The 72,089-nt window shown below is 34.1% G+C and overlaps 3 protein-coding genes and 1 long non-coding RNA gene across 9 annotated transcripts; 2 read left to right on the forward strand and 2 right to left on the reverse strand.

The window, feature by feature from the left end:
* Window positions 1–9,712: 9,712 nt before the first annotated feature.
* On the reverse strand, window positions 9,713–39,734 carry LOC127834400 (ras-related protein Rab6). 2 transcript variants are annotated; one of them, XM_052360232.1, is made up of 8 exons: window positions 39,579–39,734; window positions 32,683–32,741; window positions 29,268–29,321; window positions 26,007–26,112; window positions 24,443–24,554; window positions 22,401–22,494; window positions 20,449–20,512; window positions 9,713–11,795 (listed from the first exon to the last, which is right to left on the reverse strand). In XM_052360232.1, the coding sequence occupies exons 1-8, from the start codon at window positions 39,646–39,648 to the stop codon at window positions 11,728–11,730; spliced, it is 627 nt and encodes a 208-aa protein (XP_052216192.1). In that variant the 5' UTR covers window positions 39,649–39,734; the 3' UTR covers window positions 9,713–11,727. The 2 variants fall into 2 exon arrangements, with proteins under 2 accessions (XP_052216192.1, XP_052216191.1); XM_052360231.1 differs by lacking the exon at window positions 9,713–11,795 and adding an exon at window positions 16,258–16,709.
* On the forward strand, window positions 14,558–15,501 carry LOC127834406 (uncharacterized). 5 transcript variants are annotated; one of them, XR_008027917.1, is made up of 3 exons: window positions 14,558–14,827; window positions 14,894–15,079; window positions 15,111–15,501. It is a non-coding gene; the product is annotated as an uncharacterized LOC127834406 (long non-coding RNA). The 5 variants fall into 5 exon arrangements; XR_008027920.1 differs by having other exon boundaries at window positions 14,894–15,017; XR_008027916.1 differs by having other exon boundaries at window positions 14,925–15,079.
* Window positions 39,735–48,370: 8,636 nt separating the features above from the next.
* Window positions 48,371–51,117, forward strand: LOC127835603 (uncharacterized). The gene is made up of 3 exons (XM_052362039.1): window positions 48,371–48,785; window positions 49,805–50,136; window positions 51,085–51,117. Exons 1-3 carry the CDS (start codon window positions 48,446–48,448, stop codon window positions 51,115–51,117), a joined length of 705 nt encoding a protein of 234 aa, XP_052217999.1. The 5' UTR covers window positions 48,371–48,445.
* A 5,566-nt stretch (window positions 51,118–56,683) lies between these two features.
* Window positions 56,684–61,105, reverse strand: LOC127835604 (uncharacterized). The gene is made up of 3 exons (XM_052362041.1): window positions 60,778–61,105; window positions 57,873–57,996; window positions 56,684–56,982 (listed from the first exon to the last, which is right to left on the reverse strand). Exons 1-3 carry the CDS (start codon window positions 61,103–61,105, stop codon window positions 56,946–56,948), a joined length of 489 nt encoding a protein of 162 aa, XP_052218001.1. The 3' UTR covers window positions 56,684–56,945.
* Window positions 61,106–72,089: the final 10,984 nt, after the last annotated feature.

Below are 72,089 nucleotides of genomic sequence, written 5' to 3' on the forward strand. Positions count from 1 at the left end.
AGGTTATTTCCCTATATTTAAATGTATAAGCAAAATATTTGTTTTTATCCTGCCTCTGTTGCAAATTTGGACCAAATAAAGCAGGGTCGAATAAATTTTCCTATCTCCGGTCAACAGGAAGTAGTGTATTCCTACGCACGTTGTGACGATTAACTTGTTCTAATATTTGACTTTTCAAATTTATTGTGACGCATCATGAATGTTATTATACATTGATATCATCCTGTGATTCTTCTTTAAAATATATTACCGAACCAGCTTTCGGTATTTATCATTTTCATTTACTTGATTACGCAATTTATGACGTATCTACTGAGTAGTGTGCCGTCATTTCTCAGGCAAAACATACTATCTAGTACTAGTAGTTTATCTCAGGATTTTAAGGACATCAGTTTTGACAATTAAATAATCATAAACGCATATCGGATTGTGTGTTTGTCATTCATAATTGTTAACTTTGATAGTAATAAAATAAATCGCTACTAAGTACGGCAGGATAACGATTTCGTAAATCGGGTTTTGGCTCAGAGAGGTTAGCATTCGATACAAACGCTATCAAAAATAGTGTTGTTTAAAATACATTTCGATAATAGGGATGGAAGCCCTATTTTCTTTTTTTAAGCCTCACCCGATAAACTTTCTCCATCTCAGCACCAACCATGTATTCTCTATATGTTTACAAATAAGTATGACGTTACTTTGATTGTCCGTGCACTGTTTATGAATAAAGTCTACTTCATTTGATTTTCATTGTTGTGGTGACGTCACGTTTTCACGAAAAAGTGGAGCAAGTTAGGTCAATATTATTCTCATTTATAACCTTTAAATCGCGCAAATAAATAAAATTGTGTTAGAATCGAAATAATCGATGAAAAAGCGTTGGTTATTGCGGTAAAAACCAACGGTTTGTCGTTCCGATGCTTGTTGTCTAACCACTCGGGCTACACCCTAATGGTTTAATTACTACGCATCGCAACTCCAAACCGTTGGTTATTACCGCAATAACGACATTGTCGCCATCTTGCTATCGCATTGTCGCCATCGTACTATCGCATGTCACAATCGCACTATCGCATTGTCGCATCGTACAATCGCACTATCGCAGTGTCGCCTTCTGGACTTTAAGGTGCAAATACGAGGGCACTACCGGTATTCCGTAATGTAGGAAAAAATACGATGAGCGAATCGCTGCCCTCTGAATTGTAATGTGTAACCACGATTCCCCTTACGGTATTCCGTAGGTAACTCATAATTCCTCTTTAACTGGCAGAGCATAACATTAATTGAAAATGGAAGTATATACAATTTGTACTGCATTTGGAAAAAGAGGTTTTACCATTGGGAATATGACCGAATAAAGGCTTCAAAATCAGCTGAAAAAAGCCCAGCAGGCTGTCTGGCTAGCGCTGTGGTTGCCACACTGGCTACTCCAGATGGATACCTGCATGCGAGTTTGTTTGGTGGTCAGAACACCCGACAGGTGTGGTTTTCCCCGGGTACTCAAGTCTTTACCCACATCACACGACACCATCAAAATAAAATAAAATGTATATAAATAGCTGAAACTGCAGCTTTATTTAAAATCTATCGTGCCTTTCATTAGTCTTATGCTTATCAACAGTGCTGGGACACACTCCGGATCCTCACATAATGCAGCCGTATGCGCGCAGAGACCTCATAAACTTTTTAATTGACATATAAACAGTATTAAAAGGCACTGCCACCAGTATACACATGCTAATTAGTCAATTAATTTGCATGTGTATTTTTATAATCACATGGTTTTTCGCTTTGAAAGCACGTGTTCATGAAAGTATCCTTTGGTACGTCTACCTTAAAATAATAAGCTCCCGAGATTTACGGAAAACAACCATGCTTATCTTTGTTTTCGTTAAAAATCGAGTGGTCTATGAAATGAATCATTACGAGGTAAGTAACTCCATGCTACCAATCTCTCGCACGACGGTTACATTACATTCACCTCTGTGTTGGGCTCAGAACGGACTATTGTTACGAAAGCGTCTCATTTATGTCATGATCATTCCAAGCGTTCATCATTGAGGTTACAGAATACTAAACAATCTCTTGCACGACGGTTAAATTGCATTCACTGCATTAAAGAAAACCATCTCATACCATGATATCTTATATCAGTCTTAATTCATTATTATAAAATTGATATGTTTTTTTATGTTTAGAAACCAACATACATTCACACGTCGAAGCAATTCTTATTAACGTCACTTAAAAAATATGTTCAATTGTTTACATTTGTGAAGTGCGTGGAATGATTCCATCTGCGTAAATGGGCAATAAATTAGTTCCAAAGAGTTGCATTAAAACTCGCAAGTTTTTGCACGATTTATCGTACATTTAAAAGTCATATTTCTTAATTTAATGCATGCGATCTTAAGTATCCAATCAAATATACATTGAAGGCGTTTGTTTGGTTTTACCTATTTTATAGACAAAATGGCCAGCTGAGCATTTCGCAGAGTTGTATTGAGAGCAAGGAACGACAACTCTGCGTGGAGATTGCCATGCTACAACTGACAAACTGAAGGGCGACAATTTATGTCGATACCGTTTCAGTTACAGCTAGCTATGACAAGTATTAGTTTAGTTTCGTATTCGAATTGCAGTCAAGCGTATTGGGGAAGAGGAAAATTACAACAAGCGAGGCATGTAATAGGGGCGATAACCCTGGGTTATGGTTAGGTTATGGTTAGGGTATGGGGTCGGGTGAGGGTTAAGGTATGGATTAAGGCTAACCCTAACCCAAATCCGACCCCTAACCTTAACCCTAAACCATACCCGAACCCTCTTACCCCCCATGCGCATTACAATACCATGCCTCGCTCGTTGTCGTTGTTCGCTTCCCAGCGTATTGCGGTTTATCGTTTAGCATTAAGCATTAGGGGTTTGCAACATTTCCCAAAATCTATACGGACTGTATTACAATATTAAGAAACACGTTTTAATTTTTAGTTTAGTTTCGTATTTGAATTGCACTCAAGCGTTAGACGTATTGCGGTTTGTCATTTAGCATTAAGCATTAGGCACTTGGCGGTTTACAACATTGCGCATTAAAGTTTTGACATGAATACCACTCCAATACCGTTGAGCGTTATCGTTTCGCCAGTAGTTAGTAAACACATCAGGATTGATAGACAAATAATATGTGTACAAACGTTTATTTTAAACAAACATTGGCCATATAAGGAGTGAGGGAAATAACTCCTCCCAAATCAAGTACAACGAAACATAAAAACTAACCAAACATATTTGCGCTGCCTCTTTTCTCCCTCATAAAGACTTATTAATATATATTTTTTGCATACCGATTCCTAAAGAGAATAAAAGATGCCAGTCATTATGTAACATTACATAAAGCTAAATTAATTTTTGCAAAAAACATACACATGAAATAAAATGGCTTATATGTCGAAGACAAGTAATGCTGCAATGAAAATGTTAATAGTTACGTGGACATACGAAAACTTCAATAAAAGTCTCAAGAAATAGTAATAGTGCATACTTTCCCAGATGATAAATGTATAATTGAAGAAAATACATGTATATACATATACATGTAGGTTATCTAAATAAATCTCAGGCTAATACGTATTATAGTGATTAACTATGCCGGACATGTACTATGAACATCAAACTAGTAAAACGTCAATTTAAATAAGTTTGTTATAAATATTAAGAGAACATAAAAAGTGATAAACAGGCTTATGTTAGCACAACTTAACACATTTATGTCTAGCGTCTAAAAAAAGGCCTTGGCAAACAGCATAGACCCAGATGAGACGCCGCATGATACGACGTCTCATCTTGATTTAGCTGTTTGCATAAATGAATTTCTGTAAGAAATATTCTAAATATAGAAATAAATATACTAGACATCCCAAATTTTGGTAATAAATCTATCCAATTTAGAAGAATGGGAGAGTCCACTAGACATGCATGGGTTAAGTACTTTTGAATTTAAAGGGACTACAACTGAAACACTAACATAGTACTAGAGTTAGTAACATATGCATTTGCACATAGTAGAAAAAGGTTATGAGTATATGTTAAGCAAAATGTAACAAACACGAGTATACAGTTCAAAGTAAACCATAATCATTTAAATGCTAATATCGTTTGCGTACACGATGAGGCCCAGGAATGTGCTGACTGCATGGACCTTCAGGCCCGTCAAAGAAAGCCCCTATGTTTCCTGGGGTTTTCCATATGAAGTCAAATCCTGCTGAGTAGGAATTCGAGATTCCATCTCCACACTGGGGTGGGTGAGTGTAGGTGGAACGAAGACTTGCGTAAATTGAGGGTACGGATGGGTTACCGTAAAATCCTAGGAATCACTATCCACTGAATTGTGATACAAAGGCACTCGCGAATCGCGATTAGGAACATGATTACACTCAATTATTTTGACTTTATAAGACAAGTCGCATAATTGATTGCCTATGAACTTTGTATAAAGCACTACTGCTTAACACTGCATGTCGAATCCTGGATTTTAATCTTGTTGTAGCAGTTGCCATCTGTAGTGGTGTAAGTTGATGACCGCCAGGTGTTTGGCGAACTATTTCAGATTCAAGCTCGAAAATAGCTTTTTCTGCAACACGGTTCTTGTTTCGGTTCTTAACTCTACCTACAACAAATATTACACGGTATCTGCGTAAAACGTCGTCTCGTGTTAATGCAATAAAACATGGTGCTGGGTCAAACCTAACTACTGCCATTGGTCCGTCATGCGGATGTAACTCAACCATAAGACTGAGTAATGCACTGCGTATTGTCTCAGATCTTTCATTGTCAATGGTACAAGAGTTAGTCCAAGAGCTGACGGCTTCTCGCAAAACTAAAATCATATGCTTGCTCCGGCGTAGAACGTCCACAGCAAAAGAAAAAAAAGAAGCACCGACAATTTCAGATGCTTGTTCGGATGATTGTTCAATTATAGTCTTAGGCACAGACTTTAAGGAGGCACACATAGTACATGCATACTGTACAAGATCAACAACCTGAACAAAGTCTAGCGCGGACTTACAACAGGAGACACACGATGATCAGTTCGCGTAACCACCAAAAGATTGTCTATTGAAATCGAAACATCGTTCAAATATATGTTGACATCCCGAAAATTAGTTAGCTTCTTTGATGATCTAGTACCTTGCCTGAGGTACGCGTGAACGCGGCATAATTCTGGATAGATTTGCTGAATGTCTTTCCAAGCTGATCTGGATGCTTAAGGCAGTTGAAACCCCGAGGCCACAGTATTTGCACCATACATTACATACCTCGGTCTCTTTTATACGTATGCAAATTCGACAGTTCTGGCTAGTGCTCTCTGGGGCATTGCCACTAGCGAAGTCTGAATAATCTAATAATACAATAAAGTAACACAATAAACATTAATAGCATACTGATACAAACAATCGTAATTTAAAACGTATAAACACAATAATCTGAACTCATTATTTGGCAATACTGGCGTTATTTTTTGAATGAAGCATCGCTTATGTGAATTTTAAATGACACATTTTGTTATGAAGACAAAAATTTAAAGGCAGATAAATTATTGATTATACTGATTCTCAAGGGAGTTCAACTTTTAAAACACTTAAAACAAATAACACAATTCTTAGAAACAAAGAACACAAAAAATAGCAACAGTACAATGCGACGTTTTAGCAAATAACAATAAAAGTATTAATTTATGTACCTTCACAAACTAACTCATGAAATGTAATTCTGCGTTGGCTATGGCGTTTTTGAGACGGTTATCATTCAATAATAAATATCCTCAAATATATGAACAATTTTCATTTTTGATTTTATTTGCTTGTTTTTGACTGTGCATCTTTCGTTTCAACATCACGGCGGTAAGTCAAGCGTCTAACACTGATCCTATGTAAGCTGGTGCACAAGTACTAAATGCATATACTTATGACAGGAACTGACAACTGAAATACTTACATCAGAGGCAGAGCTTGATTGACTGTGGAAGTAATTTCATTACTACTCCCCACAGAAGCCGTGCGACCGGGTCGGGATAATTGGATATTCAGTTCAATGCTTATCAAACTGAACTACCCGTCGGGTAAAGGTCTTATTTCATCATATTTTTGTTTGCAACAATGAATCGTAATGTTTTCTCTGTGTGGGATTTTCATACAATGCGTTTGCAAGTACAAAAGAAAGTTAAAGGGTTGCATGTGTATATAACAAACTATATGAGCCGCGCTCTTTGTTTCAAAAGAAGGTAATCATCATTCAACCCTTAAAATAAACGGACATGTATGTTCCACGAATAATTCAAAACGGCCGTGCTTTGTGAAATTATTTGGGGTTTAGCCTAAACTGGATATTTGCTAAGAAGAGACTATCTGTAAACGAAAAATATCATGAAAACGGAAAATGTCGTCCCTGATTAGCCTGTGCGGAATGCACAGGCTAATCTGGGACGACACTTTACGGATATGCATTTAACCCATTTTTCACAAAGCACGGCCCTTTTGAATTATTCGTGTGACATACGTGTCCGTTTATTTCAAGGGTTGAATGATGATTACAGTTTTCACAAAACACATCGGAAAATGATCGTCGAAAATCTTCTTTTTTTCACAAACGAGAAAATAACGAATCAACTTGTCCATGAAAGAGTCATTTCTTTTGACAACAACGTAATTCTATTTCGACTAAGGTAAATACGCTTGAAGTATGTGCGGCTGTAGGTGAAATAAATTGGAAGCTGCAAACATTCTTACAAATACGCACACGGGCTGTCCGCACAGGCTAATGTCTTTCACACTTTCCGTTTTATAAACATTTTCTTTAAAAGGAAGTATTTTCTATGCGAGAATCAAGTTAAGACGGAAAATGTGATCGCTGCATTACGTGAAGATCAATATTTATGGAAACAATGAATTTAAGTGTTGTTTATAGACTAATTCCGAAAAATTTAGTGAACATATTTGATGAAAATTTAGGCGTACCAAAATCATATTTCATTTACTACCGCATTACGAAGACAAAACACAGCGGCGGTACATTCTTTAATATTCTATCAATAATAACAAGCCAGCTTAATTCATTTTACCAGCTTACATCAATTGCATATTTTTGTTCTATTATTTTCAACGCTTGAAAGATATATTTAAACAGTCATGGTCACAATCTTGCAATGATACTTCAAAATTGATAAGCTATACCGGTTTTAAAATAGATTTTGAATGGGAAAAGTACCTTAACGTCCTTTTGATTCGAAAATTTAGAAATGCATATGTCCGTTTCAGAACTTCATCACATCAACTTATGATTGAACATGGGCGATACATAAACATAGAACGAAGCGGAAGGTTATGTCCCTTGTGCAAGACTTCTATCGAAAACGAATATTATTTCTTACTTGTATGTTCTTGCTATGAAGATCTCCGAGAAACGTATATTCCTTCCCGGTTTTACAATCAGCCAACAATCAACAAATTTAATAATGCTATGGCCTCGCGTGATGACAACATTATACGAAATATTGCCATGTCTATTTACTATGCCTTCGAAAGACGTAAAATGATGTTGTTAACTTAAAACCTTGTTTTGCTGTACCACTGTTGAATTATATATGTGTCCACATTGATATTATATATATATGCATTTTGTATGTGTTTATGTATATGCAAGGGCCGGTGGCCGTATGGCAAATAAACCTTACTTTACATCGTCTCATACACAGACATATTTAATGAAATATTATAAATAAAATACATAAGTGCTGATTTAGTATGTTTTCGCTTTAAAACAGTATCTGTGTTCATAATCGTATTCGTGTAATCGGTATATGACTTATAAGATCCCGTTTGCTTCATCGCCTCTGCGATCACACTTTCTTTAAACAATTATGTATTACACTATAATTACAGACTGCATATGTCTAACCTAGCATTGTGCTTTACGCGCATGCTTAAGGCCAAGTATTCCCAGATAGAGGATGATTTCATGAGCTACACGTAGAGCTGCTTGAAATACATTGATTCATCTTCCGGTAAGTGATATGGGGTATATATAAACATGATATGCTTCACAAATAAATGCCACTGAAGAAGACCGAGAGGTCGAAAGCTGCGGCAAATTTAATCAATTAATCAAAGCGTTATATATATATATATATATATATATATATATATATATATATATATATATATATATATATATATATATATATATATATTAATTTTGAGCTACTAACACATAATCTTTTGTAAGGTATGGTTAATAAAGTCTATAGTCTTTATTAACCTCGTCCATAGGTATGTGCAGGTCGAGGCCATCCTGCTCCATACCTTACAAAAGATTATGTGTTAGTAGCTCAAAAAAATCAAGACTAATCTATTATTTTATTTATTCCACGTTTTATTCAGTACACTTTTTTATTTAAACAAAATTAGTTTTAATGAGTGTTTGTCGTACTTTGATAATGACTGTAGTGTAATCAAGGTCAGTGTATAACTCCGCGTTCCAAAAAACAAATCGCTGATCAAATAATCATTTTTATTTTTTTTAATCAGAATATCGTTCTGTAACAAAGAGTCGAGCGTTATTAATTACAATTTTAATAATATTGAATTGCAAATCTTAAAGTTTCATAATATCAATATGACATTAAGTTGTTATATACAAGGAACTACATTTGTTTACAACGTAGCCTAACATCACACACAATTCACTTTCGATATCAAACTATCAACTCGATCACGAGGTGCACACTATTTGCTTCTTTGTTATAATACGTGGTTATTTCGTGACGAAATAACAAAGATAACTTGGATTTAAGCTAAGTGTAAACATTAACATTTTGAATGTGGAAAGTGGCACCAAAGAATTGTGAGGCAAAGTTGTTCAAACAAGAGAACCATTTACTGGTGAAGTGACTGGGTGGGGCGAACATCAAGAACAACTTGTCCGACGGTAGACAATGGTTGTATAGACTGCATTTCGGCCATAGTTTCAGTGCGTGAAGGTGAACAAGAGGAAGCTGTTGGATTGTTACTGGACTGAGCAAGAATGTTTGAACACTTTTGCTGCTGTTCAACAGATATGTTGGAATAATTGGTTATGGACTGGACATTTATGTGCCCTGTTATGACCATGGTTTCAGTGGGTGGAATGTTTGCATTTCGAAGTTTTTGGACCAGGAATTTTCGAACTGAGTGGTTCGTAATTCTCTTGTGCTTGGTAAAGCCGGCGTCTTTTGCCATGGCCTTCAGCATCTGACCTAGCTTGTTGACACCCAATTGTTGACGCAAGAACCAGTGGGATGCTGTGTCATTTGTGCGTATTGCCAGGTAGAAAGGGTGCTAACTTGAAGAAAAATCAGATGGACGCATATCCGAGTACAGCTTGTAAATTAACACAGGATTTCTTGGTCCAGACGATTGTTTTCTACGGTCAAAGGGGAGCAACTCGAACTTACTTCTCCAAAGGGGAGAAACACCAACAGAACCTATTTGCATCATAGTGTTAAATTTACCGTATACTAGAGGCAACTTGAAAATTAAAATTGCGTCCTGTTTTAATTCACTTCTGTGCTTTTCTTATCAAGTTAACAACTGATAACATTGATATGTTATTTCTTTAATAAATCATTTCTTAAATACACAATATTATGTTACAAAAATTAAAACTAAGAAAAAAGATGGCATATTTCAATAATTTTATTACAGAAACATGAAAATGCAAAGTGAACTTAATAACAAAATATACACAGGCGTTATCACAACAATCACATGTTTAATTACGTCCATTTAGATCTACTAGTACTCAGTTTATAAACGAACATTTGGTCGTATAAGAAATAATAAAGGTCGCCGTGGTGTAATGGATATGGTGTCCGCCTAGCGACCGGGAGGTTACGGGTTCGATCCCCACCGTGGGAGCGTTCTTTAGATCTCCCCCAAAGACACCAAGTACTGGTTCTAGGCCTAGGAAACGGACTCGAGAGCATTTATAAAAGCCTTAGGCTTTCGCTGCAATCGAGCTAAAATAAATAGGTTTAAATTAAACTAAACTAAGAAATAATAACCATTCATACTAATATTAATAATAAGCAAAAATGTGATATGATGCTTATGGTATTAGGTATTTACTCTTGATCATGTTTTGGGAGTTGCATTTTTCTACTTAGTACAATTATTATGCTGATATTGGATGTGATGATACTAGATTATGATTTTGCCAATGAAACCATTTCAATCCCATTTGTTTGTATAAATAAGAATGTAAATTGCACATATACGTTAATATTGTAATACACAAATCGCACACTACATTTTGTCCTGTGAGCATGTCACAAGTAATTTTCATTTCATTAATTTGCCAAATATAAATTAACTGACAGTAAAAAGCTTTATATGCAATTAAAGAAATGAAAAGTGTCGTCAAACAGTTGAACATTTATGACAAAAGTGTTTGGTTAACAACGCATGTATGCTTCAATATTCATGTTTGTTTGAGTTTAAAACTCATAGTGGTTGCAAAAAGAAATATATAGAAATAGTCCATATGATTTCTCAATGAAAGTGACATATTGAAGAATGTATTTAGACTTATGTCTGTATTGTAATGAAATTGATATACGAACCGTGTCATGCGAAAATGATTCTTATGTCATATGCAGCCAGTTTATCTACAACTTGAACATTCACACAGTCTGGTCAGGAGCTGCCATGTCCGCTAATGAAACCACAAAACACAATAATAGCAGACACATCTGGTCTAGCGCTACGATAGCTGCATAGATTTAAGCCCTATTTTCGCATGTCACAGCTCATATGTGTTCTTACTTTATGTCATTGTGCTAATGTACAAAATCTAATGGAAATGTATGACAGTAGAATATTAATGATAATATACATACCTAACTAGGATAATTGTTCTAAAAGAAATCGCATATAGCTGTATAATGCTATTCATGGCAGCATAACAACACAATATATTGCACACATGTTTAGGGATAATATGGTAAAAAGATAGCTCTGTATGTTGGTCATTGAAATCGGTATATTTATTTACACTATTAATATTGTCCATAATAAATACAACCAGTCAAATTGCTTAAATGCTGTTTAAAAAATAAGCCATATTTTATTTTTTAGTTTATGTACTTCACATGTACATCTTTATCACTTACATTCTCTTACATTAGTCAAGAAAATCAGCATACCATAGCTTTGTAATTATACACACAATTAAATATGTATCAATGTGGAAGTTCTCAAAAGACGGTAATCTCGTATTTTATGTTGTTTTCCTTATGTCCAGTTTTTCCTGTTTCAAATAAGCACAACAGATACTTTATAAATTATAGTCGGCATTATAGACATTTATACTTTCATAACTCTAATAATTTCTTAACGTAAAATGAAAATACATGTGCTTATATTTTCTCATGTTGTAAACTACCATAGCACAAACACTTCTAGAACAGAATATGTTACCAAGAACTTAATATCTTGACACCAGCATACAAACACATGTAATAAATTGCAGGTTTAATGTCCAGAAAAGACGACGACAAATGCGTGACCTATTTAATAATTTGTCCTAAGCAACAGTATATTGTTCTTTATTGTTCTTTCAGCAATGCCAATTAAACCAGAAAGCAGATATCCCTTGGCAACCATACATTATTGTTCCTAGCAACCATTGTGCAAGTCCCTAGCAACTGCATCCAGCCTCGTTTTCAATTGGCGCCATGTTAGCTTCCTTAGGCCGCAGTTCTATATCTGAAGAATCTAGGTCAAGGAAAATGTCGGGAAATAAACATGCAGTGAAGTTGATATTCATTATATGAGAACCAGTCTTAATAAGTGTTTATAATTCCAAGAGGAAATCAAGTTCAGCCGGAAAGTGCCATCCCTGATTAGCCTGGACTGCGCAGGAGGAAAATGTCGGAAAATAATTATGTGAAGTTTATATACTGAATATGAGAATCACTCTTAAAATTATGTATTAAGTGTCATAGCAGATTGTTGCACCGACTCATCAGGGACGACACTTTCCGCTTTCATGGTATTTTTCGTTTAAAGGAAGTGTCTCCTTTTCTTAGAGGAAATCAAGTTAAGACGGAAAGTGTTGTCCCTGATTAGCCTGTGTGGACATCACCGGCTAATTGACGACAATGTTCCCACATGCATTAAACCCTATGTTCCCAGAGCATGTGTAATATATTGATTGAACTGCATAAGCAAATACCTAAAATGGAAAAGCAGTTTCACGTTCGATTGGTCAACAGGAAGTGTGAAAATCTTTGTATATATAATTATGTTTGCCATAATATTCGATGGAAAATGAACTATGATTAAAATATTGCATTACAAAATTCATGTGATTAATCAAATTATTATATGATTAGAATACTTCCATACAAAATTTCTTTGATTAATCAAATCATCATAAAATGTCACCAGACTGGCCCAGCTTTCCACCCTACCGCTTTCAACAGCACCCTGTACCTTTTGTGATCCCCGTAACTTAATTTGAGATATGTTGTTGGAAAACCGGCCATAATTTATTTGCATAAATGTCATTGCATGTTAGCCTAAGCAGTCCACACAGGCTAATACGGGAGAACACTTAACGCTTTTATGTAAGTTTCATTTAACAGAAGTATTTTCTAAACAAGAATCCAGTTGAGGCGCAAGAAGGGGTCCCAGATTAGTCTGTTGACTGCACACGCTAATCTTGAATAAGACTTTACACACATGCATTTAGCCCCATTTTCCCATAACAAGGCTCATGCAGTATACTCAATAAGGACATCCATACTAAAATGTTTCGCAAATAATAATGTACTGCCTGAGGTCTTCTTCATAAACATATCTTAGAATGAGGAGTTCCGATAAATAAGACAGTGGAGTTTACGTATTGTTTTATTTATTAAATGGTATATACATGTACATGAATATCTTAAACAATATACAGCAATATTTCGTAAGTCAACAATACAATAAATAAAGGCCACTTTGTACATTTTACAATTCACTAACATGAAAGATTCTATGCTTACTTCACGAACATAAAATATCCTAAATTAGCCAATTTAGTCACAATTAATGCTCATCTTGCAAGAATACTTATTATCAAGCATAATTATATTACCAATAAAAGAACAGTGAGGAAAATGATGAACAACATCCATACTTTGACCAACAAAAGAACAGTGAGGAAAATGATGAACAACATCCATACTTTGATTTTAAGAAAAAATCTGACAGTAACAAATGCACAGAGAAGCGTACACAAAATCATGAAACAGCAGAGAATAGCGTACACAAATTATGAAGCAGTCAACATTTTAACATGTAATCTAAGGCAATAAAAACACCTTTTACAATTAAAAATCAGCCAATCAAAACTGGCATGGGTATCTTTAGTTAATCAGCATTATTTTTGCCTTTAATTTTTTAAACAATATATATCTAGTACACATTAGAATTAAAAGAACCAATTAATGATGCATTATAAAGACTTAATTAAAGGGTTTTTGTTACTCTTAATTAAAAACATAATACCGTCAGTTTGCTAATTTGTGGATAATTTTGTTGACCTTGTCTTATTCTGATTTCTATACTACTAAATGAAGTCAGTGTTACCTTCGAATTGAAAAACAAACAAACTTAATAATAAAGTTTTTTATTGACTGAAAACAATGTGGTCTGATCCCCCCACACACATTTTAAATCTCTCCCTCTCAGTATAATATTGTGCAGATAGTGAAAGTGGACATAAGAGCATAATGACATGTTCAAATTAAGGGGAGGTTATTAAACAATTAAAAGCTTTAAAAAAAGGGGGATATCTCCCTACATGTTTTGAAACTAAGGGAAGTAAAATGTGTGCTTAATGACACCCCAACAGAATAGTAAAAGTTAAAACATGTTAGTGGTGACAACTTGTTTTCCACCAGAACATATCTTCGGGAACATTTTAAATAAATGTTTGTTAACACAGTCAACAGTCAGAGACAATAAGAAATTTATAAACTGAAAAAGTCAAACCCTTTCACACAAAACACATTTTTTGAATGTATATCCCCGCCTTTTCTCATTTATATCTATAAACCTATTAAGTTTCATGTTGAAATTTTATATTGTTTCTGAGATATAGCCCTAAAATGTTTGCAACAGACAGATTGGCTGACGGACGGACAACGCCAAAACTAAATTACTCCGCCTTTAGAGAGGGATAAAAAGGTTATATTTTTTATACAATATAATTAGCAATTTTTTTCCTAAGAGGCAAATGTCTGCATTTTAAGTACATAACAAACATAACAATTTTGATTTTAATGAAATAATGTTGGTCTGTTTCAGTTATTTATAAATATTGCCAAACAAGCATCCTATGTACATCAGTTTAACTCTTTGCATGCTGGGAAATTTGTCGTCTGCTAAAATGTCGTCTGCTGAATTTCTAAAATTAGCTTTTCTTTGATTTTTTTTCTAAGGATACTATCAAAATAGCAAACAGTTTGGATCCTGATGAGACGCCACGTTCTGTCGCGTCTCATCTGGATCCAAACTGTTTGCAAAGGCCTTTAAAATTCGGTTCCAGCACTGAAAGGGTTAAAGAAACATTACTTAAAGCCTGAAATGTGACAACTTGTTGTTCCGACCTGACAATTTAAACGTCAAAATGCAAACAAACAAACAAGCTACTCAGTTTTGTTTGAAAATGAGCCTCTCTCATCTCTTAGATGACGAGGCTTAATGATGTGAGTAACATGTCCAAAATAAGTGTGTGCAGTCCACACAAGGTATTCTGGGAGTGTGTGTGCAGTCCACACAAGGTATTCTGGGAGTGTGTGTGCAGTCCACACAAGGTATTCTGGGAGTGTGTGCAGTCCACACAAGGTATTCTGGGAGTGTGTGCAGTCCACACAAGGTATTCTGGGAGTGTGTGCAGTCCACACAAGGTATTCTGGGAGTGTGTGCAGTCCACACAAGGTATTCTGGGAGTGTGTGCAGTCCACACAAGGTATTCTGGGAGTGTGTGCAGTCCACACAAGGTATTCTGGGAGTGTGTGCAGTCCACGCAAGGTATTCTGGGATTTTTCCCTCTTTCATTAAATTTAAAGTTTAAAGGAGTTCTAAACAAAAATCAAGTCTAGGTGGAAAATTTCATACCTGATAAGCCAATGCAGACTGCACAGACTAATCTTGGATGGCACTTTACGTACATACATTTAGCCCAGGTTTCTCAAAGCGCAGCTCATATTCTCATATAAGTTATGAATATTCATGTATTATCCACGGCAGTTTTACTGCTACTACATGGACATATTGTGGTTTGAGAAAATATCTTTTTAAGACTTAAGATTGCAAAAGGGTAACATTTAAAATATGTTATTTAATGGAAATTATCTTTAAAAAAAAAAGTCCATGCTCATCATCTACTTTTTGATCTAAAGGATTAAAAAGGCCTTAATGATTGTGCCCCTAAAATCATTTTTTTTCTAAATGAAACAGTAAACATATTGCGAAACAACAAGCATGTGTAGCTACAACAAGACTTAAAAGTTAAAACAGATTGCGGCTGTTTCAATACAATGTTTTTATACATAATGCAATTATGTGTTGAAATAAGAAATCTATCTCTCATAATTAACAATTTCATCGACCAGCAAAATGCGTCTTAAACTATGTGATGGAAACTTAACTGAAAACTAATTGTGCTGTGAAAGAATAAGAAGACAAATGTAAATCAAATGTCTTGAACAAAAACAGAAATTGTTTTAAACATGGTTCAACCACTATATAATGTTCTTGAACACAATTCCTTCTGCATTAAGTAAGTCAGATCCACAGAATTGTTGTATTTCTGCTGAAAGAATGTCTTCAGCTACAACAAGACTTATAACTGATTGTGGCTGTTTCAATGCAATGCTTTCATCCATAATGCGATTATAATGTGTTGAAATTAGAAATCTATCTCATATAAATAACAGTTTCATTGACCAGCAACATGCGTCTTAAACTAGGTGATGGAAACTTAACTGAAAACTTAATGTGCTGTGAAAGAATAAGCTGATCATCTTAAACAAAAACAGAAATAGTTTTAAAGATGGTTCAACCACTATAAAATGTTCTTGAACACAATTCCTTCCGCATTTAGCAAGTCAGATCCACAGAATTGTTGTATTTCTGCTGAAAGAATGTCTTCACCTATATTTTTTGTGTGACCTCATAGTGTTTCATTTTCTATCTTAAATATTTTTATTAAATTAATATTGACATGAGTTTCATCTAAATATAACAGCATTTTAGCAAACCTCAAATTATTATACAATTTTACAACACAGTGGCATAATTTAAAACTAAAAGAAGTAACTCCCATCAGATGTGATACCAACAGAAGATACTCCTCATAGACTTTAAGCAAAGGGAGGTTAGTCCCCAAAGATTTGAAGCTAAGGGAGATAACACCCCACAGATTTGAAACTCAGGGGATGTAAATCCTACAAGCCACACAATAATCTTCCCACAATTCTCTCCCTTGCTGCAAAAGCAACCCAGTCAGTGTCACTAAAAGACAACCCAGTCAGTGTCACACAGATGAACACAACACATATCAGCAGGCACAGCCGCCCTCCTGTTGAACCGGCTCTGACGGCGTGTCCTTCAGGACAACCTCAGTCACTGGGGCAGCATTAAGGAAAATAAAACACTCAAGCTACGTGTGAAATAAAAAACACTGCATAGAAATAGCACACTAATATGAACCTTGCTCAGGGAAAACAGGGTTTAATGCTTGTGCATGTTAATATTACCAATCCAAGGGAAGTAAGCCATACTAGAATAGTATGGTTAGTCCACTTGGGTTATCTCTCTTGAATATGTTTTGCTACTCTCTAACTGGAGAAATTAGCTTTGGTTTATTAAATGGTGTTTAGAACATGTGCTTGTCAAATAAAGGTGTCTTCGTTTATTGCGTGTTTATCTAACTTTAACAGTGCATACAGTGTTGTCCCAGATTAGTTGGCACAGACCAATCAAGTTAAAAACACTTTATGCATTGGATTTTGGTTTGAAAGAGACTTTCTCTTAAAATTGTTTCCATAAAGTGGAAAGTTTTATGTCTGATTAGCCTGTGCAGGCTGCACATGCTCATCTGGGCTGACTATTTATGCACATACATAAAGCCCTGTTTGCCTAGAGGGAGGTTTATTAAGAAGAAACATTCTAATCAACATGCAAACATTAATTGATTTGGAATAGGTATAATTGAGATAACCACAATTTATACATGAAGGATGTAACCAATGGAGACTATTCACTTTATAATTAAGCATTAGGCTGTTATTCCATCTGTCCGTATCCGCATCCGCAAAAAATAGTACAAGTTGAAATGCACTGGGCTTATTCCATTCATCCGCATCCGCATCCATATATCCGCACGAGCAAAAGGTGTCCGCAAAAGAACGCTCAAATGAGCATTCTAATGCGGATGCGGACAAGATACGGACGGCATTTAGCACGATGAGAGTAGCTGTCATCTCAAAACTCAATTGAAAAACTATCGAATTCGTGAAAAATTAACCAGAATTATACAACCAACGTAGTCTTTATATCGGGACTCTGATTTTACTCCAAATGTTTGGAAAAGCATAGCCAAGGCACTAAAAAAATATGTTTCAGGTATTTACCAGTAGAGCTGCAACGATTCGATCCGATTCATCGAAAATCGATTCGAAATGCTTCGATTCGATTACGATACCAAACCTACCAAATTCGATTCGATTCTTTAAAATATATACATATATACATAAATACGTAAAGAACGCTGTATTCTGACTATTGATACGGGAAGGTGAAGGTTTTATATTTACCTGTAATTAGGACCCGCGCGATTGGTTGCTTATTACTTTAGTCATCCAATCAATAAGCGCGTTAAGGTCTACTTTCGGAAAAAGCGTCAAAATGGCTGAACAAGTTGTTTCCGACAAATTGAAATTATCAGATGCGCCTAAGTGTGGCAGTATTTTGGGTTTGGTAGCCCTACCGATAAAGCAAAGTGTAAACTGTACTTCACGGATGTGGCGTACGCAAAGTCCGGCTTAACCACTAATCTAATGCAACATGTCAAACAAAAACATAACGTTGATTTAGCAAGACTAAGAGGTCGCACAAGTGCAACTTCTGAAGTCGCGAGCCAGAAAAGTAGTTCTATTTCTGTTGGAATTTTGTTAAGTTTATCAGAGAATGTGATTTGTCCTACAGGTAACAGGTGATGCTGTCATGTCACAATGGCAGACATGCTTATTGCGGTTTTGGGTAAAAGTATTATGTGATAGTACTACCATGCAACTGATTCCAGATACGTTCTTATGATTATTTATTTATTTTTTATATTATTGTGTAATTAACACAATCTTCTAGTCAGAAGTTTTTATATTAAAATTCCTAATTTGCTTTTCTTTTTAATGTGTTTTATTGAAATCACATTTGAACAGAAATGTTAATTTTGAGGCATAAGAGTGAATATATGATAAAACTAGGTTAAAAGATGAATCGAATCGAAAAAATCGGTATCGGAGTGTCTGAAATCGAAATCGAATCGAATCGAGCTGTTGGTGAATCGTTGCAGCTCTATTTACCAGTTGTATTCTTTTACAGACTGAACGATGATTTGTACCTTATATCTACCTAAATTTATGCTTGTCTTTCATGATAATTATCTCAATTATAATTTTTAGTTTTATCCATATACACAAATAAAGATACGTTCGACATATGCGGATAAATGGAATATAGTGACCGTATTATGATTTTGCGGATACGGATGCGGATACGAATAGCTGGAATACTAGCCTTAGGATATGAAATTATGGTATGTTAAAACTTAAAATATGATACTATACAAGATGCAAAACTGAAAATGTCACAATAATGACATGTAAAGCAAAGTTCTCTGTTTGCGAATAAATGGAATATAGCGTCCGTATTAAGATTTTGCAGATACCGATATGGATAGATGGAATACTAGCCTTAGGATATGATATTAAGGTATGTTAAAACTTAAAATATGATACTATACAAGATGCAAAACTGAAAATGTCACAATAATGACATGTAATGCCAAGTTTTCTGTTTGCGGATAAATAGAATATAGCGTCCGTATTATGATTTTGCGGATACAGATGCGGATATGAATAGATGGAATACTAGCCTTAGGATATGAAATTAAGGTATGTTAAAACTTAAAATATGATACAATACATGATGCAAAACTGAAAATGTCACAATAATGACATGTAAAGCCAAGTTCTCTGTTTGCGGATAAATGGAATATAGCGTCCGTATTATGATTTTGCGGATACCGATGCGGATAGGGATAGATGGAATACTAGCCTTAGGATATGAAATTAAGGTATGTTAAAACTTAAAATATGATACTATACAAGATGCAAAAACTGAAAAGGTCACACTAATGACATGTAAAGCCAAGTTCTCTATTTACTCTGGCAAGATGCTGGAACAAATTGAGCCTCTTCCTGGGTAAACGGAGCTTAATGCATGTACATAAAGTGTCATCCCAGATTGGCATGCGCAGTCTGCACAGGCTTACCAGGGACAACACTCCATCTTAACTGGAATTTCTGTAAGAATAGCCAAAAGTTTCATCCCTGATTAGCCTGTGCGGACAACACAGGCTAATCTGGGACAACAATTTACACAAATGGATCAATCCCACTTTGCCAGAGAAAACTGCAGTAAAGCCAATTACACGTTCGCAACACTTGCACACTAACCTTTCTCCAGTTGGATGCATCCATATGTGGTTAAAACTTTAAATAATTTTATCTTCCTAATGAATGCAATGTTCTTGAAGTAAAGTCATTTAATTACAGCCAGTTACAAACACTTATTCCATTCCTTATGAAGCAAGGTATTTAATTGTATCCATATTGCAGGATATTTAATTGTATCAATATTGCAAAATATTCAATTGTATCCATATTGCAGGATATTCAATTGTATCCATATTGCAGGGTATTCAATTGTGTCCAAAATGCAAGGTATTCAATTGTGCCCATACTACAGGGTATTCAACTGCACCGATATTGCAGGTTATTAAATTATGCCCATATTGAAATGTATTCAATTGTGTTTATATTGCAAGGTATTCAATTGTGCCCTGGCTGCAGGGTATTAAAATGTGCCCATATTGCAGGTCATTAAATTATGCCAATAGTGCAGTGTGTTCAATCGTGTTTATATTGCAAGGTATTCAATTATGCCCATAATGCAGGGTATTCAATTGTGACAAAATTGCAAGGTAGTCAATTGCACCCCAATTGCAGGGTATTCAAATGCGCCAAAATTGCAGGGTATTCAATTGTGCCCAAATGCTGGACAACACCTCTACAAAGGATACTCTGGTCTTTCTTGGGCTCTTGTTGTTCCATGCCTGGTAATGCCGCAGCCACACGTCGGAATAACTGAAACATGAGTCACCCATACTGCATCAGCACAGACCATGACACTCACCATGTTTAAAATGTTTCTTCACAGTATCATATTCAATAATTTGAGCCTCAATCTGAGAAAACTAGGCTCAATGCGTGAGCGAAAAATGTCATCCAAGATTAGCCTGTGCAGTACCCAAGGCAAATCAGGAATGAAACTTTTCGCCTAGACTGGATTTTCCTTTAAAGAGACTTCCTTTTAATAAAAAAAATCCAAAAAAGCAGGAAATGTAATCCATGACTGGCCTGTGCAGACTGCATATGATAATGTGGGAGGACATTTTACGCACTTGCATTAAGCCCAGTTTTCTCAGAACATGGCTTATTTAAAATATAACACAGTCACAAAGATAGGCAAGTCAGTAAAACAAAAATTCCGGGTGATGATTGTACAAAGTCTCAAATGATTTCTGTTAGTTTGTTTCTAACTTTATATTGTGACCTTGACCCTAAATCTTGGGACTTGAATACAGTATGCATTAATCAATACCCTTGTAAATACTGCAAACTTATTTAAAAAATCCATCTTTTTCTCAAGCCAATATTTTGTCCTTTGACTTTCATCTGTGAGATTGACAAGACCTAGTGACCTGATTCTTAGGTGTGACACTCCCTCATACCTTTCTGATCACTAAGGTATTTGAAAATCCATACATGCTTGACAAAGTAAGGCTCCAGACAAAGACTTAAGTACTTTTTTTTTCAATTTTAACTTCAAAGACTGATTTTGCGTTTAAATCACATTGTATCATGGAGGTTACTTTTTAAAGGAAAATTGAAACTACCTACATTTTGACCTTGCACTTTGACCTTGACCTCAGACTAATGGACCTTGTTCTTGTGCACAACACTGTCTAATCATGCTGATAACTTATGTTGAGATATTTGAAAATCTATCTGTGTTGGACAAAGTTATATTTAGGACAAAGTGTCAATAACAAATTTTCAAAAATTGACCTTTGACCTTAAGTTGTGACTTTGACCTAGATACCTGTTTTTTGCAAGTGACACGCTGCATCCTAATGCTGATCACTTGCTGCAGGTTACATGTACATGAAAATGTTGGGCACCAGACAGTGGCAAGTACAAATTTCTAAATTTGACCTGTTAAATTAAATTCAACTTGCCCCTTGACCTAGTGACCTGGTTGATGCAGGCAGAACTCTGGCAAGTTATTTAAAAATCCATCCATGCTAGCAAGTGTTACTCCAGACAAATATTTCTCGTAGCCAGCACTCTTGAGTGTTCTCATATGGGAGGTTTTTTAAACAGGTGTACAATAATAAGTTTGCATGTTTTCAATATTTTTTTATATTCCTTACATTAATTATGTGAATAGCTATTTTAATAAAAAAAGTCAAAAACAACATGTGATATTAGTTAATTTGACAAACAACTGAACCAGGATATGGTAGCAAAACTTTTGTTGTAATATTAATAACCAAATATTAAATTTAATGCTGCATTCAACGCATAAATACCTTTAAGACCCAGAGCTAAGAAGTAATAAAGCATTCTTTATAGTATAAGGTTAACTAAAACAATCTCCAAGTAAGATTGATATTCAGTCTGACAAAGTATTATCAGTATTCAGATGAAATGAGCCTTGCTCTAGGAAAACGGGGCTTAATGCATGTGCGTAGTGTTGTCCTTGTTTAGCATATGCAGTACACACAGGCTTTACAGGGACAATCTGCCTAAGAGAATACCTTAAAACCAAAATACCATTAAAACCGAAAGTTTGTTCCTGATTTTCATGTGCGTACTGCATAAACTAATCTGGACCAGCACTTAACGCACATGCATAAAGCCCAGTTTTGCCAGAACGAGATTCATATTGGAGTACATTGTAATGACTCACCTGTTTGACATTGTATCCTGCTTTTGCGCTAGTTTCTATAAACATCACATTTAATTCTTTAGCTTTTCTCTCGCCATCTTCTGAAGTTACTTGTCTGCAAAATAACCAACAGATTGGAACAAACATTGTCAGGTTCAGGAAACTTGTGATTAGGCTGCAGTAAAAAAAACACATTCATACAGGGATAGAAACTTACTATTTATGGTAGGTTGCCCAGAGGGGCAACTATATCTAGTAAATAGGCAACATGACCAAATAGTAAGTAGCCCAAATACTAGTACATAACACAATCATTTCAAAGTATTTTTAACAAAACAAAATCTGACAATTTATAAAATTGCTGCTGTGACTCAAAGCATTACCTGGTAATAAAAGAACATACCATATGATCATTTCATTCAGATTGACAAAACAAAATAATTTTAAAACAGTAAATTGTTTGGTTTATTTTGCTTTCAGCGATTATCAAAAAAGAGTTTGTAGCAAATTTCCCCTTACAAAGACCTCAGAAGGGCAGTCACAAAGCGATTCTTAGTAACCTCACCAGGGTTCAGTTAACCCTTTGAATGCTGGGAAATTTGTTGTCTGCTAAAATGTTGTCTGCTGAACTTCTAAAATTAGCATTTTCTGCGATTTGTTTCAAAGAATACTATTTGAATAGCAAACAGGTTGGATCCTGATGAGACACCACAAGAGAGTAAGCGTCTCATCTGGATCCAAACTGTTTGCAAAGGCCTTCAAAATTCGGTTCCAGCACTGAAAGAGTTAAGGCAAAAGAAGAGGTCTAAAATGTGTCCCAAGTCGTCACAATGGCAATCAGCAGCGAAACCCCTGCTTTTATGAAACTTTATGCTTTTTAAAAAAAAAAACTGATAAACTGCAGTAAACCTGTTTTGAGCCTTTTTTAAACGAGCTAGTTGCCTGTACAGAATACCAACTTTTTAAATTGAATGCCTATATTTAATTATACTCGCCTTTGCGTACAGAAAACAACTAATTTTATGTAATACTAGTGGACATTGTAAAAATGCACAGGAGAGGATGACTATTATTACATATGTAAACATATTGGTAAGCATAATTAAACAAGTTTGTCAATGGTATAAATAAGCATAATAAAAATCTGTATCAAAATGCTTTAATATACTTTTCTTGTTAGTGTTATTTTCAAACTACTATTGTTACACCCTTTAAATTTTATCAGACAACACAATGCCAGATATGGAAAAAAACACAGGTTTATTGCATGTGCGTAAAGTATTGGCCCAGATTAGCCTGTGCAGTCCACAAAGGCTAATACAGTAATGGACAACACTTTCCGCTATTATTGTATTTTTGGTTTAAATTAAGTATCTGATAAAAACTTAAAGTCCAGTTTAGGCGGAGAGTGTCGTCCCTGATAAGCAGTTGCCTGTGCAAACTGAAAAGACTATTATGGATTGGCACTTAACGAACATGCCTTTAACCTTGTTTTCACACAGCGCGGCTCATATTTTAAATGTTATTTTCAAAATAAAATAGTTACACCCTGCGAAGTTTATAGGACAACACAATGCCGGATATTGAATAGATAAACCTTTCTCTAAGAAAACCAGGATTAAAGCATGTGCGTAAAGCGTAGCCCCAGTTTAGCCAGTGCGTAGAAAGGGCCCACACTGTCTGCTTACTGTGTATTTCTTGTTTAAAAGAAAGTCTCTTCTTAGTGAAAATTCAATTTATGCAGAAAGTTAGGTCCCTGATTAGTCCGTGCACATGCATTAACCCTTTACCACTTAGATACTTATATGTAGTCCCTTAAAAAGTTAAATTTTATTACTTTCTTACTAGATTCAAGTTTTAAAGGCTTCATTTCCAACCCTTAGATACTGATGAGCAGCAAACAGCATAAAACCTGAACAGACTGCGAGTTACTCGCAGGCTTTTCTGGTTTAATGCTATTTGCATATAGCCATTTTCAATTTGCTTCTAAGATGGAAATAGTTAGACTGCTTTTTAAGAGAGCCAGGCCAAAATCAGTCCACATACACACAATCTTCACTGACCTTTTATCAGACAGATCTGTCTTGTTTCCTACTAGCATTATAATGACATCGCTCCCTCTCTCTGTCCGTACATCATCAATCCACTTGGAAGTCTGCTGGAAACTGTTGGCATCTATAACAGGAGAGGTCGTCAGAACATTACAAAGGCCTCAGTGGTTTTTTTTCGTTTAAACTTGGGTCCTGTAGGGGGATCCATTCCCAATGGAAAAAAAGTATATATTTTTTCCAAATGGGACCTAAAAAATTCCCAAATAAAGGATCCATTCCCAATGGAAAAAAAGTATATATTTTTTCCAAATGGGACCTAAAAAATTCCCAAATAAAGGTTTCAAAAAAAAAAAAAAAAATTCCAAAGAAGCAAAATTAAATTTATCTCAAGTCAATGTCAAAAAGTTTAGTTTATATAATATTGAAATCACTTGTAGTCTCAATTTTAGCGTATTAGTTAGCCAGTTATAAATACTTATTTCCCGATATTAGTGAAAACAACACAGTTTTTCCCAATCCAAAGGGACCTGGCCCCATTCCCCAAAAAGTGAAAATAATAATTGGCCTTGAAACCTTCTCTGGTTACAACAAAGGTTCTTATGCAAATAGATAATGAGGTGATTGTACATGTAATATGTGGCCATATTTTAAAATCTGATGTTTTTGGCCGCTTATGAACTATGCTGCAGAATCAGTCGTACCCCTTCCCTACCTCCTGCATTTTTTCGAAATTTACAACAATCTCAAACATCATTTTAGAAATAACCCCTGAATAAATTAGATCCCTGGACATCCACAAAATTGAAAATTCACAGTGATACCCTGTATCTTTAAATATTTTGCTACAGAAGCTTACCGGTATGTGCAATTCAATGTTCAGATGCAAATTGTTATCCCATTACTAGATAATATTGTAAACCCTGTGATGTAACTGAATATTTGCAAATACCAACCAACATGTTGGAACAAATTTGACTGGCAAGACACTCGCAGATTTAAAAGCTTGCTTTGGTGGATAAAAAAAAACAGAAATTGAGGAGATCATTGGCCTCCATAGTAAGCTGTGTAAAGGGGCATAAAAACAATGCTTGGCATTCTAGGACAAGCGCAACATTGTATCACCGAGTTTAAAACTTTACGAGTTAAAATCGTTTAACAAATTGTGGCTGTTGATCATCTAACAGCAGTTTTTTTCACAACTAGAACTGTTACTTATTTTTATTACTTTTTGTCCAAAATTGAGGAGTACCATTACTATTTAACACTTTCCCACGCAAAGCAAAGTAAAAATGGCTATGTGCAAACAGACTGCGAGTTACTAATATGGCTGTTCTGGTTTCATGCTATTTACTGCTCATGAGTATCTAAGGGATGGAAATGAAATATTTAGAAGTTGAATCTAGTAAGAAAGGTCTTCAATCAAATTTAAGTTTTTAGTTGAATCTAGTAAGAAAGGTCTTCAATCAAATTTAACTTTTTAAGGGACTACAAATGCGCAAAAATACGAATCTAAGTGTTAAAGGGTTAAGAGCCCTTGCTATGGTACACACTTACATATGATAAAATACACACTTACTTGTGATGTCATACACCACAACAGCCACTGAGGAGTCTCGGATGTAGCTCGGTATGAGACTTCGGAAGCGTTCCTGGCCTGCTGTATCCCACAGCTGGAGCCGTATCTATAGAAACATAGGACATGAGTGGAGGCAATTACTTGGACATGTAAAGGACAAAAATGGTGCCATATCTAGGGAGACATAGCACATGACTAATTAGTGTTTGCCTGTTAGCCTTGGGCAAGTACATTTTGACACAGGCAACTCAATATCAAATCTTAGCAGTCCAGCTGGGCAACTAGTTTTCTTAAAGCTTGAAGCAATTTAGTGCAATTAAAAATTGAATAAAAGTTTGTGACTGGAAAAAAATTATCAGTTTAATAATATTCATTTATTGAGGCCTAGAAAATGATTCAAATCGTGCTCATAATAAGACATGATGCATTGTCCGGATTAATTTATTGAGGCCTAGGGAATGATTCAAATCATGCTCACAATAAGACATGATGCATTGGCCAGCAATGTCCCAAAGTTGGAGCCATATCAGGGGAGACATAACACATGCCAAATGAGTAAAGCACATGCATAAACCACTGTTCCAGATTAGCCTGTGAAGTCCACACGGGTTAACCAGGGAGAATTTCTGCTTTTATGGTATTATTTGTTTAAAGGAAGTCTCTTCCAAATGAAAGTTCAGTCTAGGCGGGTATCCTTATACAGTCAATCTTGTATGAAGAGACCACTCAAGGGAGTAATCAAAAGTGGTCTCTTAATAAAATGGTCTTTAAATAAAAAAAGGCCATTCTGGAAGAATGCCTACCCTCAATTTAAATCTATATGAAGGATAATCTCTTTTGTCAACGATGATTTTAACTTTTATAATAAAATGACTATGAACACAATACATAAACAATATTTTACGTATAATGTGTTTTATATTTACTTATTATAAATTATCATTTATTATAAATGAATTGTGTGTACATATTTATTTGCAAAAACAACATAGACAAGTAAATATTTTTCGCGTTTTTTTTTCACCTGACACATTATTTTCCACGTCTTCAAGCACCTCAGCTTTACACTTAAGAATGTTCTGAATTTGAGTTTTACCAACTCCAAACTTAATCTGCGATTTTACGGGCACTTTTACTCTTTGACAATTCCAAAACCCGAATTTTCTCGTTCAACGTTAACAAATTTTGTTTTGACATTTTAATTTCTGCATGTATGCTTAAGGAAATCTGACTCGATTATGATACATAATGAGCTGAAAAAATTAAAACACGTCAATTGAAAACAAACAAACAGACCTGATTGGAAAATTTATTAAGTAAATAACAATGTGATTTGCTAACAAATATCTACTAATTAGCATAATTACAAATTGGTAATGTACGGATTTCGACAGATGTTGCCGATTAATAGTTTATTTTCCGCACTTCTCAGGAAATGTTTGTCGCGTACAGTGCATTGCTTCTGCACCTGTTATCTATACTTGAGAAAAATCGGCGTTGTCTCTTAACGTTCCACATAGTAAACTATTTAAGCTGTAGACTGTGCGTAATACGTTCCTCTATTATTCAACTCAATAAATTGATACGCAGTCTACAACAATACCGGTCAGAACCGGTCAACGAGACAAAGCATAAACATAATGGTTGGTGTGAAAACAAAGCAGAGGTGTAATAGTACATCTTATCGGCTTAGATAAACAATTAATAGGATTTGTCCCTGAAAGATCAATAGATTAACCACTTTTACCTCCTAGTGGTCGCTTAATTCAATGCGGACATCAAAATACACCAAAATCAGCAGTCGCTGGTCGCGTAAGACAAAAGTCGCTTAATACAATATCATTATATAGCAAAAAAGCTCCGTGGGATTTCAAAATGGTCGCATAAGACAAAGGTCGCTTAATACAAGTAGTCGCATCCACAAGATTGACTGTACTATGCTAAAGTCTATGTTGTTTTGTATACAATCTTCATAAAGTTTTTTGTGCTAACTTTAAGTCATTGTATTTATAACGTGATTAGATTTTCAGTAAGTCAGATTTACTTATACACAAATTATACCTGATAACGCTACTTGTTCAAGAAATTTCAATGGATTTATTTCACATTAGGCACTTGGCTTAAGCTGTATAAAATGTGCAGTCAAAGTTGGGTACATTAGGCTAACTGTTAAATGTGATCCATGTTTTATGTGTGATGATCATCTAAGCTAGTGCAAACAATGAAACATGTCTGACAGATGAGCTGCTCTCTGGGATAACAGGGCTTAATGCAGGTGTGTAAAGCGTCAGGGTTTTTTCTGCCTATTTTGGGAAAAGGAGTCTGATCAAATTGGGAATTTTTTATCGACAAAATTGGCCATTTTGGGAATTTTTGCATTGATGAAACGGCTCATTTGGGAAAAAAATGAATTTATCATGCTTAAATAATTTAGTGGTTTAACATATAAATTTGTTTTTATTTGTTATTTTGTCTTCTTTATATAAACAGATGCAATATTGGGCATGTTCAACGTTTATTCAAGTACTTCAGTTTTGTTTTTCAGTTACAGTTACACTCTGAGATAAGAACTGTACAGTCAAAACCTTATAGCAGATATTTTTGACCAAAACAAACACTGGTTAGTCACACAAGTTATAAGACACTTCATTCTTTAAAAAAAATGTTTTGTTTTTTTTTAAATAGGATTTTTTTTATTTTGGTTTGGGATCGTTTCCGTTTGCTTTGGGATAGTGCCTCCGTTTTCCGGAGGCGCAGACAGTGCTGAAAAACCCCTGAGTGTTGTCCCAGATCAGCCTATTCAGTCCAGCATAGCCTGTACAGTCCACTCATGCTTTTCCTGGACAACACTTTTCGCTTTAATAGAATTTTTTGTTTAAATGAAATCCCTACTTGATGGAAATCCAGTTTAAGCGGGAAGTGTCGTAACATATAAAAGTATGCAACACATCTGACAAATAATATTATGTAAGAGTTTTAATTCCATTACAAAAGCTGAGTATTTATTTTGAACGCATACTGTACTTTTCCACGTATTAAGCACAACTATCTGGAAAGCGCACCGGAGTTTAAATGCCAAAATGGTCGAAAAATTAATCTGCCATCCATTATTGATATTTACATACCGGTAAGCAAAATTATTTTTTGCAAATTAGCAGGCAAAAAAGCGATGTTTTCATGTTAAATAATACCAACTTTAAATTGAAATTCAGGGGTATGAAAAATAAATGGTAATGAAGGTTTAATTCCGTGAATACTTACTGTGCGATCTTCTAAATACATGGTCTTTGATAAGAAGTCTATTCCTATTGTGGCCTGAAAAACGAAAAAAATATAATTATTTGTTTGTGATCTTATAACATTTTATTACGCTTGGCTTATAGCAACCTTGTTCACATGCAAATTAAAATTTACAGCACCGTTGGTACATGTAACACTTACCTTTTAGAACAAAATATCTACACCAAAACAATAGCACATACATGTATATTATTATTAAAACCCATTTATGCCTAGCGTCTAGAAAAAGGGCCTTGGCAATCAGCGTAGACCCAGATGAGACACCACATGATGCGGCGTCTCATCAGGGTCTGCGCTGTTTGCTTAAAAGAATTAATGTAAGAAATATTCTAAATATAGAAATAAATATACTAGACATCCCTGATTTTGGAAATAAATTGATCACATTTAGAAGGATGGGAGAGTCCACTAGGCATAAATCGGATGATGTGCTTAATATAATATTGCCAAACCTTCTTTCCAATGAAAAACAACTACTACAAATATTTGTTTCTTTGGCTACATATCCTTTTTGGACCGATCACATGACATAATGTTGGTAAAAAAGTATTCTAAATTTGAATTGACAAACAAAAAAACAATAAACTACTTTTAAGGATGTATAAAAATATTTTGATAAAAATGTAGTAGTTTTTTTGCTGGATGCATTTACAAAGACCTTCAAAAGAACAAAAGATGAAAATATTAAATAAAATCAAGTCCAAAGAACAGAATTTATTGCTCAAGAATGATTTGTAAAGTGCACTTTAATAAATGTCTACATATTTTAAGATTAAACAGAATTTTCCAAAGCCCATAATTTTTGGGGCCAACATGTGAGGTTTATTAAATAGAGAAGCCATATTGGAGTACATAACTTTCCAATGACATTGAAATTGTGTCATAACATAATAAAACTTGAGCTATCACTGACAGTGAATGCACATGCAGCTTTGGCAAAGACATACATGTACTATATGAGCCTAATTCTGGCAAAACTGGGCTTAATGCATGTGTGTTAGGAGTCATCCAAGCTTAATGCATGTGTGTTAGAAGTCATCCAAGCTTAATGCATGTGTGTTAGAAGTCATCCAAGCTTAATGCATGTGTGTTAGGAGTCATCCAAGCTTAATGCATGTGTGTTAGAAGTCGTCCAAGCTTAATGCATGTGTGTTAGGAGTCATCCAAGCTTAATGCATGTGTGTTAGAAGTCGTCCAAGCTTAATGCATGTGTGTTAGAAGTCATCCAAGCTTAATGCATGTGTGTAAGGAGTCGTCCAAGCTTAATGCATGTGTGTTAGAAGTCATCCAAGCTTAATGCATGTGTGTTAGAAGTCATCCAAGCTTAATGCATGTGTGTTAGGAGTCATCCAAGCTTAATGCATGTGTGTTAGGAGTCGTCCAAGCTTAATGCATGTGTGTTAGGAGTCATCCAAGCTTAATGCATGTGTGTTAGGAGTCATCCAAGCTTAATGCATGTGTGTTAGGAGTCGTCCAAGCTTAATGCATGTGTGTTAGGAGTCGTCCAAGCTTAATGCATGTGTGTTAGGAGTCGTCCAAGCTTAATGCATGTGTGTTAGAAGTCATCCAAGCTTAATGCATGTGTGTTAGAAGTCATCCAAGCTTAATGCATGTGTGTTAGGAGTCGTCCAGGCTTAATGCATGTGTGTTAGGAGTCATCCAAGCTTAATGCATGTGTGTTAGGAGTCGTCCAAGCTTAATGCATGTGTGTTAGGAGTCATCCAAGCTTAATGCATGTGTGTTAGGAGTCGTCCAAGCTTAATGAATGTGTGTTAGGAGTCGTCCAAGCTTAATGCATGTGTGTTAGGAGTCATCCAAGCTTAATGAATGTGTGTTAGGAGTCGTCCAAGCTTAATGCATGTGTATTAGGAGTCGTCCAGGCTTAATGCATGTGTGTTAGGAGTCATCCAAGCTTAATGCATGTGTGTTAGGAGTCGTCCAAGCTTAATGCATGTGTGTTAGGAGTCGTCCAAGCTTAATGCATGTGTGTTAGGAGTCATCCAAGCTTAATGCATGTGTGTTAGGAGTCGTCCAAGCTTAAAGGGATCTTTTCACGCTTTGGTAAATTGACAAAATTGAAAAAAGTTGTTTCAGATTCGTAAGTTTTCGTTTTAGTTATGATATTTGTGAGGAAACAGTAATACTGAACATTAACCATGCTCTAATATAGCCATTATATGCATCTTTTGACGATTTTAAAACCTAAAAATAATAAAGCGTTGCAACGCGAAACGATTGAATAATTTGGAGAGTTCTGTTTTTGTCGTTAAATTTTGTGAAACTACGAAGATTGCTTATATAAGGTATAAAAAACGTCAAGAATGTGTACTAGGCAGAATAGCTCAGTAGGCTAAAGCGTTTTTACTTCAGGACTCTGGCAGGACTCCAGGGGTAACTGGTTCAAAACCTGCTCCGGGCAATGTTCTTTTCCTTTTTTTAATTTTTTTCTTGATTTTTTACTTGAGCTTTTACGATCCAATGTTTAAATTTATCAATACAAAGCATTTAATGAATAATTTAAAAAAATGCCAAAATCTGTGAAAAGGCCCCTTTAATGCATGTGTGTTAGGAGTCGTCCAAGCTTAATGCATGTGTGTTAGGAGTCGCCCAAGATAAGCCTAATTAAGTCCTTCATTTGACTTAAAAATATAACCCTAACCTTAAGTTACCGCACAATCGCAATTTTGACAATTAAGCTCTGTATTGTAACCTTTAACATTAAAAGTTATGATTTCATGGATGTGAACATTTGTGCCATGTTATTTCAAAATGCTCAATGCATGTGGAAGCTAAGGGCCACACAAGTCTCAGGATAAAAAAACACACTAATACACAGAAATATGACAAGGAAACTAACTCTATGATATATGTTAACTTATTTCAATAACTCTTTCAGTGCGGGAACCAAATTTTGAAGGCCTGTGCAAACAGTTTGGATCCAGAAAAGACGCCACAGAACGTGGCGTCTCATCAGGATCCAAACTGTTTGCTATTCTGATAGTATTCTTTGAAAAATCGAAGAAAATGCTAATTTTAGAAATTAAGCAGACAACATTTTAGCAGACGACAAATTTCCCAGCATGCAAAGGGTTAAAATTAACTTTTTTTGGATAGTCTTGCTCTCAAATTTATACTTAGTCAAATTTGCAGAGCATTGAACAAATATGCAGATAGAAAATGACACTGGACTTCTTTACCCCTGATAATTTCATTTGACCCATGACAATTTCTAGAACGGGGTCATTTTGACTCCTGATTGTCTAAATATATCAAAATACCTGTGATTTCACCATAGGAAAGAGGCGTTATGTATGCTAAGATGAAATGAAAACTTATGCCTAATCCTATATGTATGTAAACTTAATTAATCAAATACCTGGTAAGTGTTGTCAAAGCTGTCATACATAAATCTTGTGATCAAGGATGTCTTCCCAACTGCAAAAAGTAAAAACAAATCAATAAAATCTTCCTATAATAACCAGTTATGGAGGTTTCGGTAAATAACAAGTTCGGTAAATTGGATTTATATAGTAAATGCTGCGGAGGTTTTGGTAAAAAATAGGGATTATCGCACCTTAAGTCGATATGCGTGTACACTAATTGAATTGTTTGGCACTAATTAAATTATCTGATTAAAATGTACGGAGTTGATGTTATCAATTTAGAGATGTTTGCAAAGTGTTAATATTAAATACTCAGGCTTGCAACCTAATAATATTATAATCAAGGGAGGTAATTTATATATTAAAAGTTTATCTTTAGGTCCTGATTTTTTGTTTTTAATATATGTTTTTATACAATTAGTTGGAAAAACCTTAAATAAAGTGTATCAGATAAAAATGATAATAATTTTATCAAATATATTTTTTTCCCACAAGCAAGTCAGCACACAAGGTAGTTGTGAAGACCTGTAAATAAACTCTGACATTCACACACACTTTTTAATACAAAAGTTTACATTGATATACCTTAATAATTTGTTAAATATTGAGAGTGGGATATGTTATCAAGTTGATTTTTCTAAAAATAATCTAAATATGTATGTTTAGATCATGAACATGCTTTAACAGACATGTGGCAACTCTGAAAGATGCTAATGTGTCTTATTTATATTGTACTGTGTCATAAATGTATCTTATTTATATGTGACTACGCGCTTATTTTTTTTTAAATAAAATGAAAGATTAAAATATGTCCTATATATATTGTATCCATGTTTTAAATGTGTCTTATTTATAAATTATGGTAAATAAAACGGATTACAAAGTTAATCAGTTAGTATTTTTTATTCAACGGATTTGTTTAGGCAAAAAATGAAATCAGTTACTTTGGCCGTAAATCCCATTGTTCCAATACAGAAGCCAGGTGCCTGTGTATTGAGCTGATAAGATAGGGATAACCACACTGTCAGCAGGTTGCTAATACACAGTGTATTCATTCGGGTCTGCTGGCGTTATGTTAGATGTCTTTTTTTTTTCAGTTTTTAATTATGTGTAATTAAGTTTGCATCTCTTCGCTTAACTCAACGTTCAATGGCACGCGCATTTTACAAAATTATAAAACATAACGCGTATCATTATATTTCTTTTTATAAATTACGTACACGTATTTTATGTTATATATTGTTTTTTTCTTGTTTGTTTCTCAACCAGAAAGAAATAACAAGGGACAAAATTGTCACAAAACCAGGTTTTCATTGTGAAAAAAAATCTGATAAAGGGAGAAAACTCAAACTGAACTTTTGAAATGAACAAACAAAATTAACCCCCTTTGTAAGTTTTTTTTTTTTAAAATCTATTTTTAGTCGTGGCGACCTTGACATTGGAGATATTGACGTGATTCTTTCGTGCGACACACCGTCCCATGATGGTGAACAAATGTGCCAAATGATTTTAAAATCTCACAATGAATGACATAGTTATGGCCAGGACAAGCTCATTTATGGCCATTTTTGACCTTTGAACTCAAAGGGTGACCTTGACCTTGGAGATATCGACGTAATTATTTCGCGCGACACACCGCCCAATGATGGTGAACAAATGTGCCAAATGATTTTTTAAATCTGACAATGAACGACATAGTTATGGCCCGGACAAGCTTGTTTCGCCCGCCAGCCAGCCCACCAGCCATCCAGCCCGCCCGCATTCGCCAATCTAATAACCAGTTTTTTCCTTCGGAAAACCTGGTTAATAAAACATTGTTATATATAAAGCTCACTCGGAATTTGAAGCAATCCACAATTTTTGTAGTATTCTGCGCTCGGCCGCTGATGGTGTATTGTAATATTAGTGTTTTATCCAGGCATATTATATGTAATATGAAATTCAACATTTGGCTCCTACAAGAGGTGGCCTCCACGTGGCAAGAGCTGGGCAACATATTTATTATGTTGGCAAACTACCACATGTATATATTGAGAAATTGAGTGCTTTTCGGTGGTCTAAAATACTATTGTGCTTTATATTTTAACTGAAACAAGGGCTGTTTGTAAAACATGCATGCCCCCCATATGGGCTGTCCGTTGTAGTGGCAGCCATTGTGTGAATACGATTTTTGTCACTGTGACCTTGACCTTTGACCTAGTGACCTGAAAATCAATAGGAGTCATGATCAATGTACCTATTAAGTGTCATGATCCTAGGCAAAAGCGTTCTTGAGTTATCATCCGAAAATCATTTTACTATTTTGAGTCACCGTGACCTCGACCTTGTGACCTCAAAATCAATTGGGGTCATCTGCAAGTCATGATCAATCTACCTATGAAGTTTCATGATCCTAGGCGTATGCGTTCTTGAGTTATCATCAGAAAACCATTTTACTATTTCAGGTCACCGTGACCTTGACCTTTGACCTAGTGACCTCAAAATCAATAGGGGTCATCTGCGAGTCATGATCAATCTACCCATGAAGTTTCATGATCCTAGGCGTATGCGTTCTTGAGATATCATCCGGAAACCATTTTACTATTTCGGGTCACTGTGACCTTGACCTTTGACCTAGTGACCTCAAAATCAATTGGGGTCATCTGCAAGTCATGATCAATCTACCCATGAAGTTTCATGATCCCAGGCGTATGCGTTCTTGAGTTATCATTCAAAAACCTTTTTACTATTTCTGGTCACCGTGATCTTGACCTTTGACCTAGTGACCTCAAAATCAATAGGGGTCATCTGCGAGTCATGATCAATGTACCTATGAAGTTTCATGATCCTAGGCCCAAGTGTTCTTGAGTTATCGTCTGACAACCACCTGGTGGACGGACAGACCGACATGAGCAAAGCAATATACCCCCTCTTCTTCGAAGGGGGGCATAATAAATATCAAAAGAACTATTTCATATTTGTTTATGGTTTTTGTTTGTTATGTTTTTCTTAATAAATCATGTCTACAATATTTGACAAGAACCTTTTTTAATAGCATTAAACTTAATTGAAGATCTTACATTGATTCCGTCTTAAATCATTATTTATTATTACTATTATGTTATTTACATAAAAGCACCAATTATTTAAAAAAAAAAAGTATTGAGTTATTTAAATCGTAAATTTACTTTCAAAAGAGTTACATTTTAAATTCAATCTACATTTTTTGGTTTGGTACTTACAATTTCCTAAAAGAATTCGTTTTAAAAAGTTCGGAGGTAGCTCATTCATGCCCCTTAATTCTTTACCGTAGGCATAGCATTAATTACTCAACTCAAAATTAATCCACAGTTTGCAAATATATGCCCCTGATGTTATAGTAAGCCAATAATAGTTGTCATTAACACCTCATTGTAGGTACATGTATACCACCTCTATAAAAAACCAATTTACCGAAACCTCCAAGGCATTTACTATATAAATCCAATTTACCGAACTTGTTATATACCGAAACCTCCAGCACCCATATCAACAACAATAACAGGTTTAAAACAAAAAAACAATAACAATCTTTAAACACAATATAGTCTATATTATAGAGAGACAGGACTAATTTATTTGGTCTGGTTACTGAGTTTGTCTTTGTGGCTGTCAGTGAGTACTCTGACACATAAATGTTGTCCTATATGAAGCAACTTACGTTTTGATCAAGAAACATAGATAGCTCAATAACTTTTTGTACCACAAAACACAACTTAATTTATCCTTGTGACTTATTAGCTAAAGAAACTTCAGCGCACTGAGTTTATATAGTATTGATATACCTGTACGCTGAAGCCAACCCCGTATCGAAAGTCAACCAGAGTCGTAACATATTTATGTCACGCTATAAATCAAAGAAAGCTCATTTTCTTGAATAAACTTCTACGTATATTGGTGAATGAATATAAATTACTGCATCGGGGAATATTTTAAGGTTCAAATGTTTCAAATGCATCTTACAATAGATGAAAATAACTCTCATCAGTCTGAAATTCACAATTTTGACGCCATTGTCGCTTTGTCATGTGACGAGTTTTCATTTGGATACTTTCGGATCGACATTGAAATTTTTTGCTGAAATTTTAAACATTACTTTCGTTTTATGAAATCTATTATTTGTGATTAACAACTTACGTCTGGTGGATTATAAGACTGATTTCAGTGTGAATCAGGTAGTTTTAAATAATATTTACCTTGAGTTTCAATTTACACTACAATTTGTTATCAAAACATGCCAGAATAATCTAAAATACCGGGAAATGTCATTCTGAATTTGAAAACACTTGAGCACATGGTATGTTACTAAAAATAGAAATAACGTCATATGACCGTGAAATCTCGGGAGATTCGCATTTCAAGAAAGTCTGTCACATCGCTGTTTTTCTCGATATGTTAGAGCAGAATAGATCAATTTTACATGTTCAAGTGGTTGATTTGGGCCAATAACTGCATTTAAATGCTGTTTTGGACCGGTCTTTGATAACTGTCAACTTTTCGGGAATTTCTGGTTGACTTTCCTAATGGTTGGTCCATAACTATAAAGTCGCGCCTGTCAAAAATCATAAAAAGCGACATTTTAAGTTATGGTGTTAAAACTAGTGACTTATCAGCTGTATTTTTACGGGGTGAAAATTAGGGTCAGTTGGAAAACAAGAAACATAAACAAAAATTCAAAGACCATCTTTGTGAAAAATTGAGAAAATATTTAAAGGACAAGTTTCTTATATCCTTTCTGAAATTATTTATAGAACAATATATGCAGACATATAAGAAGAGTTGAACCATAAGAAACATTATACATGATATAGACTACTGTGGGGTGCTAAATCTAGACAGTAATTTAAGAAAATATAGCAGATTTACAAACAGTTTTTTGTTATCATGTCCAAGAATAGTCAATATAAATTGCCGCCATAGAGTCTTTTGATGATGTTTGCTTTGGCAGACTCTTTGCGTCAATAGTCCACTCTATCTTTTTAATAGCGAGAGTTCCGACACGAATTTCGGTCGCATCACTCCTGAATTTAAATACACACATATTTTTGACTATTATGAAAGAACGTTGCCTAGATAGTATATATTGAGCAAAATATATCGAAATTTACCTGTTAATAAACTATATTTCGAGTTTGTTTCATCCAATATGAATCTTTGTATAGTATTAGTAAAGGTTATGTTATCTCCCTTGGTGGAGGTTAAATTCAACTATGTTTGTAACTGAGTTCGAACAAAAAAAGTGTGCAATATGCACAAAACAGTAAGAAATGAAATTGGAAATAATAATCATAAGAAGAAAAAGAAGCAAAAGAATAATTATAACTACTATAACTCAAAATATTAGAATCGACAGTAACGAAATACCCCAAAAGTAATAGGTACGAAATAGCTATGGTACGAAATAGTGCTGCAACAATATGCCAAAAAGGGAATTGCGATATTTTGTCAGTTCAAAAACCCGTATTGCAATATATCGCAATATATTGCTTACTTGTACCAGAATTATAACTCGCCAATTACCCGATAACCCCGTATATTCCAGTTTTAAAGCAAATTCTGGTAAATGTTTACTTTAAAAATGCTCAAGAATAACACAAAACACAAACATTCACTAATTTTCTTAAATATCAAATACATTTTGGCATTTGTTACTATTTAAAGATGTGATGAAATAACTTCCAATCGGGCGTTTTTTTCCCACTGAACACGCGTAAATCGCCTGACGTGATGTTCCCGTTTTATACAACACAAATACACCCACACTTTGCACGCGACGTATTACATGTCTGTATAATTTTCGCGTGCTTTTTATTGAGAAAAAGAATAAAGCACTTTTTTTATTGTCGCGTTAGCATTACATTTCGGAAGCGTGTTTCCGAAATTTGGATTACAAATTTAATAATGCTCATTTCAGAATCGAACAAAACATTTAGTTGTGCGTAATTAATTCAACGATAATTCGTTTAAAAGCATAGAATGAATGCTCCCATGTAACAACGCTACTCTGTATAATAGACTTTTTAGAATGCCATTTTTACGTAACAATTTATTTTTACAAAATATGGCTTTGTTTTGTTTACCTTGATATCATTATTTTGGAAGGCTTTTCTGAAGGAAATCATAGATGCATGTTAGTAAAATTTTCGTACCGGTATGACGAAAATCATATCGCAATACAATATGCGGATTGCGCATTGCGATATATACCGGTATATTGTTGCAGCACTAGTACGAAATAAGAACAACAACAACAATGCCAAAATGGTTGCCTTTGAGAAAATGATTGTTCAATGTCTATGATTTCGAATGAAATACAGGTAATTTTTGTGATCTTAGTTCATATTTGTCAAACAACGGGTAGATGTTAGATATATACACTTGTAAATACTGTAATTCCCATAATAGTATTGTATTTATTTTTCGTTATGGTTTTTACAGACCGGAGTTTCAGCGTTCAGATTTATTCTGAACGCGAATTATTTCAGCTAGTCCAACAATACACATTTAACGAAAGATTGGAACATCAAAAAAGTCTTCTTTAAAATCTGTACACATAAAAAGAGGTATATTCATTAAGAAGACTGGAATGACGGATACACATGCTACCTGTCAAAGATTCATGAATCATTGAATGCATGATCTATTTTACATGATTATTAACAATAAGATTAATTTTCTAAATGTATAACATTGTCATGATTTTAAATGTATTTTACACAAACTACTTATCAGAATATTTTCATAAAATCTCATTATCTTCCTTAACCTTCTAACTATCAAAGCAAAAAAGTAATTCTTAAACGCTTGTCAACTGGTAAAAACTCAGCGAGACTCAGAGAATCATTACAAATATATATAATGGGCAACTCACCACTTTGTTCTCCAAGGAAAACAAGCTTGAACTTTCTCAGTGGATTTCCGAATTCACCACTTGATCCCATGTTTAGTATTAAACAACTAAAACTGATTTGTATTTACGTTTCTGATCTGTCAACTTTAGACGGAAGTGTAGCCACGTTATTTGAAACACGCATGCGTAATGCATGAATCAACTAAGTATCCAAAAGAGAAAAATCTGCGGAAAAGGTAGACAGGTCAGAGTTAACAACTTTAAGTAAATGACGATTTTTTTGTATGAAACCAACCCACGGAGCAAATATCTCTGTAAAGAGTTGGAAACTCAACGGTCGAAAGTAAAATGTATTATAGGTCTAAGGCGAGAAGGGCTATTTGTCCGTTGATAGTTTCAATAAAATGTATGCTTGAACCGAGATATAGTTAACAGACATTAATGTTAATACGGAAAATACAGATTGATTAACGAGAACATTATTAAAGACATTAACGACTATTGCCCCAGCAGGTCTGAATAAAATCCTTAATTATGAACTTTGTTACTGATTTATTGCATATACATGTTCCTACGCATTGCAACGAACACATGTTTTAATCAAGACGCGTTATTCTAAGAAGTGCAAACTTACGTGACTTGGCTTGTTAAACAGACATCTTCTTCTTCTTCTGGCACAGCACTCCTTCTAAATAGACGATTTTGTGCCGGCGCCTATTTGTTAAGGGGTGAACACTGCACAAAAGGTGCTCAGTTGGGTGTTAGTTTAAAACTATTTACATTGTAAGTGTTTACAGGTGGATAAGGGAGACAATGACGGCCACAAGAGTAAGGGTTTTGAATACTTCTACTGTGGCTGCCTCATGTATGTGGGGAGGTAGTGAATTCCATTGTATTACTGATCTTGAGTAGAATGAGAAGCGTCTTTGGAAGTTTGTATGTGTCTAAAACAATAGTTACTGCTGAAGGCGGTATCATAGCATACATTCCAATCACGGACTCTAGATTACACGGATATGAAACGGAACCGTTACGCCAAATATCTTGTTGTGTCTAAGTCACGTGACCGTGTCGTAACTATCGATCTTCTATCGAAGCGCCGAGGTTATAAATTTGATGTACCCACTCACGTATTTTGTTAAATTATAGTTTCATTTCTAGGCCGATTTTGACAAATTATATATCATTACAAAGCTTACGTAACGTAGTTTTCAGATATATAAATATATATTAAGTTTTTCTTCTGATTTCGGCAGCCCGGCGAGTTATAACTTCAACTTTTGCAAATAACATACCGTTTTGGAGTTTTAGAATCTAGATTTACGGTTGACATGTTCGTACTTTATACATAATTGTAGCGTTTATATTTGGAGTTCAGTTTTAAAAATAACATCTTGCTTAGGAGAATAGAATTCTGTAAACGAAAGAAAAAAAAATTGTTTAAAAACGAAAGTAATTAAGGAATGAAGGCGGGAAAATGTAGCGCGCGTTCCTAACGCACTGAACTGATGCTACGGTCTTGGCGATTATGCTTTTGTTTAGATACCGGCCATTGAATTTCCTTTGCCATGATTATTATATTTTTTATGAAATATATTGAAATATTTTGTTCTAGAGACATATCCATAAAGCTAAGTATTAATGAAGCTTAATAAATTTACGATTTCATCTCTTGATTATAACACAGAAAGGGTGTTAATTTTATGATGAAACAGCGTATACAAATGTATAGCGGACCCTCTTGATATTTTTCGGCTTTGCATACTTCAAATATAATGGGTGTCAAAACATTCATCGTTTGTTGTTTATTATCAAAAAGGTAATTATGTAAAATTATATGAAAGGTTATTAACCATAAATTATCAATTAATTAAAATTATTTAAAGATTCTTGAAAATCACGGTCAACTGTCTATGCATGTATATTGAAATATCTTTATAAGTTAACAGAGTTATAAATATGTAGAATTCTAAATTAAAACTCTGTATTATTTGTATTTTTCGGAAAGATTATTTAACCCTGTTGTGGTCAAATGAGAATGCTGTTTTTAATTATGTTGTTCCGTACACTACCATACACTCTTTATAGGACTACGAAATGACGGAGTTTTTTTACCAGTACCCGCTAAATACGTTAAATGTTAAGTATTAGATTTTTTAAAGGTTTAAAATGTACATGTATAGGTATTAAGCACTTATAATTATTGTGATTTAGCTGGCTGACATCTATACAGTATTTAGTTTATGGCAATCTGTATGGGCAGATGACTATAAATGTTTTCAATACGCTACATATCTTATAAACGCAAAATTGAGTATTTGGCGTTACATTACTCCAAGAAATGACCACTAATACCACGAGAAGACATGGAGGTATCATAAAAAGTGTAAACTGACCAGACATTGCCACCTGTGGTTAGGGACCAATATACAAGTATAGGTCCCTGCTGTGGCGTATGACACCATAGTGTTATTTAGTATTGGTCGGCACAGTATCTGATCATAACGAGATAATTGGCTTGTGCTGAACACAGGGGCAATAAAACCACAGATCTATCAATAAACAAGATTATTGAGATATCTTTTATTGAACACCGCGATAAAAATGCTCAAACCATGGACTCTAGATTACCCGGATAAAAAACATGGCAACATTCTCAGAATCATCACTGCTATATGTGTAATCACCTAGCAATTCGTCTTAAAATAATTTATATATTTGAGTTGAAGACGATGTACTGTTGTTTAAGTCTGAATAAACTATCTGTCTGCCTGTCTAAATCCAAGCCGTCATCGTCCCGGTGAAAAAAAATCTGATTTTCAATAGTTGGACATGATGCCCTGATGTCAAAATACGAAATGACCCGCGTAACACGGACCGTGATTTTCAAGAATCTTTAATAAATTGATAATTTAAGGTAAATAACATTTCAAATAATTATACATAATTACCTTGTTGATAATAAACAGCAAACGATGAATGTTTTTGACACCCATTTTATTTCAAGTATGCATGCAAAGCCGAATAATATCGAGAGGGTCCGCTATATACGCTGTTTCATCATAAATTTTACACCCTTTCTGTGTTATAAACAAGAGCTGAAATCGTTAATTTATTAAGATTCATTTATAATAAGCTTTATTGATATGTTTCGTGAACAAAATACTACAATATATTCCCAAAAAAATATAATAAGATGGCAAAAGAAATTAAATGGCCGGTTTCTAAACAAAAGCATAATCGCCAAGACCGTAGCATCAGTTCAGTGCGTTAGGAACGCGCGCTACATTTTCCCGCCTTCATTCCTTAATTACTTTCGTTTTTAAACAAATTTTTTTTCTATCGTATACAGAATTCTATTCTCCTAAGCAAGATGTAATTTTTAAAACTGAACTCCAAATATAAACGCTACAAATTGGTATTAAGTACGAACATGTCAACCGTAAATCTAGATTCTAAAACTCCAAAACGGTATGATATTTGCAAAAGTTTAAGTTATAACTCGCCGGGCTGTCGAAATCAGAAGAAAAACTTAATATATATTGATATATCTGTTTACTACGTAACGTAAGCTTTCTAATGATATATAATTTGTCAAAATCGGCCGAGAAATGAAACTATAATTTAACAAAAGACGTGAGTGGGTTCATCAAAATGTATAACCTCGGCACATCGCTGTACGCTAATCGTAAAAGATCGATAGCCACAACACGTTAAAACGAGCGGTGGTAAAACATAAAATGTGTATTTCTTGTGTTTAACTCGCTATAAATCCATTAATAACAACGGGAATATACTAAAAGTTATATTTTTTGGAAAGAGGAATTAATAAGCAACAAGATAACGTATAAACCAATAAAATCGGATGAATAGGTCTTGCATAAGATTGAATTTACTACAGTAAGGGTCAAATACTCGATTCATCTCCTGTCAATATACACTCCGTGTTCCAATGCACGTAAAAAGAAATTGATAAGAAAAAAACGCACAAGTAACTACTTTTTGAAGATAAAGTTTGTCATCAATGGGTCAAATAATTACTTTCGGTGAAGAGAAACACACACGTTTCGTCATGATGTTGCAATATCATAGCCGTGGCCGAAATGCATATTTTCACTTACATAAACACGGGCCTCAATGAAGACACATAAAAAACAGCAAAAGTAGATGACAATAGTTAGTATAGAACCTGATCGTCACCGTTTTATACTAATTTTACATAAACATTTATTTAGGCTCACCCTGGTCGTAAATAACGTTTTATAAAACGAGAGAATCACACAGTAGCATTCCCGTATTGCCAGGGACCTTTTTTTTATATTTATCATTGATTTACCATAGCTTCAATGTTTTTACAGTGAAGTCAAAGCAACGAGCTCTAACACGTAACAATATCCTATTTGATTTTCAGTTCAAGTTTGTCACTACATCACACAACAAGCTTTTAGTGCAAAATGTATTTAGTGTGTGATTCAGCAATGAAAGAAAATCTTGACCTCTTACGTTTACTTTTGAAAGCATAATGACGCAAATTGCCGCCCTTAACTAAGAAAACTAATTATATGAAATGAAATGGACTAACATCACATACCGGTAAAACACAAAACGAATAGGTTTTATAATTATTTACGACGACTTTCCCAAATATAATACAATAACAAGAAACACAAAAAATAACATTTGATTGTTGTAATTCAAAAAGGATATTTTAAACTAGAGAGACGGACATAGAATTGAAAAAAACATTTAGGTCGTTTCTATCACTACGAGTTTCTTTATTTGAGACAGAAGAAATTTAAACTCTCAATCATAAAACTTTGACGAAATATAAAATCCACAAGAAGTAAAGCTATGAATAACACAATGTATATAATGAGGTAACCTATATTGATTGCATAATTATAAAAACAAATATCTACAAATCCCGGAACAACTGTGCAGTGTGTATCATTAGGAAATTCATTTACAAATGCATATGGTTCCTATCAGAGGCGTATCCAGAAATTTGTAAGAGGGGAGGGGGGGGGGGGGGCTCAACTGGGGAGGGTGCGGGAGTGGTGTCCCCTCATGTCGTCGAAATTTTTTGAAATGGCACCTTGACATGATGCAATTTCGTGCTATCTAATCAGCATTTTGCATGAAAAAAGTGCATGTAAAACAAACAAGAACTTGATTTGAGACTTCAAGTGTGAAAGATACAAAGGGGTAAATCAAATGTTTCTCAACCACTAAAGTATTCTTAATCCACATAATCTTTATCAAGATTTTTTTTCAGTGTTAGATGGGTGGAGCTCCTATTTAACCCTGTTGGATATCCTACTACGTCACCCTGTTGGATAGGTGGATATTTATCAAACTTGGTTATAATCGTATTATGTATACCTTGTTGAGTTTTGGGGTTCAACAACTGTCAAATAAGGCAAAGTCATTGATAAACCTTTTACAAATTATAAAAATAACATTTTATGCAACATTCGTTATTTTAAGTTCTATCAAATGTTCTGTCATTTTGTAACAAAAACAAGGGACAAAATTGTCACTAAACCAGGTTTTCAACTCAAATTGTGACCTTGACCTTGGAGATAACCTTGGACGTAATTCTTTCGCGCGACACACCGTCCAATTATGGTGAACAAATGTGCCGAATGATTATAAAATCTCACAATGATTGACATAGCTATGGCCCGGACAAGTTTTTTCCGTCCGCCCGCCCGCCCGACCGCCAGCCCGCCACGCCCGACGACATTCGCCAATCTAATATCCAGTTTTTTCCTTCGGAAAACCTGGTAAACAATACAAGAAAATCTGTGCACAGGTAAGTTCTTACAACTATTCAACTAATGTTATGATATGTGTACTTTCTCAGAAATGATCATTTAGATAATTCATATATCTCTTCGTACTATCACTGGTTACAATCTACAACTCAGACGGTGACTTCAATGGTGGACCGACATTCAGCAAGACAGGTCTATCGTTTCGACGAGTAGTAGAAGAAACATCTTCCTACAGCTAAATGTGTCGATGAATTTCATTAGTTGAATTGATCTCCTTCCACTAATCAAATAGCGCAGTTTATCACTTACAGTTAATGAAGCGTGCAGTTTAGCTGGCGAAGGTTAGATCGTCTGTACACATGCCTGGGGGCTGATCACACAAATCGACAGCTGTTTATGGCTTTATAAGGGGCATATGACAGGAAATACACAAGTGGATTGAAACTGTTAGTGGCTCATTTGTTTTAAAAGTCGTATCTAGCCAGCCAGCTGGGGGTGTTTAGCCCTAAAGCCCCACACCTAAATACGCCTCTGCTTATCCAATAAGGTATGGACGTCGTTTCAAGGACAAATAATATTAAAGAAGATCGTTTTTTTAAGCACCATTTTGTTCCCTTAATTAAAACATTTCTAGACTGGTAATTTAAAATAATTATTTTAAAGAGTTTAAATTGCCTTAAAATGGTGCATTGCATGACAATATTGCTAAAATAGTTATGTGGAACTTTTTGTACATGAAATTAAACGCTGGTATAAATTCTATTGTTTTGTCCACATGCATTAAAGGCGTTTAATATCTGCCACAAAAAGTGAACCCTAAAGTTTATAAGTGAGTTATTGCAATTCATACTTTGATTGGAATCATAGTTATATATTTACATTAGTGAGATAATCTAATACTGCTATCCATCAATATGGCCTATATTACCTAATAAGCATGTCTATGTCTATCTGTTGACTTGTTTTTGCATGTTCGATACAGCTTGGTCTGTTTTGCATAAGTTTTAATTTGAAACATGATGCCATTGTATTTCAAGCCATTTCTATTCAGTATTTAAAAAAAAAAATATAACGGCCGAGTTGTTAACGCAATGGATATAACAACGGTCTCCGATTTCACTTTATCTTGCGAACAGTTAAAGGAACTGGTTTAAATGTAATATACAACAAGGTTTTCGAATATTAAAATTAATTTGATTTTATGTCATTGTGTTTAAACAATACACAAAATCTTTGAACAAAAAAAGGTCATTAAATACATGTTGTAATTAAAATTTACATGCGCTTTGAAGTAATGTCCTTTTCTATTTATATCGTTAATAATAACATATGAACGTCCCAAATAATCATGTTAATTCAAAGTGTTTTTACTGTTCCTGTTAAGAGTTCTTCAAAACATTGACTCATTGCGAGGTTAGGCTAGTCTTTTAACAGATTCAAACCCAAATGCTATGCATTGACCGTCCTATGAAGAACACCCGAACTGTAATCATATTAATCATATATTTGTTTGATATATATTCCCTGTGTCGTCTTTTATAAGAGGAGGTGTGGGGGGAAGAAGAACACATCTGGAATTTCATGATAACAAAACACGGAAAGGATTATTCAAAAATAGGAAAGGTTTTAGATCGCGGAAATGGTTGCAGAAAGAAATTATGTTTTTATACATGTAACAATGACCCTCCTGCCATTGTGATACATTGGAGTCACAATACGTGTGCAAGAATTGGTAAGAAGGTTACATGAAGAACATTTCGTAAACAACTTTTTGAAATGCGTCCTAAAGTTTGCTCTTAACGTCGATGTTGGTTCTATCACTATATTTTGATGTATTCTTTCCAGAAAAAAATATTGCTTAAATATTCGCATCGAAGCAATTCATTTTCCAACTGTTAACACTATTTATTTAGTTCACCAGTTTACAGGTATGTACGGTAATGCATAGAATGTACGTAATAATTTCAAACTCTTGGTGTATTTAGTAAGCAATTAATTTGGCACATTTGGTACTTTGCTAATGAGTTATAAAAATGTAATAGGTATCCTTATGTATTTTATATTTGTAGACCGTACAAATTAAGTTCATACTAAAATCAATTTGATCACAGCCAACAACTACCTAACAGGAAAGCCCACTTAAAAACAGATCCAGAGGGGTTAATACCATAGAGACTAGAAACAACTTATTGTCAATTTTGTTCAGTTAAATCAACTTGAGGGGAATGCAACTTAACATAGCATACAACAGATGTCTCTCTTGAGGCAGTTACAGTAACATCTGTTATTTGAGTAATGTTGAGTTTGTTTTCCGGCATGTCAACTTAACCCACTCGTTTTCGATAAGTGCGTTTCAAAAACGAGTACTATTTTAAACATTATCAATGGTTTACAATTGCCAGTAACTTATTCCTTAATGTGTTATCGTGTCATGTCATACTATAAACAAAGGGTCGATTCTAATGCCTCTTGGAAAGACGATGAAAAAGGCCATTATTAAATTATGTAAGTTTTCGCTACAGATTTCGTACCAGGACGTTGTAGGTCGTAACTCTTCTGCATTTTCGCAAAAAAAAAAGAAAGAGTATGATTATTTCAATGTTCAATATGTTCAATTTTTTTTCCAATATCTTAAAAGCATATTATGACGAAAGTAGCATGTACGTCTGTATGACATTGCATACATCTTGTTTCAGAATAGCTAAATACATATAGTTTAACACAAAAATCGTAATTTACTAATAACCAAAATTATTTTTGATTTATGGGAAAATAAACTAAAAGTAAAATAAGTATATTTTATTAAAATGCATGACACATGTTTTTTTACACAATCTTAAATTAAATCGCGTGTTATTATTGTCATACAATTGCATAGGCTCTGGTCTGGGACTATGCAGTTCAATGTAAACTGTCGTAGCGATTATTTGCTCTAGATTGCGTAAAACTAAGATATTTTAATGTGCATAACCTTAAATTCCCTGCATAGCGCAACATTAACGTGATCTTCAGTTTAGGGATCCGGGCGCAGAACGCTCAACAACGTCTTAGTGAAATCATCGTTTGTTATATCCTGGGACTCAGTTGTTTAAAGCCAAACACGATTTTATCATGACGAAATTCACTCGGGTTCTGTTTTACGCGCTGAACATAATGGTCGCCGCATTTGCAAGAGAGCCTTCTTGTCCCGTTTGCTCGCGTTACGACTATGAAGAAAGAATACTGGAAAGAGTATTACGCAACGAAATGGCCATGGACAATTTGCTCGCCGAAATCCGACAAACTAACGCCGAAGTGAACGCTGCGTTAAACATGATAAAAGAGGACAAGACTGAGCTAGCCAGTGCAATACAAGGAGGACTGTTGACTATATCTAAAGCAGTGTCGGCGATGACGACCAACACGTCAGTTGCAATTACACAGATGGAGAGAGAAAACAAGATATTAAAAGGTAATAACATTTTATGTTATATGGTGCTAATAAGAATGGACATTATTGTCAATCTGACGCCATCGTGTACTGTTATTCTTAGTGTGGAATGTAATATTATAAAATATGCTTTGGTCGTGTAAAAATTATATTTTAAGTATGTACGCAGTGTAATTATACGTGTTTAGTTTTATTTGTTATGTTAAGTTATATTAATTCGAATAAAAATTCAGGGCATGACGTGTCTTGATTCACATCAATTATAAGAGTACGAAGAGCATAATCGTTTACGAATTTACACAATTATTCTTTGAAATGCCAGAATGTAAATTTTTACTATAATAAAAGACTTCGTTTACAAGAAAATAATGTTTTTAAAACATTCATAATACATGTAATGTGATTAAAAGATGTACGCTACCAGGCATTGAAAAATGTAAAAAGTAATTTCTGACGTGAGAAAAAGTCCCGCCATCACGGATTTTTTTTGACGTTTGTTGGAAGATCACTTGCGGAATTCATATATTAGTGTATTATAAACTCAAATAACATGTTACCGTTTAGCAATGTAAAACTATAGAGCACATTAAATGTTTCTAGATGATTCTACAGGCGTCTGTGTCAAATTTAAAAATAGTTTAACAGTTAATGATCTAACATAAAACCACACACTGGTTTATAACGTTATTCGTTTGATTAATTGTGCATACAAATTTAAATAATAATAATAAATATTGTATCATTATTGTGCAGGCGTCTTCGTTTAGGAGCTGCATGGTTAAATAAAAGACTAGTGGAAATTATTTGTCTCCTGATAATGTTTCTTTATGCCTACATAGAAATGCTGTTATTCTATCAACTCAGCATACCTACAAACAAGCGTTCTTTCTTAACGCCAAATTCAAGTTATAAATTAATTCTTCGTTAGATCATTATTTTCGTTAGTTTTCGTTATTAATAATATCATTCCATTCGCGTGTACAGTACACACTACTCGTATGCAAACTTAAATTATATATTTCATGACCGTTTATTTTCAGATCAGCTAGTGATTCCACAGGTTCATTTCTTCGTCCGAATTGCTGAAGGTCCATTGACACTATCGCCTGGACAGGATATTATCTTCAAAAAAACGGAAATCAACGAAGGTCAAGGTTATGACGTGGCATCTGGGAAATTTACTGTCTCCGTCCCTGGGTTGTATGCATTCGCAGTCCAGTACTGCGTTGATCCGCACCAAGGTGGTTACATTGATATTGTGAAGCAAGGCACCATTCTGCAAAGATCACTTTCTGACAAAAAAAGCAGTAATGCATATCAGTGCATGTTCATGCAGGCGTTCACCAGGGCCGCTATATCCGATCAGATCTGGGTAAAATCAGGAACCCACAGCAGCAGTCATCTCTATGACAATAGCAACATGTTTACATCGTTTTCTGGTGTGTTAATTCATGTGTAATATTCAAGCGGTCCATACTTTTCATCGTGCTGAAATGTATGCATGAAACGAAAATGCTGGTCTTTTTTTTACATAAACCGGTACTGATCTTTATGCTTAACACCATAACATACCGATATATGATACAATTCATTAAAGGAACAAGGGAACAGTGTGACATTTTGACATGGGTTATGACACAATCTTAATAAAGAAGAGCGCTAACGTTATGAATCCACGATCAGAAAACATTCTTTTTGTTAACTAAAAAAAAAGAACTTGTTCTTCGTCTAAACGTTGTATCTGATATATGTTTATTCGTGTAACATACGGAACTTCCTACAAAATTCTTGCATGTCTATTAATAAATCACCAGATGTTTACATTTCAAGTCCTCGCTGGTTTTTCTTTTTTCTGATATTTATCGTTTAGACTGACATGTATTAAGCACATTATTATTTTTAATTTATCTTTATGTTGATCCTTCTGTTAATGTTGGTGGTACTTAAACTACGTATGTATGTGGTATTTTAAGACATAGTTTAAAAATCTCCACGCAGCGTTGTCGTTTCTTGCTTTCATGAACAATTGTTTTTGGATTTTTTTGCCTTAGTAACATATTTTCAAAAGTAATATCAATTTATTTCTTTTATATTTGGAAAATAGTGTATAAGTTAAGGTTCATAACAAAAAATAAATTACCCAAATTAAAAAAAGGGAAATATAACAATTGTAAAATTAGTGTTCCACGTGGCTATGCTCTCATCACGTGAATCGTTATGAAGGCAGGGATTCAATGCAGCTGTGCTGGTTCCAGTCAAATCTCTGCGCGGAAATCGATAGTTTATGGTATGTTTTTCAACTCTCCATGTCGTATTTCAGTCAGAAACTTGGTTCTGGTACACGACCCATTGACCCTCCATAACATCTCTTATCATAATCATTTCTCGCAGTTGGCTCAAAAATGGCTGTGCAGGATTTCAATTATGAGCTACTTAAGTTTTATATAATATTGCATTGTGCTGCATTATTATTATTATTATTATTATTATTATTATTATTATTATTATTATTATTATTATTATCATCATCATCATCATCATCATCATCATCATCATCATCATCATCATCATCATCATCATCATCATCATCATCATCATCATCATCATCATCATCATAATCATCATCGTCATCCTCCTCCTCCTCCTCCTCCTCCTCCTCCTCCTCCTCCTCCTCCTCCTCCTCATCATCATCATCATCATCATCATCATCATCATCATCATCATCATCATCATCATCATCATCATCATTATTATTGTTATTATTATTATTATTATTATTATTATTATTATTATTATTATTATTATTATTATTATTGAATGTTTGTGTAATAAACAAAGATTATAGTTGCATATGAACACGTTTTTAGTAAATGCAATGAGTACAGTAGCCAGTAGCCCGTCTATTGAGCCGGTAAAATACGGATCAACACAGCAGAATGCTCATACAAAGTGTAGACTATCGCTTTTGCTATTGTTGCTGTTTTGTTTGTTTTTTGTTTGGTTGTTTTTCTTGTGTGAGGTTGTAGTTGTTGTTTGTTGTGGGTGTGTGTGTGGGGGGGAGGGTGGGGGTTTCAACTAGACTCGGTTGATTAACTTAAGCCTTTAATTTTAAACGTTCAATTTAAATGCAGTATGTTCAACGTTCTTGAAATATTTTGAAATCTGAAAATGCATGTACCGTCCATTCACGTTACGAGATCATGAGCAATTGTGAGTACAACAAGCGTGCAAATACAATTTTCAAAGTTGTTTTCTCTTTATAATTTAGCAACTATTTATTTATAGAATATTTAATACATATTTCAAACTCAACTACTCAAACGTCTATTGATATTAAGAAGTTTGGCATTCCTAAAAGACTTGTTACGTTTTTATCTCTTCATTATGAAAAGATGCCAGAAAGTATATAATTATGTCTCTAACGCAATAAATAACAGCGATACTTGAACGGATGCGTATTTATGACGTAAAATACGTGTTGTTGTTCTGGATAGGAACACATTGACGTCAAATTAACGTCACTACCGGGCCGTCACTGGCTGTTCGGCTAAATAAAAATATCTGTCCCTGGCTGATTTTGTCTGTATGAGATAACAATCCGATGGCACGACGTCAAATGAACGAAATAGCGTTTAGATTCAGTCTTTAAAAGTAAACAAAAATAAGGCTTAATTATAAAACATAAAGTTTAACAATCAATCAGGATGTTTTATTTAATTTGTTTGGACGCTTAAACATAACTAGCGACAGAAAATATCAATTAATATTATACCAATAATGTAATGATAAATCTAGCTTTATAAAATTATGAAAATATACAAGAGATGACTTTCACAATTTACGATGCATATATAGTTAATTCAGACGATATGTGCCTTTTAGATTTACATGTTTTCATATTAAGTAATTTCCTTGGCAATCTGTGTGCGAAAATTGTAAAAGTTATTTGTTCCAAAACATATTGGCAATTTAAAATCTTATACATTTTTAATAGAGTTGAAGTTACTATAAGATCAAGAGCATATTTATGCTCTATCTATAGTGCTGGCATTGTTAAAATAAACTAGTCATGGTTTACGCCATTTGGCAGGTACACGTGATAATGAAATTACACAACTACAACCCAACGTAACCTCCTACATCGGAACCAAGTTCTAAGACTCTTTAGATAGTACCGAGACTATGTTGCTGTGCCCAGTGGATAATTGATGATGTTGTGCCTTCATTATTCAAAGTTTAACATACTAGTATTTTATTGGCCATGAGGGTGTTTTTAATGATTATATCTTTTTTATTAAATTTATTATGTTAACTGCGTGTTCAGTGTGTAACACTTTTATAAATATTAAAAAAATAATAAAATAATAATACTAATAAAATAATAAAGAGGCTTGAGGGATACAACAGTTTCACATTCAACTTTCGACACCAATGCAGTTTGTATGCGCCCCTTTATATTGAGAAGAGTGTCAGCGCCAGAGCATTTGTACTTAAAGGCTATGTGCACAAGTATATTTTAGATCAATTAAGCATTGTTTTTACCTACAGTTATATTCGTTATATTGATCAAAATAGATTTTATTGTTTTCGAAATTTACCGTTGAACATATAAAACCTTTAAGTTTTAAATGAGCCGTCGTCCCAGCAGTGGAATTGTGACCTCACTTTAATGCATCGTATTCCATCCCGAAAGGTATCAAGATCATTTCGCGGTCAGTGAAAACACTGTTTATTAACGCTATCGCGATTACGAGGTGAACTTGAAAATTAATTTTGACCAGAAATATCTTAAATGAAGACATTCGTCGATATTATGATGATATGTCAATAATAGATTCTTCGTGTGTTTTCAGCAAATCCTTGATAAGTTCTATTTTGATTAATTTAATAAGAATTATTCCACCATATTGGCCAATTTATTTAGCATGAGCGTGATGATTCCCGCTGCTTATAGTACTCGATTAAAATAACAAACCACTAAAACAAGTTCATTGGAACTACGCGCGTATACATGTAATATATCTTAAATATGTATGGGTGATTAGCGTGTGGCTGCTTGACTTATATGTGTTCATTTCATGTTCATTCTTCTTTTGTATTTCAGTTATGTATCTATAAATATATGATCGATTATATCTAATAATGCGAAGCAAGCCACGACAATTGGAAAAATACCGCATAATTTGATTAACGTGTGATGCAGCTAAGAACTGCGCAGAAAAAGGCATTCGCTATCTTTGATCTTATTGATATAACTTTTTATCTTTCACCAAACCCAAACACAATCAACGTCAAATATGTTTGTTAAAGGAATATCTAGGTTTATTTAACTCATAAATATACTATCTTGTCAATTTCCCAATAAATTATTGTACACATGTATTGGTCCTCAATGTTTGGTCCATAGGGTGCAATTTAGTGACATCATTTCTGACCTCATCAAAACCTCGACTCTTCGCCAAAATATGTGGTTAGTCAATAAAATAAAATATAATCGAAGAAAAAACAATAACCTCGATATAGTTGCAGTTTCATTCTACGTAATGGCAATATACCATTTTGTAGCAGGCTTATTCAGCACCATGCTTCCTCGACATAGACATTAAAAATGTGATGATTCGGCTGGAAGCTTTTTCGGCCCAAAGTCAGCGTAACTTATTCGGTCCTATCTTTAATTATACATATTATTTTAACTAAATTAATCACCATAACCGTTTTATTATGACGATATTATATTTGCATTTAAAAAAAAATTGCAACCAAATTAACTTGCAATGAAAATGTTGTATGCGACCTAAGCTTTGTTTTCACTAACTATCATTCCGCTCATTTACTTTGATACGAATTCAGTCCCCTGAATAGTTTTTCGAACTAATCAGAAAAATGAAAATAATTTATTAATTTTTAGCTCGACTTTTCGAAAAAAAGAGAGCTATACTACTCGCCCCGGCGTCGGCGTCTCCGTTGGTTAAAGTTTGTTATAAAGTCAAATAACTTTAACACTATCAAAAGAAATTAACTCAAACTTGGAATACTTCTTAATGGCAACAAGACAATTGTGATGGTTAATGCGCATAACTCTTTCACTTTATTCCTAAAGTATCAAAGCTTTTGCTTTCATACTTGCAACACTTACTTACTATTATATGGGGACTGTGCAGGCAAAGTTATGTAACTCTGACTGGCATTTTGACAGAATTATGGCCCGTTTTATACATAGAAAATTTGGTTAAGTTATGCGTTTTGGTCCATTTTACTCCTAAAGTATTATAGCTATTGCTTTCAGACTTGGAACACTCGCTAACTATCATACAGGGGACTGTACAGGACACGTTGCATAACACTGGTTGGCATTTTGACGGAATTGTGGCCCTTTTTTTACTTGGTAAATTGGAATATTTTGTTAAATATTGTGTTTAGATACACTTTACTTCTAAAGTATAATTATAATAATAATAATAAAATCTTTATTTAAAGAAGAGAGACTTGTTAAGAAATACATCAGATGAAATTACATTATATGCAATTTATATAATATATTTCTTATTTTCAACAAGGTGTTCTAACAAGATGCAATTTACAACAAATACATCATATTTCAACTTGAGCAATAAAAACAAAACATAAAGAATCATATATGCATGTACATATAATGATATATATTATAATTAAAAACAAACGACAGACATAAAACTACAATAACCATTTATTCAAGAACAGTATTTAAATATTAAACTAATGTTATTTACTAAAACAACATGAAGCATGTTCAGTTTATTTCATAAAGTGTGAAAGAAAGATAAGCTTTTAAATTTTTCTTAAATGTAATTAAATTGTTTGTTTGACGTACAGATTGGGGTAACGAATTCCAAATTGTTTTGCTAGAAAATTCAAACGATTGTTTGAAATAGTTTGTTTTGGGTATTCGCACTAGCTTTAAATCCCCCTTTTCGCAAGATCGCAGATAAATAAATAATATAAGCAGGACAGCAAAAAACAAGCAAGCAAACAAAAGATGTGAGGCAATTTCTTTCCTTAAGTTTTCCTCAGTGAGAATTTATATAAAGTTATAACTACAATGAATGACAAATTCAATAATAGTTAAATTTTTATTGTCCTTGTAACACAGTGAAATTAATTCAAATATTATCATTATCGAATTTCCAATTCGAACAAGAAGTAATGTAAATCAAATAGATAATTTGATCATACATACAATTTCATTTAAGACAATTATAAGTCACATGTAATAATTCATAGAATATTCATGCAAAAGCATTCAAAGCATAATACAAGCATTATACAATATGTTAATAACAATTCAAGCTGAAAACAAATATTAAATATGTAAATAAACAATTAATTTTATAATTGCAAAGCACTATACAAACATAGACACAAAGCAAGTTAATAAGCATTAACAAATTATCAATTATCTTATCTCACAATGACCTATTACATGTATATAAAATGATTTTCATTAAACTACTTAATTTGGGAGGGTGGGACTGGGAAATTCAAATTTTTTAACGCTGTGTGTTCCACGCTTACAAAAACAAGTATGAACTATTTTTCGAAAACCCGTGCGCTCGAGATAGCAATTCGACCAATCATAAAAAAGTTGAAAGTGAACATCGCTCAACATTATTTTTAGAAAGGTATAGTGAGAACTTGTAAACAGAATTAACTTGCGTCATAAATTAAACATTTTAATTCAAGATAAAAATTAGCCAATTTCTTTCCTTAAGTTTTCCTCAGTGAGAATTTATATAAAGTTATAACTACAATGAATGACAAATTCAATAATAGTTAAATTTTTATTGTCCTTGTAACACAGTGAAATTAATTCAAATATTATCATTATCGAATTTCCAATTCGAACAAGAAGTAATGTAAATCAAATAGATAATTTGATCATACATACAATTTCATTTAAGACAATTATAAGTCACATGTAATAATTCATAGAATATTCATGCAAAAGCCAACATAATGCCAAACACACACAAACAAACAATACAATAAAAGCAACACAATCAAACAATAGCACATAATAAGCGTGTCCATTCAATTACTGAAATAATATAAAGCGTGCAAACTAAAGCAGCAATGACAGACAACCTATAGAACTGATCATATATAAACATCTAACGACAACATGCAGTTTCTTACCTACTGCCTTTACATGACTGCACAAGGAATCAGTCTATTCTGATTTCTGTGGAAAAAAGTAAAATTATTTACATATATACACTATTCAACACATGTTATTATATATGTCCAGATATGAATTCAGCAATTTCAACTTTATCTTCTAAAGACATATGCAGATATTTTTTATAAGCGTCTGAAGACCAGTCACCTAAAAGCTGAATTTTATCAGCGGATACGTTTAATCTGAATGCAAAGGAAGCCATGCCCCTTCTAAAAGAGTGAGTAGAATAAGAATTTGGATCTACTTCACATTTTGATAAAATTTCACGAAGCTTTTTTAAATAAATGTTATATGTGACTGGTTTTCCTGAATTCAATACAAATAGAGGAGATCCAGGTCCAGCAGGAATTTTACTTATCGTATCATTAAATGCTGCCACGGGACATAATGTTGAATTTTTAACAACTACTAATGGACTGCTTAATACACGTTGTCCAAATTGTATAGTTTTAGTCCATTTCATTTTAACCAATAACTTATGCTTCTCAATAGACACATCACCCCTCAATAAGAATTTAGGATCTTTTAGGTCTTGTAATGTTGTTGGGACTAAATTAGATTTTCTAGCTAATAAAAAAAATGCGAAAAGAAATAAACACCAGAAAACTGACGAGTTTATGTCAGAATTATCTAGTACCGCATATATTTTTAGCAAAAGTTCTGGAGATATGGGTAAGGCTTGTTTAACTTGATAACATAGCATTCTAGAAACGCCTTTAAAGGTTAGATTCAGTATGAAATTATTTACTTTATCTAAAGAAAACCCAAGGATTTGATGCATGGTTCGAACTCCACTGACATAATTACGAATTGAATCAACTGATTTAAATGATCTACTAAGAAACTGTACATATAATTGTAAAGTAAGGGTTGACGCAGGAAGAAAAACTAACCCAAAATGTAAGCAAAACAACAGAAATGATTCCCACTGGATCTTCAAATTTTTCCTGGATCCCTCAGCATAAGCTCGTCTATTTGAAGCTCTCAATTCCTCACCAAGTTGACCCATCTGTCTGTCTGAAACAACATGATACACTACCAAGGATTAATAAATGTAAAATCCTTTTCTTGTACAACACTATTATACAAAGTAACTTCTTTTGTAATGTCTTCAAATGTCTTTCTATGACTTTCATTTAAATGCCACCTAGACAAATGATCCGCTATCCTGTTATCAACACCAGATATGTGTACTGCCTTAATTCAAATTCATTTAAAGCTGCAAAAAATATTATCTCTCTCAAACATTTTTGCATAAATTTACACTTTGCTTTTCCTGAATTTAAAGCAATACACACAGCCATGTTATCACATTGCACTACAATTTTTTTACTTTTAAATGTCATATGCCATAGATGTACACACACTACAATGGTCAACAATTCTAGTGCACTTATATGTAAGTCTAATTCTTGTATGAATGTGGGGAAAGTTGCATGACAACAAGAATCACACGAGAAGGTTTCATCTGGAGAAGACCATTCTTCTACCGAAATTACTGAAATACCATTGTATAATGGCAAAAAAGTTTTCCACCACTTTAAATCCAACTTCACTTCATCTGGTATTGCATGGCTATCATGTTCACAGTTCAATGCATATACCTCCCTAAGCCAGTTCAATAGTCTGTTGATAAATATACGGCTGGCTTTAACACATGCTCCAACAAAGTTCAGCTTGCCTAGTAATTGTTGAATCTCTTTCAACGAAGCGATTTCCTTACTTAACCAATTCTCCACTAATAACAATATTTCAATCAACCTATCTGGTGATATTTCCATAGTCATTTTTATAGTATCAAACATAACACCTAAGAAAATCATTCTTGTAGTTGGTTTTACCGATTTATCTGTAGATTCTTCCAAACCACATTTTTGTAAAATATTTTCTAAACATAAATAAGCAAACTCAGCATACTGTACTTTTTCAGCACCTGCAAAATCATCTAAATAATTTAAAACAATTACACCAAGTGTAAGTAATATATATGCTACAGCATTTGTTACTCTTTGACAAATGTAAGCTGCTGACCTTAATCCCATGGATAAAACAGTATCACAAAATATGTGCTTTTTGTATATGAATGACACTAAATTATAATCACCGGGACAAATGTTTATCTGTCTTTAAGCCCGTTTAAGATCTTTTTTAAACAACAAACAACCATTCCCCTTTGCTTTTATCAATTCACACATGTCATCTATTTTTGGAAACACTAAATTTATAGAATCCCCTAGATATTCTGACTTGTTAATAAAGTCATTTAAGGCAGAACCTTTTGGAAAACTTAAGTCTAAAATTATTCTCCTATCTGAGACATCCTTTTTTGGCACTAACGGTGAGATTTTTAACTTACTACTAAAAGGATTAGATTTAAAAGGACCTAACACAGCATTGTAACTCTTTTCTTTCAACAAATAATTTAACATAGCTTCTGGATATTCATTAGCTCCTCTATGATTATAATACTTCCACACTGGAAGTATGTTTTCTAATTTATCATTATATTCTACTACACCAATAGGAAAACCATACTTTAACAATTCACACACTGTCTTATCATTATAATCATGTAGCATTGTCTTCATAAATTCTGTATTGATTCTATTATTTACTGGAATTTTACAACCAATAAAATTATATTGTGCCGAAGCTTTAACTTTTTCATGAATTCTTATCATCTCCTGCATATCATGATAAGAATTATTTGTACATGAACATATTTTGCATGATTTTGAATGTGAACACAGATGTTTATTTAAATTGGAGTTTAAATTATCTAATTCTGATTTAAAACAATATGATGGTAGAAATTTGTCTATTATTACATCGTCTTTTTCAAATTTGTTTGAAATATTGTTTAGTCACATCAGTCGACTTGGACACTCCTGTGAACATTCAGGATGCTGAATCTTTTTGTCCTCTTTTTGCCAACATGTGGCACAAATATGTAGGGCGTACCGCATTTTCCCTTTCACCACAGCTGTGTGATCGTTTTTGTGTTGACATTTGTTTCTCTGGTAAAGCGAACAAAACCACACATTTGACTCTTCTTTACCGACAGTGGCAGAATCTGGTTTCTTGCTTTTAAATGTTGGCGAAATTGATTTTTTGATATTGCTCGACTGTTTCATTTGAAATTTGTTTAAGATAGCAATTTCTAAGTACTGGAATTCATCATTCCATTTTTTTTCCCGAGTTCAATTTCTCTAAGCACAGCCGCATAATAGCATTTCAGCCCTTCGAATTCATATGTCATACTAAGATACATTATGCGTTTCAGCAATTCTAATCTACCGTTTCGTTCTGTTGATTTGGTTTTAGAGTCAGAAATTATTTCTAATTCTCCTGCTCTAAATAAATTTAAATCCAAACTTTCAAATGTCATGTTTTTGCTTACAAATTCATATCTTAGGTAAGTGTGTGGATATCTTTGAGAATGTTTAACCTTATCATTAGCTGTAATTGCAATGCCTGACTTTTTACTTTTAATTGCCTTGACTGACCGTTTTGAACTAATTTGGGATATTTCTGAATTAGAGCTAGAATCTCCATCAGATTCAGAATGCACAGACTCTTGTTCTGAAAAGTTATAAATGGATTCACTGTCAACATCCGATTCAGATAATGATTCATCTATTAAGCCCAGCTTTGATATTTGCTTCTTAACTTTATTTGTAAGTAATTTATCTTTTCTCAAGTCATCAATTGTAAGCTTATGTTCATGATCACTCTTTTTACTACTTTTACTTTTAGTTTTACTGTATGTGTTACCGTTAGAAAGTACTTTTACTTTACCCTTCAGGGATTCGATCTTCGCCTTCTGTTTTTCCAGCTGCTTTTTTGTTTCATGAAAGTCCTGTTTTTTGCGCAGTTGTTCTTCTTGTCTCTTTAGATTTTCAATTTCTTCCTTCATGTGCGAAAGCTCGTCTTCATCGATTTCATCGTCCTCGAGCAACTGTAGGACGCCATTTTTGTTTACATGTACTTCGGCTGTAGCCTCTAACTGGGTTACTTCGGTCGACTTTTCTATTTTTAAATTTTGTTCGCCCACGTCTGCCATCCCTGAATCGTTCAATTTCTTGTAGTTGATCTTTTTTGTGTCCCTCTTGGAACGATTACTCATGTTTATCCTCAAAACGAACTTTTAATGTCTTTGGTTTTGGGTCAATTTCCATACGTCGTATCCGCACCATGCACTGTTCGCGGTTTGATGTCGAATTCGCACCATGTACTTTTTGCAATTGTTTATACATTAAAAAGACACACTTTTAAAAAACATCAATGACTATTTACACAATGAATAAAGTCACAGTTCGTACTTCATGAATCTATTTAATATTTACATGATTCTAACGATTGGTGAGTCCATTTTATAATGTACAATTAAGTAAATGAGGATGTCAGCAATCTCTACTTGACAAAAGATTCCTGACTCGAAATGTTCCTCCAATTTATCACAACTTCCGATCATCAAATTTTTTATCAAAATTCAAATTTTTTAACGCTGTGTGTTCCACGCTTACAAAAAGTATGAACTATTTTTCGAAAACCCGTGCGCTCGAGTTAGCAATTCGACCAATCATAAAAAAGTTGAAAGTGAACATCGCTCAACATTATTTTTAGAAAGGTATAGTGAGAACTTGTAAACAGAATTAACTTGCGTCATAAATTAAACATTTTAATTCAAGATTAAAATTAGCCTATTGCTTTCAAACTTCAAATACTTTCTTACTATCATGAGTGTACTGTACCTGGCAAGTTGAATTTGACATTGACATTTAAATGACCTTAAATCTCAAGGTCAAATAAATAAATTTTGCTTAAATTGCCATGACGTCTTTATTTACGATCAGATACAAGATACAAGATACAAGAATCTTTATTTAACGTCGGATGTGAATAACAATAAACTTTAGCTCATGAACTATTTCCCAACAAAACAATTGTATATATATATAACAAGTGTATATTGAGCTGAAATAAAGAAAGATTAAGCATATTATATATGGATTTATAGTACAAGGACATATTTAAAGCATATAAAACACAAAATTAAGTAAAAATGTTCATTAAAAGCATAATATTTTGTAAGTTACACACAAATACAACAAAGGGAATTATACCTAAAAACTATATTGGAGCTGTTTTTGCATAGTTCATAATTAAAACATATGTTATACACTTGTTGTACAAACAAAGCATTGCAGACCTATATTAAAATTTAAGATATCAAAAACAAGTACAGCACACAATTCATGTTTAAAAGCATATACAAGCACATGCACAATAACTACATAGTACAACAAATAAATAGCACATATATATATACACACACATATATAATTATATATATATATATATATATATATATATATATATATATATATAAACATAAATATTTAAGCACATGAAAAAACAACTACATAGCACATATATACACATATATAGATGTTTATTTATATTTATGTTTTTAAACACACAAGAAACTCATATACACTTTATACAAGGAGAATAAACAAGGAGGTAACTGACAGATAAATAAATAATATAAGCAGGACAGCAAAAAACAAGCAAGCGAGCAAAAGATGTGAGAAGCAGGTTACTCACACATGGCGCATTTACATTTTGAACCTGTCCAGGTGCGGATCAGCCGTACAAAGTCTTTATATTTGTCGACTGTGCGAATGTCTTTTGGGAGGCTGTTCCACACCTGTACAGCCTCAAAACGATTGGAATTTTTGCCATACCTTGTTGTTCTTACTTGTGGTGTCTCTAGGATGTTTCAATATCTGAAATTATAGGTAGAGGATTTAACTTTAACCAAGGATTGAAGATATTGTGGGGAAAGATTGTGTATACATTTAAATGTTTCTGACGCAATGAGGCGTAACCTGTTTAAGTGAAGAGTAGAACTGTTAACCTTTTTTAGTAGTGTATCATAACTAGATTCATAGTCATTAAAAACAATTCTAAGGGCTCTGAACTGCAGCCTTTTTAGTTTTTCTTTAGATTTGATTCATACTTTGACAAAACAACACTTACATAACATACCACAATGGAATCCACCCAAACCATCCCTTACCCCCCACCACAGAATCCCCCCCCCCCCAAAAAAAAAAATAATTAAAAAGATTGTTTTTCCTTTTTTTCGTATTTTTGAGATATCATCTAATAAATGATCGCATCCCTACATTATTCCCTCTATGCACCCCCCACACGCAAAAAGATTTTTTTTAAACATGGTAAAAGAAAACACAAAGATTTATTTTTATTCTCATTCTACTCCTTTAATTTGACGTTTCGGCATAACGCCTTTATTAAAACAATGGAAAATATCCGTAAACTACATTTTTAATCTTTTAACAGGACAATTTACATAACAAAGAAAATGTTTTTAAACGTCAAATGACGTTATACATGATGACGTCATAAACGACGTTATATAAAATGGCGCAAAAACGTAAAAATTAGCCAAAAATGAAATTACTTTAATTACTTACATATTACAATTCTCAATCCTATATCAAATGTATGTTTTAAATACAGTGTACTAAATGAATTGATATTTTACAATAAAACAATACATCATCATATATAATTTTAATTTAACTTAACTTTGTATAATTAAATAAATATGGTAAATTTATTTAATGAATTTAATGATATCAATCCATCTCTATGTAAAACATCATATAATGATATATCTATATATATATATATCATTTGGCGCCATTTTATATAACGTCATTTATGACGTCATCATGTACAATGTCATTTGACGTTTAAAAAACATTTACTTTGTTATTTAAATTGTGCTCTCAAAAGATGTAAACATGTAGTTCACGGATATTTTCCATTGTTTTAATAAAGGCATTATTCCGAAACGTCAAATTAAAGTAGTAGAATCAGTGATTTATAATTATTTAATATCCCTTCGGATAATTCATCTTTATTTTTATTATTTTATTTTTGAAAGACCGTCCAACCATCCCACCCAAGCTTTTGCTATCAATCTTGAAATATAATCTTATTAGTTTGTTTAATGTCTTTACAAATGTTCAATAGATTGTGGAAAATATATCTGAACTCAGAATCCTCTATAGTATACCACTTCTGTACAACATAAGCATCGATATGTTTCAATTATGGTCCTCTTCCAGTTAGAATATGACTATATTACCTTTACCTTATTGAATATAACATTTTCCCTATGATGGCTTACGTTATGCTGTAAAGCACTCTATAAGTCGAGCGCGATGTCTTCTGACAGCTCTTGCTACATTTGTATTGCCACATACTTGTCCAAGCTAAACGGTAATTGTTATTCATATTTATCGCATATTATTACACGTTTCCGACATTAACGTTTCGCTTTCAACACAAACGATAACATGATTACGTTTTAAAACTTAAACAGTTGTTTTTACTTCAAAATCAAATTCCAGTTTATGGCAGTTTCGATATTAAAACAATTGGATATCATGCTCGAAAATACCGAAATATACAACATAGGATACTTATCTCATTATCGAGGAACATAATGTAAAAAATGAAGATTTTAACCAATATGAACTCAAACAAATACTTGAAAATTAATTTCTGTGAAATCTCCTGGGCTAGTTAGTTGCAATAATTCAACTAATAGCTTTATAACCAAAACAAAGTCGAGAAGGCCACAGTTACAAACGGTTTTTGAACGAATAATTACCGGTTAATGTTAGCAGAAGGATATGATTTCCATTAGCGGATTTGTAAAAATATAAAATACATGTACATGTGTATTTATTATACTCAGACGTAATTTTTTTTTCGAGCGAGTATCATACGTTTTCAAGTATAAGGCGTGTGGATGAGTGCAACGATACACTTAGGAACATTTAACAAATATGTGGTGCCATATTTTTCGATAGCGCGCAATATATATGTGAATAAATGCTACTGAGACATGCAACGTTGTCATTGTTTGAGTGAGAATCAACCTTTGCCAAGTTGGAGGTATGAGAAGGAGCTATACAATGCTCTTCCGAGCAAAAACAACACATGCGCCATATCTATTTGGAGATATATGTGCCGAAACCATGAATCGTGCACTATCTTTATGGAAATAATTGACGAGGGTTTCTGGCAATATAATTATGTGTATAAATTATACTCAAACGCGAAACGTTGTCTGTCCACGAGCGGGTACGATCAATTGTCAAGTATAAGGCATGTGAATGAGTGCAACAATACGCTACGGGGCATGAACAGAATATGTACAACATCTTGTTGGTGTTATATTTTTCGATAGCGCGCAATGTGCAATATCTAGTTGGAATTACATGACCCTGGTGCAAAGACAATATATATGTATACATTTTACTTAGATGTGCAGCGATGTCTTCCTCTCTGCGATTATTTACCATTGTAAAGTTAAAGGCGTGTTAATAACTCGTACAAAACACCTCGGCGCAAAAACCAATGCACGTGTAATATCTATTTGGAGTTATATTTTTCAATAGCACGAGTGAATAGCACAGAATGTGTATAATCTATTTGGGATTTCCTGACCAGTGTATTTCGGACATATATTAGGCATGTGATTCAGTAAAATATTTCATTTCTGATAATTAACATCACTTGTGCTCTATCATTTTGGAATAGATTTTTTCCATAGTACAGAAAGTTCTATATCTATTTGAGTTATATTTATCCTCAAACGCGCAACGTTGTCTGTCCACGAGCGGGTATAAACCATCGTGCAGTCTTAGGCATGTGAATAAGTGCAATACACAATACACTACGGACATTAACAGAATATGTGCAACATCTTTTTGATGCTATATTTTGCGATAGCGCGCAATTGTGCAATATCTAGTTGGAATTACATGACCATGGTGTAAAGACAATATATATGTACACATTTTGCTTCGATGTGCAACGATGTCCTCCTCTCTGCGATTATTTACCATTTTAAACTTGAAGGCGTGTTAATAACTCATACAACACACCTCTGAGCAAAAAACAGCGCACGTGTATTATCTATTGGGAGTTATATTTTTCAATAGCACAGAATGTGCAAAATCTTGTGGGAATTTCCTGACCAGTGTGTATAGGACATTTAATAGGCGTGTGATTTAGTAAAATAATTTCCTGTCTGATCATTAACATCACATGGGCTCTATTTGCTTGGACTTGATTTTTTTCGATGGTACAGAATGTGCTATATCTATTTTGAATTACATTACAATGATGTATTGGCTATCATTATGTGAATGTATTCTACTTGAGGTTGTCTGTCTTTGAGCGAGAATCAACATTTGCCAAGTTTAAAGTGTGTGAAGGAGCTATACAATGCACTTCAGAGCAGAAACAATACATGCGCGCCTTGTCTATTTGTCTAATCGTGCACTATTTTTTTTTAAATAATTGGCGAGGGTTTCTGGCAATATGTGTATAAATTATACTCAAACGCGCAACGTTGTCTGTCCCCGAGCGGGTAAAATCCATTGTCAAGTATGAAGCATGTGTATGAGTGCAACAATACACTACGGGACATTAACAGAATATGCGCGACATCTTTTTGGTGTTATATTTTTCGATAGCGCACAGTGTGCAATATCTAGTTAGAATTACATGACCAGGGTGTAAAGACTATATGTGTTACATTTTGCTTAGATGTGCAACAATATCTTTCACAAAGCGATTTTTTACCATTGTAAAGTTAAAGGCGTGTTAAGAACACATACAAAACCCCTCGGAGCAAAAACAACGCACGTGTATTATCTATTCGGAGTTAAATTTTTCGATAGCACAGTATGTGCAAAATCTAGTGGGAATTTCATGACCAGGGTGTAAAGGACATATTTGGCGTGTTATTAAGTAAAATATTTCCTTTCTGATCATAAACTTCACATTTGCTCTATCATTTTGGACTTGATTTTTTTCGATGATACAGAATGTGCTATATCTTTGAATTACATGACAAAGATGTATGGCCGGGCTATATATATGTGAATAAATTCTACTGAGATATGCAACGTTGTCTTTCTTTGAGCGAGAATCAAACTTTGCCAAAGTAAAAGTGTGTGAAGGAGCTAAATAATGCACTTCAGATATATATGTGCCGAAACCATGAATCGTGCACTATCTGTTTGGAAATAATTGATGAGGGTATCTGGCAATATATGTGTATAAATTATACTCAAACGCGAAACGTTGTCTGTCCCCGAGCGGGTACAATCCATTGTCAAGTATGAGGCATGTGAACGAGTGCAATAATACACTACGGGACATAAACAGAATATGTGCTACATCTTTTTGGTGTTATATTTTTCGATAGCGCGCAATGTGCAATATCTAGTTGGAATTACATGACCAGGGTGTAAAGACTATATGTGTACACATTTTGCTTAGATGTGCAACGATGACTTTCTCTTAGCGATTATTTACCATTGTAAAGTTAAAGGCGTGTTAATAACTCATACAACACACAACGGAACAAAAACAACGCACGTGTATTATCTATTTGGAGTAATTATTTTCAACAGCACGGAATGTGCAAAATCGAATTGGAATTACATTGCCACACGCCATACATTTGGCGAGTGATTGATTGAATTAAATAACTCCTTTTTCAATCACAACTAGCATAAATAGCACATATGCAATATCTATTTAAACGTGCATTTTGCTATAGTACGCAATATGCAATATCTATTGGGAATAACATGACAACGACGTAAGCGGGCTGAATATGTATATAAATTCTTCTTAATTGTGCAACGTTGTATTGCCAAGTTTGATGCGTATGAAAAAGTCATACAATGCACTTCCGAGCAGAAGCAACACATATGGAGATTGTGCAATATCTATTTGGAAGTAATTGACAATGATGTTTCGGCAATATATGTATATAAATTGTACTAAGATGTGCAACGTTGTCTTTCCCCGGGCGGGTATGATCCTTTGTCAAGTGTAAGGCATGTGAATGTGTGCAAAGATACACTAAAGAGCATTAAACTTACACCCACAATAATAATGGAATATGCATTTAAAACATTATTTACAACACCAGTATGGTATGAATGTTTAAAGGGGCCTTTTCACGTTTTGGTAAATTGACAAAATTTTAAAAAGTTGTTTCAAATTCGCAAATTTTCGTTTTAGTTATGATATTTGTGAGGAAACAGAAATACGACATATTATCCATGCTCTAAAACATCCATTAAATGCAACTTTTGACGATTTGAAAACCTGAAAATTATAAAGCGTCGTTATAGTGTGTATGGAACTACGAGGGATTGCCTACGCGAAACGATTCAATAATTTGGCAAGTTCTGTTGTTGTCGTTATATTGTGTATGGAATTTCGAGGGATTGCCTATATAATGTAAAAAATACATCTTCTCATAGCATAAGAACGGATGGCCGAGTGTTCTAAGCGGAATACTTTTACTCCGGGACACCAAGGGTGTCCTGGAATGTTTCGAGCCAAATTGAAGGTTACTTTTTTTTCTTTTTTTAATTATATTCTTGTTTTTTTTCTAACTGGAGATTTTTAGAACCAATGTTTAAATGCATCAATATAAAGCATTGAATGACAAACTTTAATACACGCCAAAATCTGTGAATAGCCCCTTTAACATAATATGTGCAATATCTATTTGGAGTTGTTTTTCGATATCGCGTAATGTTTTGCAATGTCGATTTTAATTACATGGCCAGTGAGTGTGGGCTATTTCATAGACGTGTGAAGGGTGATAGAATGCATTTCTTAACATTAACTGCGCTTGTGCGATATCTATTTGACCTTGTATTTTACGATAGTATGGAATGTGCAATATCTATTTGGAATTACATGACAAGAACTTATGGCGTTTATGTGTGTACAAATTCTTCTAAGGTGTGCAATGTTGTCTTGCGAAGTTTGAGGCGTCTAAATGACAGACACCAAGTACTGGTTCTAGGCCCAGGAAAAGGACTCGATAGCATTTATATAAGCCTTAGGCTTTCGATTGCAATCGAGCTAAAATAAATAGGTTTAAAATAAAAGAGTTATAAAACTCTTCGGAGCACAAACAACACATGTACATTGTATATATGGTACGGAATCCGGAAAGTGCCATCTATAATGTCGCCCTTCTTTCATCAAGGGCGACACTAGACACACGAAGCGATACACGATATATTTGGCGACAGTCGCGGCAACGCCCGATATTTTGAGCGACAGTCGCGGCGACGCACGATATATTTAAAACGATATATCACCCTTGTGTTGGTAGCTTAAAAGGCGATATATCGTGTTAAATATATCGTGCGTAGCCGCGACAGTCGCGAAAAATATCGGGCGTCGCCTCGACAATCGCGCAAAATATCGTGCGTCGCCGCGACTGTCGCGCAAAGTATCGTGTATCGGTTCGTGTGTCTAGTGTCGCCCTTGGTGAAAAAAGGTCGAGATTACAGATTGCACTATCCGGATTCCGTAACATGGAGATATATTTGCAGAAACCATGGATTGAGTAAGATCTATTTGGATCTAAATTGACAAGGATGTATGTGTGTATAAATTAAACTCAGACGTACAACGTTGTCTTTTTACAAGCGTTTTCAAGTTTAAGGCGTGCGAATTAATGCAACGATACACAACGAGCATAAACAAATATGTGCAATACTTATCTGGAGACTATTTTTCGATAGCGCGTTATGCACAATATATATTAGGATTTATTTTTCGATACCACGTAATGTGCAATATCTATTTGAATTACATCACCAATGAGTGTAGACTATTCATAAGACGTGCGACTGAGTGATATAATGCATTTTTTAACATTAACTGCTCGTATGCGATACCTATTTGAACTTGCGATGAATTAGTGTAAGATGTGCACCGTCGTCTTGCCAAGTTAAAGCGTCTGAATGAGTTATACAATGCACTTCGGGGCAGAAACAACGCATGTACCATGTTTATTTTGGGATATATTTGCAGAAACCGCGGATTTTGCAATATCTGTTTGAAAATAATTGACCAGGGCTATGGCAATATGTGTATAAATTATACTCAGACGTTCAACGCTGCATTTTTTCCGAGTGAGTGTAATCCGTTATCAAGTCTAAGGCGTGTGAAAGAATGCAACGATACATAATATGGAGCATTAACCAAATACGCGAAATATCTATTTCGTTTTTTTTATTATTTGTAGAAGGTGCGTAATGTAGAATATCTATTTGGAATTGCCTTACCAGGGCTTGTTCACTATATTTGTGTACACATTTTGCGTAGATATGCAACAATGTCTTTCTCTTAGCGTGAATTACATGGTCAGCGTGTATAGGACATATATTCGGCGTTTTCTATTATCTAATATCTATTTGAACTTGCATTTTGCGATAATGCGGAATGTGTAGTATCTATTTGGAATTACATGACAAGGACGTAAACGGGCTAAATTTGAGTAGAAATACTTCTAAGATTTGTGATGTTGTCTTGCCGAGGTTTAGGCTTCTGAATAAGTTGTACAATTGTTGCACCATGTCTAATTGGAGATATATTTGCAGTAACCACGTATTGGGAAATATCTATTTGGAAATACTGGCAATAATGTTCTGGCAATATATGTTAAAAAATACTGAGATGTGCCACGTTGCCTCTCAACAATCTCCCATTCTGGCAACTATTAAGCATGTGTTGCCTTTTAGCGTGGATTTCGGTAATTCTACAGAATAAGTTAAAAGCTCGCCAGTACACAAATCCCCTCTGTGCAAAAGTGTCGAAAAATCATTATAGTTATTTTTAGCTCGGCTGTTTTCGAAGAAAACCCGAGCTTTTTCAAAGCCAGCTCGTCGTCCGCCGTCCGCCGTAGGCGTCGTGCTAAAACCTTAACATTGGCTCTATAATCAAAGTGCTTTCACCTACAACTTCATATGTAGATGCACCTTGATGAGTTCTACACGCCACGCCCATTTTTGGGTCACTAGGTCAAAGGTCAAGTTAACTGTGACCTCTAATATCAAACTTTAACATAGGCTTTAAAATCAAAGTGCGTCCATCTACAACTTTGAAACTTCAATGGAGTTGGATTGGTCTGTAAATTAACACAGGTAGTTAGAGTGTGGCTATGATATTTATTAGGGAAAACATCATTGTGAATGATAAATAATCAAAATATAACAAAAATCAACTTTCTGAAAAAAATCACTATCAAATAAATATATATATATATAATGTATTATAATAAGGTATCCGACTCAAGATCACCCGAAAACAGGCATAACTTCATCAAGTGTACAGCGATTTTCACAAACTTTGTCTTATAAATGCAACGCAGAAATAAATGTCCTTGCATTTGCAGAAATCTGGCAAGATATGTACATTTCCAGAAAGTAAATTCATTTCTGCGTTGAATAAGACTGAGTTCGTGCACAACTAATGATGGTATGGCTGTTCAATACAAAGGCACCTGGCTACTGTACTGGAAAACTTCGATTTCCTGCCAATATAACTAATTTCATTTATTGCTAAATTGTTGTGTACATTTAAAATTAATAACAATAATGGATCAAAATCACCGTAGTAGTAGTAGTAGTAGTAGTAGTAGTAGTAGTAGTAGTAGTAGTAGTAGTAGTAGTAGTAGTAGTAGTAGTAGTAGTAGTAGTAGTAGTAGTAGTAGAAGTAGTAGTAGTAGTAGTAGTAGTAGTAGTAGTAGTAGTAGTAGTAGTAGTAGTAGTAGTAGTAATATTGTTTTGTGCGCGTGCAATTGAACGTTGAGTTAAGCGAGAGGTACGAGTTAAATTACACATTATTAAAAACTGATACTATTCTGTCAGCTTGAATTGTGCTAACATCATAAACTCAATAGTGTCAAATTATATAAAATGCGCGAGCCATTGCACGTTGAGTGAATACTGCATGAGCAAGAGGTGTGATTTAAATCTCATATTATTACAAACTGATATTATTATTATTTCAGCTTGAATTGTGCTGACATCTTGAACTCTATATTATCAATTAATATAAATAAGAACAACACGCGCCGACTGGCAGAATAGTATTCTACAATGGCTAAAGTAGTATTATATTGTTCGGTGATAGCTATATCTAACGTTTTGCGATGATAGAAAAGATCA

Source organism: Dreissena polymorpha, chromosome 6 (assembly GCF_020536995.1).
Source record: "Dreissena polymorpha isolate Duluth1 chromosome 6, UMN_Dpol_1.0, whole genome shotgun sequence".
In the NCBI taxonomy this organism is placed as follows: Eukaryota; Metazoa; Mollusca; class Bivalvia; order Myida; family Dreissenidae; genus Dreissena; species Dreissena polymorpha.

Excerpts from the sequence above, each read along its gene's own strand:
- LOC127835604 (XM_052362041.1), bottom strand. The coding sequence starts at position 61,105 with ATGAGTAATCGTTCCAAGAGGGACACAAAAAAGATCAACTACAAGAAA. Across the intron at positions 57,997-60,777 it reads GAAGATCGAATCCCTGAAGG|ACAGACAGATGGGTCAACTT; the intron begins GTAAAGTAAAAG and ends ATGTTGTTTCAG. Across the intron at positions 56,983-57,872 it reads TTGTTTTGCTTACATTTTGG|AAATCAGAATAGACTGATTC; the intron begins GTTAGTTTTTCT and ends TTTTTTCCACAG.
- LOC127835603 (XM_052362039.1), top strand. The coding sequence starts at position 48,446 with ATGACGAAATTCACTCGGGTTCTGTTTTACGCGCTGAACATAATGGTC. Across the intron at positions 48,786-49,804 it reads AGAAAACAAGATATTAAAAG|ATCAGCTAGTGATTCCACAG; the intron begins GTAATAACATTT and ends GTTTATTTTCAG. Across the intron at positions 50,137-51,084 it reads CTATATCCGATCAGATCTGG|TCAGAAACTTGGTTCTGGTA; the intron begins GTAAAATCAGGA and ends GTCGTATTTCAG.
- LOC127834400 (XM_052360232.1), bottom strand. The coding sequence starts at position 39,648 with ATGGGATCAAGTGGTGAATTCGGAAATCCACTGAGAAAGTTCAAGCTT. Across the intron at positions 32,742-39,578 it reads TTTCCTTGGAGAACAAAGTG|TTGGGAAGACATCCTTGATC; the intron begins GTGAGTTGCCCA and ends TACTTTTTGCAG. Across the intron at positions 11,796-20,448 it reads AGAGCCCAAGAAAGACCAGA|ATATAGAACTGCGGCCTAAG; the intron begins GTATCCTTTGTA and ends TAGATTCTTCAG.